Source organism: Pristiophorus japonicus, chromosome 8 (assembly GCF_044704955.1).
Source record: "Pristiophorus japonicus isolate sPriJap1 chromosome 8, sPriJap1.hap1, whole genome shotgun sequence".
NCBI classification, from domain to species: domain Eukaryota; kingdom Metazoa; phylum Chordata; class Chondrichthyes; family Pristiophoridae; genus Pristiophorus; species Pristiophorus japonicus.
This window is the reverse complement of record NC_091984.1, coordinates 14,464,476-14,536,564: the sequence shown is the minus strand read 5'-3', so window position 1 is coordinate 14,536,564 and position 72,089 is coordinate 14,464,476. Positions and strand designations below refer to the sequence as shown.

Sequence of the window (72,089 nt, the reverse complement as noted above, 5' to 3'; positions counted from 1 at the left end):
CCAGCCAAATCCCACTTTCCAGCTCTTGGTCCGAAGTCCTGTAGATTACGGCGCTTCAAGTGCACACCCAAGTAGTTTTTAAATTCTATGAGGGTTTCTGCCTCTACCATCCTTTCAGGCAGTGAGTTCCAGACCCCCACCACCCTCTGGGTGAAAAAAATTCTCCTCAAATCCCAGCTAAACCTCTTACCAATTACTTTAAATTTATGTGTAGAGGATGCTTTACTCTGAATTTAGCCTGTGCTCTCCACATGATCTTAAAAGTGGTTCATGCTCATACTGCAAGCTTGAAAGGGTTTCATTTTACAGCAAACCTGGAGCGTCCAATCCCTGACCAGGGGTTCTGATCCTAGGAGGGGTTCTGATCCCCGGCCCCGGGTGGGTGGTCCCATCCGGACCTTGGGGTGCCCGATCTCTGGCCCAGGGGGGTTTGTATGGTGGGGGCTGATGGTGGGGGAGGTTGGGGGCCAAGAGGCAGCACCCCTGCTCCTCCCAGCCCACAAGGATTGCTCCCCGAGCCTGTGCTCGTCTCGCTGCAGCTGTCGGGAATTGCGAAGCCCGGGAACCCTGGCCAGTCACCGTTAAATCCAAGGCTTCCAGCCTCATTATAGTATTTAAAATGCCAACCCGCCTCCTGGGTGCAGGTTGGCTTCCCTCCCCCATCCTGCCTCCATTAAAGCTGGAAGTGGACGGTTTGGAGGCATGTTGGAGTCAGGATTCAGGTTTTGAACAATTCAAGCTTCCACCCGACCCCAAGCCACCCATTTCTTGGGGTTAAAATCGCCCCCATAGAATCTTTGAAAGAGCTGTCCAGTTTAGACCCATACCCCAACTTTTCCCCCATATTCCTGCAAATTAATTCTCTTCAGGTACATGTCCAATTGCCTTTAGAAAGTTTCTGTTGAATTTGCTTCCACCACCCATTCATGCAGTGCATTCCAGATCGTGACAACCCTCTGTGTTTAAAAACATCTCCTAATTTCTACTCTAGGTCTTTTGCCAATTATTTTAACTCTGTAACCTCTGGTCATCGACCCACTTGCCAGAGGAAACAGTTTCTCCCGACTTCTCTATCAAAACCCCTCCTAATTTTGAATACTCTATTCAGGCTCCCCTTAACCGTCTCTGCTCTATGAAGAACAATCCCAGCTTCTCCAATCTCTCCATGGAACTGAAGTCTCTCACCCTTATCCTGGTAAACTGCCTGTGCACCTACTCCAAGGCCTTGGCACCCTTCCTAAAGTCTGCTACCCAGAATTGTAAATAATACTCCAGCTGAGGCCTAACTAGTGATTGTAAAGATTTAGCAGATGTTCCTTGTTTTTGTATTCAATGCCCTTATTTACAAAGCCAAGTATCCCAGATGCTTTTTTAACTGCCTTATCAACTTGCCCTGCCACCTTCAAAGATTTGTGAATATGCACCCCCAGGTCCCTGTGCTCTTGCCCTCCCTTCAAAATAGTACCATTTAGATTACAGTGACTTTACATGTTGTTCCACTCAAAATGCATCACTTCACTCTTATCCGCATTAAATTGCAACTGCCATGTGTCTGCCCATTGATGTGTACTTTCAGTTGGAACAAAAATCAAGTTGAGAAAATGAGTCAGAGTCCAAGAACCGTGTTAAGGCTGGTTTTCTCAATGGTGCAGACAAAGGCATTCCTTTAAGGTTAAAAAAACATACACTGATTTAAATCTGCTTTTGAAATAAACACTGTGGGAGTTTCCCGCACAGTCTTGGCTCAGTTGGTAGAATTACCTTCTCTGAGTCAGAAGGTTGCAGGTCCTCAAGACTCGGCTTGTATTCCTTGAATATAGAAAATTAAGGAATGATCTAATTAAGAGATTTAAGATGATCCCAGAATCAAGCCTTCGGACCAAGGCACACCTGCTTGGGCTGTCCTGGTGGTTAGGCCATCTGCTCAAGCCCAACTTCCCAGACAAGATCAACCACAGGCACAGACCTGCTCATTATGCTTTAAGATACCATAAATGTTCATGTGATTGCAGTGCAGGTTCACAGAATGAGATTGGGGCTAAAAGTTTTCAATTATGAGGACAGGTTGCATAGACTCAGCTTGTATCCCCTTGAGTATAAAAGATTAAGTGGTGTTCTGATTGAGGTGTTTATGATGATTAAAGGATTTGATAGGGTAGATAGAGAGAAACTATTTCCTCTGGTTTGGGAAGTCCGGAACCTTAGAATGAGAGCTAGGCTGTTCAGGTGTGATAGAAACATAGAAAATAGGAGCAGTCGTCAGCCATGTCAGGAATCAATTCTTCACACAAAGGGTAGTGGAGATCAGGAGCTCTCTCCCCCAAAAGCTGTTGAGGCTGGGGGTCAATTGAAAATTTCAAAACTGAGATTGGTAGATTTTTGTTACATAAAAGTATTAAGGGAAATGAAACCGAGGCAGGTAAATGGAGTTAAGATACAAAACGGTCATGATCTAATTGAATGGTGGAACAGGCTTGAGGGGCTAAATGGCCTATTCCTGTTCCTAAATGCCACTCCATAGACCTGAGCACAAAATCGATGCTGACACTCCAGTGCAGTACTGAGAGAGCGTTGCACTGTCGGTGGTGCAGTCTTTCAGATGAGACATTAAACTGAGACCCCTGTCTGTTCCCTCAGGTGGGCATAAAAGATCCTATGGATCAATTTCGAAGAAATGCAGGGTTGTTGACCCCAGCGACCTGGGCAATATTTATCCCTCAATCAACATCAATAAAAACTGATTATCTGGTCATTATCTCATTGTTGTTTGTGAGAGCTTGCTGTGCGCAAATTGCCTGCCATGTTTTTCCTACATTACAGCAGTGACTACACTTCAAAAGTACTTCGTTGGCTGTAAAGCACTGTGAGATGCCATGTAAATGATGTTTCCTTTTGAAACCACGTTCATTCTGTGTCCATTTCTTATTTGAGACAGTAACCCATTCATTTAAAGTTGTGGACAAAGGCACTTGATCTGAACACATCAAGTGGCCGTTCACTAATACTCGCATTGCATAATTTCATGGTCATGCTTTTAATTGGGTCAGGTAGACGCAGAGAAAGACTTTCTACTTGTGGGGGAATCCAAACCTAGGGACCATGAACATAAGGTAGTCACTAATAAATCAGTAAGGAATTTAGGAGAAACATCTTTACCCAGAGAGTGATTAGAAAGTGGAACTCGCTACCACATGTGGTTGAGGTGAATAGCATAGATGCATTGAATGGGAAGCTAGATAAGCACAAGAGGGAGCAAGGAATAGAAGGTTATGCTGAGAGGGTAAGATGCAGTTGGGTAGAGGAGGCTCATGTGGAGAATAAACACCAACATTGATCTGTTGGGCTGAATGGCCTGTTTCTGTGCAGTACATTCCATGTCATCAACATAGGCAGTCCCTCAGAATCGAGGAAGACTTGCTTTTACTCTAAAAATGAGCCCTTAGGTGGCTGAACAGTCCAATACGAGAACCACAGTCCCTGTCACAGTTGGGACAGATAGTCGTTGAGGGTAAGGGAGGGTGGGACTGGTTTGCCGCAGGCTCTTTCCACTGACTGCATTTGATTTCTGCATGCTCTCAGCAGTGAGACTCGAGGTGCTCAGCGCCCTCCCAGATGCACTTCCTCCACTTAGGGCGGTCTTTGACCAGGGACTCGGAGTCAGTTTCCACATGTACGCTGATGACACCCAGCTCTACCTCTCTACCACTTCCCTCCACCCCTCCACTATATCTAAATTGTCAGACTGCTTGTCCGTCATCCAGTACTCAATGAACAGAAATTTTCTCCAACTAAATATTGGGAAGACTGAAGCCATTGTCTTCGGTCCCTACCACAAACTGCGTTCCCTAGCCATCGACTCCATCCCTCTCCCTAGCAACTGCCTGAGGCTCGACCATACTGTCTGCAACCTGGGTGTCATATTTTACCCTGAAATAACTTCCGACCGCATCTGCACCATAACTAAGACCGCCTATTTCCACCTCCGGAACATCATCCAACCCTGTCCCTGCCTCAGCTCATCCGCTGCTGAAACTCTCATCCATGCCTTTGTTACCTCGAAATATCCCCTTTAAACATCAACGCTCAAAAAAAGAAGAAAGAAAGACTTGCATTTATATAGCACCTTTCACGACCACCGGACGTCCCAAAGCGCTTTACAACCAATGAAGAACTTTTGAAGTATAGAAACATAGAAACATAGAATATAGGTGCAGGAGTAGGCCATTCGGCCCTTCTAGCCTGCACCGCCATTCAATGAGTTCATGGCTGAACATTCAACTTCAGTACCCCATTCCTGCTTTCTCACCATACCCCTTGATCCCCCGAGTAGTAAGGACTTCATCTAACTCCTTTTTGAATATATTTAGTGAATTGGCCTCAACAACTTTCTGTGGTAGAGAATTCCACAGGTTCACCACTCTCTGGGTGAAGAAATTCCTCCTCATTTCGGTCCTAAATGGCTTCCCCCTTATCCTTAGACTGTGTCCCCTGGTTCTGGACTTCCCCAACATTGGGAACATTCTTCCTGCATCTAACCTGTCTAACCCCGTCAGAATTTTAAACGTTTCTATGAGGTCCCCTTTCATTCTTCTGAACTCCAGTGAATACAAGCCCAGTTGATCCAGTCTTTCTTGATAGGTCAGTCCCGCCATCCCGGGAATCAGTCTGGTGAACTTTCGCTGCACCCCCTCAATAGCAAGAATGTCCTTCCTCAGGTTAGGAGACCAAAACTGTACACAATACTCCAGGTGTGGCCTCACCAAGGCCCTGTACAATTGTAGCAACACCTCCCTGCCCCTGTACTCAAATCCCCTCACTATGAAGGCCATCATGCCATTTGCTTTCTTAACCGCCTGCTGTACCTGCATGCCAACCTTCAATGACTGATGTACCATGACACCCAAGTCTCTTTGCACCTCCCCTTTTCCTAATCTGTCACCATTCAGATAATAGTCTGTCTCTCTGTTTTTACCACCAAAGTGGATAACCTCACATTTATCCACATTATACTCCATCTGCCATGCATTTGCCCACTCACCTAACCTATCCAAGTCGCTCTGCAGCCTCATAGCATCCTCCTCGCAGCTCACACTGCCACCCAACTTAGTGTCATCCGCAAATTTGGAGATACTACATTTAATCCCCTCGTCTAAATCATTAATATATAGTGTAAACAGCTGGGGCCCCAGCACAGAACCTTGCGGTACCCCACTAGTCACTGCCTGCCATTCTGAAAAGTCCCCATTTACTCCTACTCTTTGCTTCTTGTCTGACAACCAGTTCTCAATCCATTTCAGCACATTACCCCCAATCCCATGTGCTTAAACTTTGCACATTAATCTCTTGTGTGGGACCTTGTCGAAAGCCTTCTGAAAGTCCAAATATACCACATCAACTGGTTCTCCCTTGTCCACTCTACTGGAAACATCCTCAAAAAATTCCAGAAGATTTGTCAAGCATGATTTCCCTTTCACAAATCCATGCTGACTTGGACCTATCATATCACCTCTTTCCAAATGCACTGCTATGACATCCTTAATAATTGATTCCATCATTTTACCCACTACCGAGGTCAGGCTGACCGGTCTATACTGTTGTAATACAGCCCACACTACGAAATGTGTGCGCACTAGGTCCATGCAGCAGAGCTGGTCTCCCGTCGTCTTGGGAAATCCTCGCCACTGGACCAAGACCTAGCTGTTAAGCCTGTGTGGTGGCTGGGGTGCAATGACCACCACACATTAAAAAAATCCACGCACAGGCAACTTCCATCCTTCAAGAAAAAATTCGGGACCTGGAATATTAGGTCCTTCATTGAAACACCTGTGAACTCATCCCTTTTTGGCGTGGAAGCAAGTCATCCTCGTTTCGAGGGACTGCCTATGATGATGATGATGACTCCCAGGTGTCAGTGGGGATGTTGCACTTTATCACGGAGGCTTTGAGGGTGTCCTTGTAATGTTTCCTCTGCCCACCTTTGGCTCATTTGCTGTGAAGGAGTTCCGAGTAGAGCGTTTGTTTTGGGAGTCTCCTGTCCGGCGTGCGAACAATGTGGCTTGCCCAGCGGAGCTGATCAAGTGTGGTCAGTGCTTCAATGCTGGGGATGTTGGCCTGGTCGGGGATGCTAATGTTGGTGCATTTGTCCTCCCAGGCGATTTGCAGGATCTTGCAGAAACATTGTTGGTGGTATTTCTCCAGCGACTTGTGGTGTTTACTGAACATGGTCCATGTCTCTGAGCCATACAGGAGGGCGGGTATTACTACAGCCCTGTAGGCCATGAGCTTGGTGGCAGATTTAAGGGCCTAGTCTTCGAACACTCTTTTTCTCAGGTGACCGAAGGCTGCACTGGCGCACTGGAGGCATTGTTGAATCTCGTCGTCAATGTCTGCCCTTGTTGATGAGAGGCTCCCAAGGTATGGGAAATGGTCTAAGTTGTCCAGGGCCGCGCCGTGGATCTTGGTGGAGGACCTTTGTCTTACAGATGTTTAGCTTAAGGCCCATGCTTTCGTACGCCTCAGTGAATACATTCCATATACTTTTACGCACGCACACACAAAATAGTTTGTTGTAGTCTGTTGAATACTAACTATACTTGGATGCTGAAAATAGGTTGGTGTGTTGACTCTGAGTGTAATACATTTTGCTGTCAAACAGCATGAGATAGTTCCGACTTGTAGTGCTAGATTTCCTTGGCCAAGCCAGAGCCGGTAGAATTCCAGGAATTCTGCAAGAGACAGGGCTGAGATTGCCAGAACCCAAATCTTGTGTGACACTTAACAGCTAATAGATAGCTAAAATCTTCTATTTCCTTCCGCCAGCGGGTGCAGGCTGTGATCTCCAGAGATACAGGATGGGAGCTAAGAATAGGGTCCCTGCACACCGTAAACCATCCACTGAATCTCATTAATCGACAAGTCTCGGTGACTTGACGGGTTCCAGCTGCAGCGCTGATTTGCAAATTAATCTCATTCCATTTTTTCTTCTTCAATATTTTACATTAGGGAGAAAAATGGCAGCTTTATGACAGAAACAATTATATTTTAAATCAACATAAACATCAATATATTTCAGCTTGATTACATTCAAATTTGTGAAATTGACAATGTGCTTCTGCCGAGAGACTGAAGCTTCGAAATATCAATTGGCGATATTCGTTGGCGCATCTCCGCTAAAATGGCGAATAAAAGACCATTGGGATGTGATGAGTGGCACAGCAGGATGAGGTTGAGTGTGGCTTTTTACTAACGTTTTGTGATCTAATGAGATCATTGAAAGGTTTACAGCACTGCACACATGTCATACTGACCACATCCCTGCTTGTGCCCTCCTGTGAAATGTGCAACCAGACTGTGTTGGTGCTCTGTGGAAGTCTCTTACATGCATTGCATGAACGCCTTTAGAAACATAGGAACAGGAGGAGGCCATTTAGCCCTTGAGCGTGTTCTGCTATTCAATATCATGGCTGATCCACCCTCCTTTGCCTCATATCCTTTAATTCCTTTAGTTAACAAAAATCTATCAATTTCCGATTTAAAATTGACAAATTGACCTAGCATCAACTGCTGTTTGCGAAATAGAGTTCCAAACTTCTGCCACACTTTGGGCTCAATTTTTGCTACCGAGGCAGGAGAGAGGTGGTCAAAGTCTGAGGCGGGCTACAACCCCGCTCCTGGATCCACGTCAGCTTCCCCCACGACTTTTCCCTGCTGGGGCTTGTTAAGCCCACGCTGCAAGGTTCCTGGCCAATTAAAGGAAGCGGGTCTGATGACGTCATTTGATGACGCATCATCAGCCGGTTTCCTTAAAGGGACCATGCCCACGTACATTTTGACAGTTGTGCTGCCAGTGTTCTGCAGCATTGAGGTGCGGCAAACACTGACAAACACTACACAGAGGTGCACGACTGCTCCCAGGCTCTCCCAACACTCCCTTCATATGCTTATGGAGGGAGTCACAGACAGCACGGAGGTTCTCTTCTCTTCCAATGGGTGGAAGAGACCTCCCCAGGACACCAAGACAGCCTGGTTGCACATTTCCCGAGAGGACACAAGCAGGGATGTGGTCAGGGCTGGTAAGATTCCGGCCTTTGTGTGTAGAAGTGTTTCTTAACGTCGCTCCTGGCTCTAATTTTTACACCTAATCCTCAACTCCTCAACCAGCGGAAACAGTTTCTCTCTTTCATACCTATCAGTTTCCCTTAATATCTTGAATGCTTCCTTGCTAATATCACTCGATTCAGCTTGCCCATTGTCGTTACATAGTGAGAATGGTGACATGATCGTACTTTTGGCCTTGGCTCCCCCAGGAGGTGGTGAATGGGAAGGTCACACCCCGGCTTCAGATGGTTATGTGTTCATCCCGCTGGCAGGCTGACAGTCCCAGTACTGAGGAAGAGCTGCACTGTCGGAGCTGCCGCCTTTCAAATGAGATGTTTAACAGAGGTCCTGTCTGCCATTGCAGATGGCCATAAAAGATCTCACAGCTACTATTTTAAGAAGAGCCAGGGGAGTTCTCCCGATGTCCTGGAAAATATTTAACCATCAACCAATCTCAAACAGATGATCTGGTCATTAATCACGTTGCTGTTTGTGAGAGCTTGTTGTGCGTTTCCTCCATTACGACAGTGACTACGCATCAAAGGTACCTCATTGGCTGTAAGGTGTTTTGAGCTGTCCTAAGGTTGTGAAAGATGCATATAAATGCAAGTTCTTTCTAATATATGTTGAGTGACTGGATGTGTTGAATCTCTTTCATTCATGTAAACCTGAGAGAGAACACATGAAGAAGAACAGCAGGGAAAGGGTTAGCTTAACTTAAAGTGATGCGTGTGGGGGGGGGAACTGTACGGTCATTGTTGCTTGTGGGACCTTGCTGTGCGTAAATTGGCTGTCACGTTTCCTACATTACAACAGTGACTACACGTCAAAACAAGTTCTTCATTGGCTGTAAAGGGGTTTGGGACTTCCTGAGGTTGTGAACGGCACTACATAAATGCAAGTCTTTCTTTTTTTTCTTGGAGGGCAAACATTCAACCTTTGATTCAGGCATTAAGAAGGTATGTTATCTCCTTCGCTCCCCCCCCCCCACCACCCCGAGTTACCTGATGAAGTCATTGCGTGATGCTGGAGTACAAGATATTCTGCCTGCATGACCATTCTTCATGTGAGCACCTTGGGGGCAATTGACCCGCGAAGGTATCGCCGCCAAGCCCGAGGCAGTTCCCACCCGATGCTCACACTTTCCCACAGCAGACGTTGCAACAACGGGCAGGAGCCCTGGATGATTTCCCTCCCTCCGAGCACTGACGGCCCACTAGGGTCAACAATCAACGGTAGTATCCTGACCACCCCTCGGCTGAACTCTGACCTCACTGGGCTCCATGTTGTTCAGTCGGAAAAGAAGCCGGCAGCTGCCAGCACGTTCTCAATTTTCCGCATGATCCTTGTTGTGTGATGAAATGAAATATATTTGCACAAATAATTTATGTCCTGGCAATGATTATCTACTTAGAGCCGGTGACAAATTACACATCCCCACTTCTTGATTCATTCTGCGTGCCTGAATATTAACATGGGTCACTGCTCATTCTGTTTGTTTTCAGAGATATGTGACTTACCAAAATGTCACATTCAGTAAATAGTTTCATAGGCAGCAATCCGATTACCATACCGTCTGCTTCACTTATGCACATATCTGCTGAGAATATCATGCCCATGTTCCCCCGGTGACGTTATTGGGATAAGGTACTTACTTACTGTTCACTATGGCTGTCAATGAGGCATGGAGACCAGACCAGTCCCAAGTTGCCAGCTGCTGCTGAGTAGACAGATTGGCTATTGGCGTTTTACATTTGGTCTCAGTTGCCCTGGGCTATTTTAAAGGGGAAAGCAGACAGGGCTTGTACTCTCGATTACTATCTAGTCACCGCGCTGGTATATCTGGATATCAGGACCAGGTCATCTGCCCACACACCCATCCAGGATCACTTAGGTGAGGTATCCTATCCTAGCAAAAGTCACTACTTTTATGAGATGGGGGAGCAATAATTGAAGAGATGGGGCAGAGAATGTAATAATTCAAAAGTTAAAATCACTGGAGAGGGGCACATTTGCTGTTTTGGGGAACTTACAAGACATGACTTTTTAGCAAAATGGATTTGGCAGCATAAAAAGAAAGAAAGAATTTATATAACACCTTTCACGACCTCAGGACGCTTTAGGCTCGGTTGGCATTAGTTTGAAACTGATACATTTATATAATTAAAACATATGGGATCCTGGGCTTTATAAATAGAGATACAGTGTACAAAAGCCAGGAAGTTATGCTAAACCTTTATAAATCACTCGTTCGGCCCCAGCTGGAGTATTGTGTCCAATTCTGAGCTTCACACACTTTAGGAAGGACGTGGGGCACAGAAGAGATTTATTAGAATGGTTCCATCGATGAGGGATTTCAGTTATGTGAATAGAATAGGGAATCTGCAGTTGGTCTCCTTAGAGCAGAGAAGGATAAGAGAGGATTTGATAGAGGTGGTTATAATCATGAAGGATGGTAGATAGACTAAATAAAGAGAAACTGTTTGCAATGGGCTGAAGGGTCGATAACGAGAGAGCACAGATTTAAGGTGATCGGCAAAGGAGCCAAAGGCGACATGAGGAAAAAACATTTTACACAACGAATGGTTAGGATTCGGAATGCAGTGCCTGACAGCCTGGTGGACAATTTTTCACCTAATTTTTTTTTTTTGCGTGCACGTCCAATTCACAGTTTCGCGCATGCGAGGAACTTAACACTGGAAAGGCTGGTCCCAGGCTCCACAGGTCCGGCAAACAGCTGTGTGACCACACAGCTTAGAGGGAATGTTGGTGGTGGATATAGATTCTATAGTAGTCTTCAATAGAAAATTGAATAAATACTTGAGGGAGAAAAAATGCAAAAAAACCAATGGGGAAAGAGCAAGGAGTGGGATGAACTGGATTGCTCTTCGAAGGAGCGGGCACAGACTCAATGGGCTGAATGGCCTCACTCTGTGCTGTACAGGGGCAATTTTGACCTCCCCCCTAATTTTTTTAAATTCGCTCCAGGATGTGGGCATTGCTGGCAAGGCCAACATTTATGGATGCATTTATTTGCAACAAAAAAATGCTCTGATTGGGTCCCCTTGATCACATGACTTGATTGCTGATTGGTCCCCTTGGAGGATGAGACACACCCAGCAGTTTCCCTGGAATGTGTAATCAGTGACTTTGTAAAGTGTAATTTGAGCCATTCTGACTGCTGTCTCCAGACAGGGGAGAGCTCACTGTCACAGGTTAAGACTTCCTTCCTCCCTCCACCCCAGCCCAAGTTCCTGGCACCCCAGCTCAAGTTCCTGCCCCATCCCAGCCCAAGTTCCCAACGTTACCGCCATCCTCCCCACCCCGCCCCCCCGGCCCCTACCCGCTGTTCCATAGATGGGTCATTGTGTGTGGGTCACGGATTGTCAACAGATTTATTGGGTAACACCAATGATATCACACGCACCAAGCTTTCTGAGAAATTGGGTGTGGGTGCAAAGGGGATGTGGTTGGAAGAACATGATCTGTTCACTGAGTTTGCTCTCTCTCTCTCTCTCTCCCTCCTCTCCGATCCCATCTCCCTGTCCCCTTTCTCTCCCCCAGTCTTCCTGCCCCTCCCCAGTCTTCCTGTCCCTCCCCAGTCTCGCTCTCCCTCCCCAGTCTCTCTCTTCCCTCAGTCTCTCTCTCACTCTCCTCCATCCAGTCACTCTATCTCTCCCCATTCTCTCTCTCTCCCCCAAGTTTTACTCACCCTCTGCAGTATCTCTCTCCCTCCCCAGTCTCTCTCTCCTCCCAGTCTCGCTCTCCCTCCCCAGTCTCGCTCTCCCTCCCCAGTCTCTCTCTCCCTCCCCAGTCTCTCTCTCTCTCCCCAGTCTCTGTCCCTCTCCAGTCTCTCGCTCCACATCCCTTTTCCCTCCCCCAGTCTCTCTCTCTCCCTCACTAGTCTCTCTATCTCCCAACAGTCTCTCTCTCCCGCCCCAATCTCTCTCGCGCTCATCCACTGTCGCTCTCTTCCTTTCCAGTCTCTCTCTCACTCCACAGTCTCTCTCTCCCTCCCCAGTCTCTCTCTCCCTCCCCAGTCTCTCTCTCTCCCTCCCCAGTCTCTCTCTCTCCTGCAGTCTCTCTCTCCCTCCCCACTCTCTCTCTCTCTCCCACAGTCTCTCTCAGCCTCCCCAGTCTCTATTTCTCTCCCTTCCAATCTCCTCTCTCCATCCCCTTTCTCCTCCCATCTCCCTCTCCCTCCACAGTCTCTCGCTCCCTTGCCAGTCTCTCTCTCTCCCGCAGTCTTTCTCTCCCTCCCCAGTCTCTTTCTCTCTCCTGCAGTCTCTCTCTCCCTCCCCAGTCTCTGACTCTTTCTCCCACAGTCTCTCTCTCCCTCCCCACTCTCTCTCTCCTTCCTCATTCTCTCTCTCTCCCACAGTCTCTCTCTCTCCCACCCCACTCTCTCTTTCTCTCTCCCACAGTCTCTCTCCCCCTCCCCAGTCTCTGACTCTCTCTCCCACAGTCTCTCTCTCCCTCCCCAGTCTCTCTCTCCCTCCTCGGTCTCTCTCTCCCTCCCCAGTCTCTCTCTCCCTCCTCGGTCTGTCTCTCCCTCCCCAGTCTTTCTCTCCCTCCCCAGTCTCTCTCTCTCCATCCCCAGTCTCTCTCTCTCTCCTCGGTCTGTCACTCCCTCCCCAGTCTCTCTCTCCCTCCCTAGTCTCTCTCTCTCCCTCCCCAGTCTCTCTCACCTCCCCCAGTCTCTCCCTCTTCCTCCACAGTCTCTCTCTCCCTCCCCAGTCTCTCCCTCCCTCCCCGGTCTGTCTCTCCCTCCCTAGTCTCTCTCTCTCCCTCCCCAGTCTCTCTCTCTCACCCGTCTCTCTCTCTCTCACCCCCAATCTCTCTCTCCCTCCCTAGTCTCTCTCTCTACCTCCCCTGTCTCTCTCTCTCACCCGTCGCTCTCTCTCACCCCCAGTCTCTCTCTCCCGCCCTAGTCTCTCTGTCTCTCGCACCCCAGTCTCTCTCTCCCTCCCCAGTGTCACTCTTTCTCTCCCTCTCTCCCCAGTCTCTCTCTCCCTCTCCAGTCTCTTTCTTCTCCCCCCAGTCTCCTTCTCCCTACTCGGTCTCTCTCTCTCTCTCCCCCCACCCCCCGGTCTCTCTCTCCCCAGTCTCTCTCTCTCCCCCAGTGTATGTCTCTCTCTCTCTCTCTCTCCCCCCCCCCTCCCCAATGTATTTCTCTCCCTCCAGTCTCTCTCTCTCTCTCTCTCTTCCCAGTCTCTCTCTCTCTCACCCAGCCTATCTCTCTCTCACCAGTCTCTCTTTCCCTTCCCAGTCTCTCTCTCTCTCCCTCCAGTCTCTCTCCCTCTCCCCCCAGTCTCTCCTTCTCTCCCCCAGTCTCTCTCTCTCTCTCTCTCTCTCCCTCCTCCCAGTCTCTCGCTACCTCACAAGTCTCTCTCTCTCCCCCAGTCTCTCTCTCTCTCCCCCCAGTCTCTCTCTCTCGCTCTCTCTCTCCCCCCCAGTCTCTCTCTCTCCCCCAGTCTCTCTCTCTCTCCCCCCAGTCTCTCTCTCGCTCTCTCTCTCCCCTCCCAGTCTCTCTCTCTCTTTCCTCAGTCCCTCTCTCTCTCCCCCGACAATCTCTCACTACCTCCGATTTATTTCTCTCCCACAGAAGGCTGCGAAAATATTCATGTATATAATTACAGCGCTATTTTAGGCAAAGCAGCAAAGCAACATGGTCGGCAACAGCACAGTGGCTTCAGGCTCCACAGGATACAGGCTGCACTTCCGGTTTCTAGTTTGAGGGGGTTGGAGTCCAGGCCACTCATGTGTATGCTAAGCACGTCGGGAGTGCATGCATAGAAGGACACACAAAAAACTGTTGCAAATAATCACTCTGAGCATTTATTGTCCATCCCTAATTGCCCTTGAGAAGGTGGTGGTGAGCCACCTTCTTGAACCGCTGCAGTCCAAGTGGTGTATGTTGTCCCACAGTGCTGTTAGGGAGGGAGTTCCAGGATTTTGACCCAGTGACGATGAAGGAAGGCCGATATATTTCCAAGTCAGGATGGTGTGTAACTTGGAGGGGAACTTGCAGGTGATGGTGCCCTTGTCCTTCTAGGTGGTAGAGGTCGCAGGTTTGGGAGGTGCTACTGAAGAAGCTTTGGCGAGTTGCTACAGTGCATCTTGTAGATGGTACACACTGCAGCCACGGTGCACTGGTGGTGGAGGGAGTGAATGTTGAAGGTGGTGAATGGGGGTGCCAATCAAGCGGGATGCTTGTTGGAGATGGTCATTGCCTGGCACTTGTGTGGTGCGAGTGTTACTTGCCACTTATCAGCCCAAGCCTGAATGTCACCAGGTCTTGCTGCATGTGGGCATGGACTGCTCCATTTTCTGAGGAGTTGCAAATGGAACTGAACACTGTGCAGTCATCAGCGAACATCCCCACCTTTGAGCTTATGATGGAGGGTAGGTCATTGATGAAGCAGCTGAAGATGGTTGGGCCTAGGACACTGCCCTGAGGAACTCCATCCCCTGGAATCAGCCCATCCACCCCCCACCCGGGATCAGCCGCTCCTCCAGGTCAGGGATCAATCCCCTCCTCCGACCGGGGATCGGATCCCCTCCCCCGGGTTAGGGCTCAGACCTACCTGGAGGCTGCGGCCTCTTCTCCAGAGTTCCCCGCCTGACTGGAAGCTAAGCCTGTCAATCAAGGCTGATTTATAGAGTCATGGAAGCCAAAATTCACCTCAGCCAGAAAGGGGGCGCACATACTGTTTTTGATGTGATTTTGCCGCTGCGATGGATGCGGCAGCCTAGCTTGCGAAATTCAGCTCTTTGTCATTTTTTTTTGAGCGGGGCAGAAGTCGGTCATAAGTGGAGGGGTGGAACGTATATGGTCACCACTGGAAAAACATTTGAAGGCAATTGTGCGAACGACAGCCATTACACGAAAAATTGGCGACCATTCCGCAACAAGCCCCGGCCACTGCCACCTTCGTCGGCAGTGAGTTCCAGGTCATTACCACTCACTGCATAAAAAAGTTCTTCCTCACATCCCCCTGTATCTCTTGCCCCAAACCTTAAATCTGTGTCCCGTAGTCCTTGTACCATCAGCCGATGGGAACAGCCTTTCTCTGTCTACCTTATCCAAACCCGTCAAAATCTTGTACACGTCTATCAAATCTCCCCTCAACTGCCTTTGTTCCAAGGAGAACAGCCCCAGCTTCTCCAACCTAACATTGCAGCTGAAATCTCTCGTCTCTGGAACCATTCTGGTAAAACTCCTCTGCACCCTCTCAAGGACCTTCACATCCTTCCTAAAGTGTGATGACCAGAACTGGACTCAATACTCTAATTGTTGCCTAACCAGAACTTTATAAAGGTTCAGCATTACTTCCCTGCTTTTGTACTTCAATATCTCTATTTCTGAAGCCCAAGATCCCATATGCTTTGCTAACTACTCTCTCAATATGTCCTGCCACCTTCAAAGATCTATGCACACGAACCTCCAGGTCCCTCTGTCCCTGCGCACTCTTTAGAATTGTGCCATTAAGTCCATATTGTCTCTCCCTATCCCTTCTGCCAAAATGCATCACTTCACACTTCTCTGTATTAAATTCCATTTTCTACTTGTCTGCCCTTTCTGCTAGCCTATCTATGTTGTGTTGCATAAGAATAGGAGCAGGAGTAGGCCATTTGGCCCCTCGAGCCTGCTCCACCATTTAATAGGATCATGGCTGATCTGATCATGGACTCAGCTCCACCTCCTTGCCCAATCCCCATAACCCTTTATTCCCTTATCGCTCAAAAATCTGTTTATCTCCACCTTAAATATATTCAAAGACCCAGCCTCCACAGCTCCCTGATGCAGAGAATTCCATAGATTTACAACCCTCTGAGAGAATAAATTCCTCCTCATCTCAGTTTTAAATGGGCGGCCCCTTATTCTGAGACTGTGTCCCCTAGTTTTTGTTTCCCCTATGAGTGGAAATATCCTCTCTGCATCCACCTTGTCAAGCCCCCTCATTATCTTATATGTTTCGATAAGATCATCTCTCATTCTTCTGAACTCCAATGTGTATAGGCCCAACCAACACAACCTATTTTCATAAGTCAACCCCCCCTCATCTCTGGAATCAACCTAGTGAACCTTCTCTGAACAGCCTCCAATGCAAGTATATCCTTCCTTAAATATGGAGACCAAAACTGTACACAGTACTCTGGGTGTGGCCTCACCAATTTCCTGTACAGTTGTAGCAGGACTTCTCTGCTTTTATACTCTATCAGAATTAAAACATAGGGAGGTGACAGAGAGCGGAAGACTTGCAGTCGATTGGTATCATTCTCACTGTTTGCCACACCTCCAAGTTTGGTATCATCGGGAAATTTTGAAATTTCACTTCTGGGTAGGGAACCTGTCACTGGCGTCATGCTGTTGCATTGCATTGCATGCAGGAAATCTTAAATTCCACTCCCGGTGGGTCCAAAACTTAAAATCCCCCTTATGATTCCATGATTCAGAGTGCCATTCACAGCTGACAGCACTCAAATTAAGCTATGGGCTGTGAATCATGACACCGGCTGTTAGGAGAGAGCTCTAGACATGCATGCTTACCTTCGTGCTCTGCTCCCAAATTGTAATTTTTATAAAAATCCTTTGATTAAACTTTTGCTTCAGTATATAAAGTGCCCAGATTTTTATCAGTTTACATAAATCCATTTGAATGTGTAATAGTTATTGAGCACAATGTTGACAGCAGTAAGGCAGCAGGAAGTAATTGCACTTACACAACCCCTGACCATGATGTTGAAATGTCTCGGAGCACCTCACAGAATGGATTGCTGGTAAAGGGCAGTGATTTTCGTCACGTAGACAAATACGGCAGATGTTCTGCAAGGGCAGCATCCCACGAGGAGCACTGAACTGGATGTCCACCTGTTGTTTTGCTGGCGTTGTTTGAATGAGGCATGTTGGCCAGGAGAGCAGGGTTCCTTGCTTTTCCTCGCATAGTGCTGTGGGATATTTACCTTGCACCACTGGTGACTTTCGGATGAGACGTTAAACCGAAGGCCCCGTCAGCCTTCTCAGGTGGACGTAAAAGATCCCACGGTACAATTAAAAGAAAGAGCAGCGGAGTTCTGGCCAATAGTCATCCCTCAACCAGCATCATTAAAACAGATGATCTGGTCATTATCACATTGTGCAGGTTATGGGAGCTTGCTGTGCATACAAATTGGCTGTTGCGTTTCCTACATTACAACACTGATTACACTTCAATAGTACTTAATTTGCTGTAAAGCACTTTGGGATGTCCTGAGGTTGTGAAAGGCGTGAAATAAATGCACGTCTTTTATCACTGGTCTTCGATTTAACATCTCATACAAAGGGCAGCACCTTTGACAATGCTGTGCTTCTTTAGTACAGCACTGGAGAGTCACTTTAGATTATATGCCTGTGTGAGGCGCGGCACTTTCTGACCGAGAGAGTGCTGTCAACTGAGCCAAACTAATGCTTAGAATCAGCAAGGTCACATTGATCTTCCTGAACAATTTGCTGAAATATAATTTTACTGACCTTCGCATTTGCGTTTGAAGGCCTAGATGTTCACAATTTGTGAATATGAGAGCAACTTTATTTTTATATTCACTCCACCCCTGTTTCATTCTGTCCTCTTTGGCTAACTGACGATCGCAAAGTAGACAGCCATAATATCTTGCGGCCCGTGACTCGAGGATCTGGCCAGAGTGCGGGACGGTATTGGAAATGAAAAATGTGCAACACCCACCATTAGCATATGGGTTGTGGTCATCATGTAAGCAGGGTGTCATTAAAGTTTATCAGGTTGAAAAGAAAACTTTGCAAAGCATTCTTTTCATTCCTGTGCTGACGTGCTGAGGTTTTGTCTCCGAGGCGAGCCTATATGTTGACAACAGGAAAGTAAATTGCTTCAAAGGGGCTGTTTTCATGGAGTGATTGACATTGTCGTCAGGTGTCCTGCAGCACTCTTGTCTAAGCGGATTTGCAGGATGATAGATGTTGTGGAAGAGAATTTTGTCTGACACTAAGAGGCTCAGCCAGAGCCATTCTCTCAACGATTCTCCTCAATCAATCCTGACTTAAAACACGCAGCAGTGTTTGTACTTATCTTCTGTTTTAAAAGGAACGACCACTTATGTTAACTCTTTAAACTCTGATTTCCTCAGAGGCATTGTTGGTTGATACTTTATTTTAAAGAAAACAAATTCCTATTGTTACGATGAACTTAAGAATGACTTTACCAACATTTTTACATTGCACAATTGGTAATGTGAAGCAAAGATTTTTTTTTTCGTAACAGAATACCTCTTCAGAATACATGTCCAAATAGATGAAGGATTTTGACAGAGTAAATAAGAAGAAACTCTTTCCACTGGCAGGTGGGGCGGTAACCAGAGGACACAGATTTAAGATCATTGACAAAAGAACCAGAGGAGGAGAAGAGGATAATTTATTCAACACAGCGAATTGTTATGATCTGGAATGCACGGCCTGAAAGCAGGTGGTGGAAGCAGATTCAATAGTAACTTTAAAAAGGGAATTGGATATATACTTGAAATGGAAATATTTGCAGGGCTACGGAGAAAGAGCAGGGGAAATGGGACTAATTGGATGGCTCTTTCAAGGAGCCAGCACAGGCACAATGGGCCGAATGACCTCATTCTGTGTTCTATGTTTCTACAGTTCTATGACTACCTGTCAATATTTGATTCAATTAAATAATACCATAAATATGCTCCGGGATTCTCCATCCATTGTAAGCTTAATGACAACAGCAACCAAGAGGTTATACTGGTGTTTACATAATGCTGAGCAGGAAACCCAGCTTGTCCCCTTAAACAATACCGCCACACAAATAGCTGAGGCTTCTCACCTCTGCATTCGCCAGCCTCTGCTCCTCCACCCAGAATAGCAAAGCCAGAAACTCCAGCCAACGTGCAAAGTGTCAGTCATGCCTCAGTAGGTAGCATGCTTGCCTTCCGAGTCAGAAGGTTGTGGGTTCAAGTCCCCGCTCCAGAAACTTGAGCACTTAATCTCGGCTGACATGTCACTGCAGTATTGATGGAGTGCTGCACTGCCAGAGGTGCCGTCTTTCAGATGAGAAGTTAAACTGGGGCTCCATCTGTACTTTCAGGGTGGATGCAAAAGATCCCATGGCACTATTTTGAAGAAGCGAAGTGCTCAACCAACATCAGTTTAAAAAGAAACCAACGATCTGGTCATTATCACATTGGTGTTTGTGGGACCATGCAATGTGCAAATTATCTGTTGCGATTCAACAGTGACTACACTTCAAAAATACTTTATTAGCTGTAAAGTGAGGAGGTGCTGAGGTCAATACAGGTGCTATATAATTGCTTGTCTTTCTGTCTTTTAAAGCCCATGCTGCTTTATATAGTGAGTCAATGGATTAAATGCATTCTGGCACAAATAGATAACTAAGGTTTCAGCACAAATGAAGTACAGCAGGAGTGAAATTGGCCTTCGCCAGTGGTGTGAAACGGGTTGCTAGAGGGTTGGCAGGCCATTTACATTGTGCCTGATTTTCTCATCCTGTCCAATGCTCAAGAGCCGTTGAGACTGACTCCTAGAGCAGGGAGGGCGGATTCTCCCACCTTGTGTTTTCAGTACACTGAGGGGAGTCAGGCTATCTCTTGACTCCCAATTTACATTAGCATGGGATGGCAGCAGGTATAACAACCTAATGGGTAGATTTTTCTTCTTCAGAGTCATAAAGTCACCCCTGAGTGAGGGGCAGAGAGAATCTTCGGCTGATGAGGGAGCCAACCTGATTTTCCTTTCATTTAAATTAATTGATAGAAAATCGGATGGCATTCAGAATGGACATTAACAATAGTGACTACACTTCAAAAGTATTTCATTGGCTGTAAAGCGCTTTGGGATGTCCTGACATCATGTAAGTCAATATATAATCACTCTGTGTCCAATTTTACTCTCTTTTTTGTGCCCAGTTCATGCTTTACACCTGGGCATTATAAATGAAATGCTGCTCGGGAGTAGCGTGTGCTGCTGCAGGAGGGCGACGGCTGCGAAGCCAGGTCGCTGATTGCAGTGCGGGCAGGCAAAGCAGGAACGGCGAGGTCGGGGCGAAAGAGCGGCGAGAGACTGTAGAGGGATGTGATCGGAACCCAGGAGAGGCGAGAGTTCGGGGCCAGAAGACGCGAGGGCCCATGGGCAGCACGGACCAGCCCACACTGCGATACGTGTGCGCACTAGATCTGTGCAGCAGAGCTGGTCTCCAGTCATCTTGGTTAACCCTTGCCACTGGACCAAGACCCAGCTCTGTCAAGCCCGTGTGGTGGCTGGTGTGCAACGGCCACCACACGTTAAAAAAAATCCACGCACAGCCATCTTCCACCCTTCAACATGCAATTCGGGACCTGGAATATTAGGTCCTTCATTGAAACATCTGTGAACTCAACCCTTTTTGGCGTGGAAGCAAGTCATCCTCGTTTTGAGGGACTGCCTATGATGATGATGATTATAAATGAAAACCTCCCCACGTTAATCCTACATGCATAGCCCATGATTAGAATAAGTAATTTGCCCAAGAAACAGGCATTTTCACGGCTGCTGGGATTTTTTGTGCTAAATTATGCTACACAGGCAGCAAATGGTACCACAGGCAGTAATGGTGCCATAACAGTTCACTCGCCCTCCCCATAATACCAAGAGAGAAAGACTTGCATTTATATAGCGGCTTTCACGGACGTCCCAAAGTGTTGACAGCCAATGAAGTACTTTTAAAGTGTAGTCACTGTTGAAATGTAGGAAACGTGGCTGCCAATTTGCACACAGCAAGCTCCCATCAACAGCAATATAGAAACATAGAAACATAGAAAATAGGTGCAGGAGTAGCCCATTCGGCCCTTCGAGCCTGCACCACCATGCAATAAGATCATGGCTGATCATTCCCTCAGTACCCCTTTCCTGCTTTCTCTCCATACCTCTTGATCCCTTTAGCCGTAAGGGCCATATCTAACTCCCTCTTGAATATATCCAATGAACTGGCATCAACAACTCTCTGCGGTAGGGAATTCCACAGGTTAACAACTCTCTGAGTGAAGAAGTTTCTCCTCATCTCAGTCCTAAATGGCCTACCCCTTATTCTAAGACTGTGTTCCCTGGTTCTGGACTTCCCCATCATCGGGAACATTCTTCCCACATCTAACCTGTCCAGTCCCGTCAGAACCTTATAAGTTTCTTTGAGATCCCCTCTCATCCTTCTAAACTCCAATGTATAAAGGCCCAGTTGATCCAGTCTCTCCTCATTAATCAGTCCAGCCATCCTTGGAATCAGTCTGATGAATCAGTCCCGTGATAATGTGATAATGACCAGATAATCTGTTGTAGTGATGTTGATTGAGGAATAAATATTGGCCAGCACACCAGGGATAACTCCCCTGCTCTTCTTCAAAATAATGCCATGGGATCTTTTACGTCCACCTGAGAAAGCAGGCGGGGCCTCAGTTTAACGTCTCATGCGAAAGACGGCATCTCTGATAGTGCAGCACTCCCTCAACACTGCACTGGAGTGTCAGCTGGATTTTTGTGCTCAAATCTCTGGAGTGGGACTTGAACCCACAACCTTTTTGACTCAGCGGCAAGGGTACTACCCACTGAGCCACAGCTGATACAAAAGGCAAACAACGGAAAAGCAATGCGAATTCCCAGCTCCAATTTTAAGCCCAGATCATCATACAGCTCTCAGTAATAAGGGTGCATGATCCCTTCAATAGCGCAAGAGACTGAATACTCTCCAGCACTGATAAGTCAGTGTGCAGCGAAATGCAGAGAATTAACATCTGCAAAAGCTTTGCTCTGCAATAAAGAAACCATTAAATCCTCTTTGATTACAATTAAGATAGGTCCTTTAATCACCAATGAAACAGACAATCATGTTCCGCTTTCTGAAATTAAGATAATTCTCTCATGATCAAATTTTAACTCTTAAACGAGCATAGAGCTGGAAGCAAATTAATAGACGGGAGGTTCCTGATGATATTTATTAACCATTTTAACAGAAGACCTGTTCATACAGTAGGCTCTCAGGAAATCATACTGAATTAATACAGTAGAATAAATTAATTTGAAAGTCAAGGACAAGAAAAGGCATGTATCTCATTGAGCACGTTTAACTCCCTCATTATAGCACTCAGATGCAATTTGAATTTTCTCTCCCTGGTGGGGCATCAGACGCTCGTCGGGGACACTGGCTAGGATATCATGGGTCCACTGCCTCCATAGGTTACAATCGATCCTGCACTCCTGTTAAAGAACATAAGAAATAGCATCAGGAGTAGGCCATACGACCTTCCAGCGAGCTCCACTATTCGATACGATCATGGCTGATCTTCAACTTCAACTCCACTTTCCTGCCCGATCCCTTGATTCCCCTCCAGTCCAAAATTCTATCGATCCCAGCCTTGAAAATACTCAATGATTCAGATTCCACAGCTCTCTGAGTGAAGAAATTCCTCCTCATCTCCGTCTTAAATGGCCGTCCCCTTATCCTGAGATTATCCTCCCAGTTCTGGACTCTCCATCCAAGGAATACAACCACTCAGCAGCTACCTTGTCAATCCCCTTGTCACAGGCCCCATCTTTCAGATGAGACATTAAACCTCAGTCTGCTCCCTCAGGTGGATGTAAAAGATCCCATGGCACTATTTTGAAGGCGAGCAGAGGAGTTATCCCCGGTGCCCTGGCCAATATTTATCCCTCAACCAACATCACTAAAACAGATTATTTGCTCATTATCCCATTGCTGTTTGTGCTACTGTGCACAAATTAGCTGCCGCGTTTCCTCTATTACAACAGTGACTACACTTCAAAAAGTACTTCATTGGCTGTAAAGTGCTTTGGGTCATCCGGTGGTCGTGAAAGGCGTTATAAATTGCAAGTCTTTCCTTCTTTACTTTATAAACACTGCTACTTCGGGGCTGAAATTTCAGTTGACTAATTTTAAAGAATAAATAGGCTAGAGCAAAAAATGATATCTCAACATGTCTTTCACTCCTGTCTACATCTTTTACATTCCAACGGTTGAAGTAAAAATATAGCAGGCTATCTCTTTCAGCTTAAGGACTAGAGGTCACAGGTTTTGGCTTATAAAGGAGGCATTGAGAAGTACTTCTCTCCACAGAGAGTGGCCAACCACTGGAAGTGGTTATTGTAAGGGTAGTGGAGGCCAGGACACTGGACATTTTTAAGAACAGCTAGACGCTGTAATGAGAAGACGGTACTCTGGGGGAAAAGAGATCAAATGGACTGAAGGACTTTCTTCATGTGCAGCTAATTTCTGAGCTGGTCCACGATGTCTGTATCTGCTCCAGAAAGAGCCAAATTCTTGCAGCTCAGGTTTTACAGCATAAATGTTCTGTCTGTTTGTTATTGTGTTCAGTTTAATTCATGTTACTGGCGCTCTTAATTATTGATCAAATTAGGAAATGCATCCTTAAATGAGACAAACTGCTGTCTGGTAATTTTACTCCCGCTCCCATTCCCCTACTGCGATGAGGCTATGTCTGACATGCATGTTAATCAATAAATGCAACTTTATTATTGCAGGACTTTATCAAGATGTTTCTGCAGAGTCCATTAAGACAATTATGTTGAGCAAGCTTAATTCAAAATGGATGTTTGTTGGTCCAAAGATCTGTAATGTTTAAAGAAAAGGAAATTTTTCTACTGCTGATCTTGACACAGTTTGATGTGCTGCCTCAGAAGCTGAATCTCTTGCAGTTTCGTGGTGCATCATGCTGGTGGGCTGGAAGGCTGTGTCATGTGGTGGCAGGACATTGGGTCATGCCCACGAGGCCCGACATGGTGGGTTTCCAATGTGAACCAGGTCACTGGGGGCAGCGTCGAGGAAAGAGAGCGAAAGGAAATCAGGGGGTGAGGCCATCTGTGTCGTTCCCTGCCCCCCCCCAGCCGCCAGAGGTCGGGCAAGGGTTAGTGGTGTGGGGATTCTTTGCAGAGGAAAATGAAGCAAGTAAAAGAGAAATAAGAGGCAAGTATCAATTGGAAACAAGAACAAAGAAAATGAGATGTCGCTGCAATGATTTATAACGGTCTGCCTCTCTCTGGAGTTTGGAACTTGACGAGCTGTATAATGAGAATATTACATTAGTACCTTACGAAAAAAGCAAGAGTATCCTGCATTCTATATCACATCACATAAAGAAAAAGTCTGAGGGTTGGAGGAAAACAAAACTTTGAGAAGAGAACAGAGAGAAATTTAAACTGGGTATGGACGCAAAAGCATGGTCAAAGAGATTGGTTTTAGGAGGTTGCTGTATAATTTTTATTATTCATTCGTGGGATGTGGGCATCACTGGCAAGGCGGCATTTATCACCCATCCCGAATTGCCCTTGAGAAGATGGTGGTGAGCCGCCTTCTTGAACCGCTACAGTCGATGTGGTGAAGGTGCTCCCACAGTGACTTTGTCGTAGTGGTTTGGTACAACTGAGTGGCTTGCTAGGTCATTTCAGAGGGCAGTTAAGATCCAACCACATTGCTGAGAGTCTGGTGTCACATAGAGGCTAGACCGGGTAAGGACGGCAGATTTCCTTCCCGATAAGGCATTAGTGAACCAAATGAGTTTCAATGACAATCCAGTAGTTACACATCACCATTACTGATACTTGCTTTTAATTCCAGATTTGTTTATTCGTCGAGATAGGTGGGAAGCCAGAGGGGTTTAGAGATGGCAATCCAGATAGAAGGAGCCTGGTGGCTGAAAGATTAGCTACTGGTGGTGGGACAGAGAGAGCGGGAAGGAAGAATAATCCAGTGTCAGGAAAAGTGGAGGGTGTGAGTGGGTGCTGAGTTAGTGTGGGATGCATTCCTCTACTTCTGACCTCTTGTGCATCCCCAACTTCCTTCGCCCCACCACTGGTGGCCGTGCATCAGCTGCCAAGGCCCGAAGCTCTGAAATTTCCCCCCTAAACCTCTCCACCTCTCTCCCCTCCTTTAAGACGCTCGTTAAAACCTACCTTTTTGGCCTGTCCTAATATCTCCTTACGGTGCCAATGCTTGTCTGATTAAGCTCCTGTCAAGTGCTTCGGGATGTTTTTTTATGTTAAAGGCTACATATAAATGTATGGTGTTATTGTTGAAGGAGTTGAGAATTAGAATCTTAATTCAGTTTTCTGGGATACATTGTTCTCTCATCTCAGCTAAACATATTTATGTTAATGTTGATGTGTTTTTGTGATTAAATGTGCTGGGAGCAAGGCTTTTATTTAAAGAGTGCTTAGTTTCAAAATTAAAACTTTTGGTATGTTTTGCAGTACTATTTTCCAGCCAGTGGATATCTATTATTCCTTATCGATACACTATTTTACTGTGTTTATATAACCTCTTACTGACATCTAAGGGATAGTTCCCTCGATGGCATCGCACATTGCGTGAGAAAAGCTCAGTGAATGAGTCAGGCACTGAGTTTTGTGGCAGAACATTTAAGCCGATTTTTCAAACCCACGCACTGAGCATATCGGGGCGTAGTTAGTTATACCTCCCAGTAGCACTGTTAATAAAGGATGAGATTGGTGCTTGCCCATGTAATTTGCCCATGCGGGGATTTTTTGTCCTGGGCTTCAGTATTGAGATTCTGAAAGTTGGGAGTGACAATTTGCTTAGAATTACGTAGAATTTTACAGCACAGAAACAGGCCCTTCAGCGCAACTGGTCCATGCCTGTGTTTATGCTCGATACAAGCCTCCTTCCACCCTTCTTTATCTCACCCTGTCAATATAACCTTCTATTGCTTTCTCCTTCATGTGTGTATCTAGCTTCCCCTTAAATGCATTGATGCTATTTTCCTCATTTACTCCTTGTGGTAGCTGTAATATAGAGCTCCCCCTAGTGGACTACAGCTCCACCTAGTGGACTACTGTAATAATGCAACTCCTGATGTATATAATAAAAGGGTCATGTCACATAGACATAGAAACATAGAAAATAGGTGCAGGAGTAGGCCATTCAGCCCTTCGAGCCTGCACCGCCATTCAATAAGATCATGGCTGATCATTCCCTCAGTACCCCTTTCCTGCTTTCTCTCCATACCCCTTGATCCCTTCAGCCGTAAGGGCCATATCTAACTCCCTCTTGAATACATCCAATGAACTGGCATCAACAACTCTCTGCGGCAGGGAATTCCACAGGTTAACAACTCTGAGTGAAGAAGTTTCTCCTCATCTCAGTCCTAAATGGCATACCCCTTATCCTAAGACTGTGTCCCCTGGTTCTGGACTTCCCCAACATCGGGAACATTCTACCCGCATCTAACCTGTCCCGTCCCATCAGAATCTTATATGTTTCTATGAGATCCCCTCTCATCCTTCTAAACTCCAATGTATAAAAGCCCAGTTGATCCAGTCTCTCCTCATATGTCAGTCCTGCCATCCCGGGAATCAGTCAGGTGAACCTTCGCTGCACTCCCTCAATAGCAAGAACATCCTTCCTCAGATTAGGAGACCAAAACTGTACACAATATTCCAGGTGAGGCTTCACCAAGGCCCTATACAACTGCAGTAAGACCTCCCTGCTCCTATACTCAAATCCCTTAGCTATGAAGGCCAACATACCATTTGTCGCCTTCACCGCCTGCTGTACCTGCATGCCAACTTTCAATGACTGATGAACTATGACACCCAGGTCTCGTTGCACCTCCCCTTTTCCTAATCTGCCTCCATTCGCGTTTTTGCCTCCAAAGTAGATAACCTCACATTTATTCACATTATATTGCATCTGCCATGCATTTGCCCACTTACCTAACCTGTCTAAGTCACCTTGCAGCCTCCTAGCGTCCCTCTCACAGCTCATACTGCCACCCAGTTTAGTGTCATCTGCAAACTTGGAGATATTACACTTAATTCTTTCATCTAAATCGTTAATGTATATTGTAAAGAGCTGGGGTCCCAGCACCGAGCCCTGCGGCACTCCACTAGTCACTGCCTGCCATTCTGAAAAGGACCCGTTTATACCGACTCTCTGCTTCCTGTCTGCCAACCAATTCTCTATCCACGTCAGTATATTGCCCCCAATACCATGAGCTTTGATTTTGCACACCAATCTCTTGTGTGGGACCTTGTCAAAAGCCTTTTGAAAGTCCAAATACACCACATCCACTGGTTCTCCCTTGTCCACTCTGCTAGTTACATCCTCAAAAAATTCCAGAAGATTTGTCAAGCAGGATTTCCCTTTCATAAATCCATGCTGACTTGGACCGATCCTGTCACTGCTTTCCAAATGTGCTGCTATTTCATCCTTAATAATTGACTCCAACATTTTCCCCACGACTGATGTAGAGCCATCATGTGTATATGTGTGTTTGTGATGTCGTAAAGAATATATCGCATTAGCAAATGAGGATATGATCATTAGATTCCCTAGCCAAAATTTCTGTTGGTGGATCACCCAGCCAAACAACAGAGAGACGCTGAGAGGTTCTTTGTTTTGCAACACAGCTATAATCCGAGGTAAATTTCAAGCACACTGTTGACATTGCCAGAGTCCAGATGGCCACGTCTATGGGAATAATAGGGTGCTTGGGTGAGTTCTAGCGTGACTGAGAGTATGTGGAGCGGCTAGAATTTTTTTTCAATGCAAATAGTATCATCAAAGTCCCCGATGCTGAAAACTGTAACCGGGTGGTGTTAGAAAGGAAACAGGCTATTTTCCTGACTGAAGCAGGCCCCAAGGTGTATGAAACACTGAAAAATATGCTTGTTTCCATCAAGCTGATGGACACATCACTGACGGAGATTCTAACCAAGTTAGAACAGTATTCAGTCTTGAGCCCGTGGAAATTGCTGAAATTTATTGTTTTTGAACACGGAATCAATTGAATGAGGAGTGTCTCAGGGCCCAAGTTTCCACAAGAAAAAAAACGGGCGCCCCTCCGAGCTGGGCGCCCGTTTTTCGCACCTAAAACGGCGCCTAAAAAAATCCTCGGTATTCTGCACCTACTTACAGGTCCTCTGGCCCTCGGCGCAGCCAGCACGAGCTGTGGGGGGGCGGAGCCAGGTCCCGGCACTGAAAACAGTGCCGGGACCTCTGCACATGCGCGCTACAGTCGGCACGCAAGTGCAGTAGCTCCAGGCGCCGAACTGTGTGGGAGGGGCCCGAAGCATGCAGTCCCTAGCCCTGGCCCAATGGCCTCACTGGGGCTCCTCCCACGGCCAGCTCCTGCTCCCCGCCTGACCAGACCCGACACCCGCTCTCGCTCCCCGCTCCGCCCCCCACCCCCCGCCGACCAGACCCGACCCGACACCCGCTCCTCCCCCCCCCCGACCTGAGACCCGACACCCGCTCCCCCCGACCAGCCCCCTCCCCCCGCCCCCACCCCGACACCCGCTCCCCCCCCGCCCCGACCCGAGACCCGACCCCCGCTCCCCCCCCCGACCTGACCCGAGACCCGCCCCCCCGGCCCGCCGCCTCCCCGACCCGCTCCCTCCCCTCCTCTCTCTCCCCCTCCCCTCCTCCCCTCTCTCCCTCTCCTCCCCCTCCCTTCCTCCCCCTCTCTCCCCCTCCCTCCCCCCCTCTCTCCCTCTCTCCCTCCCCCCTCTCTCTCCCTCCCTCCCTCCCCCTCTCTCTCCCTCCCTCCCCCCTCTCTCTCCCTCCCTCCCCCTCTCTCCCCCTCCCTCCCCCCCTCTCTCCCTCTCTCCCTCCCCCCTCTCTCTCCCTCCCTCCCTCCCCCTCTCTCTCCCTCCCTCCCCCCTCTCTCTCCCTCCCTCCCCCTCTCTCTCCCTCCCTCCCCCCCTCTCTCTCCCTCCCTCCCCCCCTCTCTCTCCATCCCTCCCTCCCCCCTCTCTCTCCCTCCCTCCCCCCTCTCTATCCCTCCCTCCCCCCTCTCTCTCCCTCCCTCCCCCCCTCTCTCTCCCTACCTCCCTCCCCCCCTCTCTCTCCCTCCCTCCCTCCCCCCCTCTCTCTCCCTCCCTCCTTCCCCTCTCTCTCCCTCCCTCCTCTCTCTCCCTCCCTCCTCTCTCTCCCTTCCTCCTCCCCCCCTCTCTCTCCCTCCCCCCCTCTCTCTCTCTCCCCCCCTCTCACTCTCTCTCCCCTCTCTCTCTCCCCTCTCTCTCTCTCTCTCCCTCTCCCTCCCCCCCCTCTCTCTCTCCCTCCCCCCCTCTCTCTCCCTCCCCCCTCTCCCTCCCTCCCTCCCCCTCCCCCTCTCCCTCCCCCTCCCCCTCTCCCTCCCCTCCCCCTCCCCCTCTCCTTCCCTCCCTCCCCCTCCCTCTCCCTCCCTCCCTCCCCCTCCCTCTCCCTCCCTCCCCCTCCCTCTCCCTCCCTCCCCCTCCCTCTCCCTCCCTCCCTCTCCCTCCCACCCCCTCCCTCCTCTCTCTCTCTCTCCCTCCCTCCCTCCCTCCCTCTCTCTCTCTCCCCCTCCCGCTCAGCGGCACGAACGGCTGCAGAATTCTCCCTGGCTGAAGCACTTTCACACAGGTAGGAAGATGGTTTATTTAATCTTTTCTTGGCTTATAAATGTTTATTCAGGTTGGATTTATTTGTATAATATTTGTAGAAGTATAAATAAGGATTTATTGTCGAATTTAATGAGTTCCCTTCCCCCCCCCACCTTGTTCTGGACGCCTAATTTGTAACCTGCGCCTGATTGTTTAATGTGTAGAACAGGTTTTTTCAGTTCTACAAAAATCTTCACTGGCTCCATTCTACTTTAGTTTGGAGTACGTTTTCACTGTGGAAACTTTCAAATCGGCGTCAGTGGCCGGACACGCCCCCTTTTGAAGAAAAAATTCTGTTCTAAACTAGAACTGTTCTACCTGACTAGAACTGCAGAAAAAAAAATGTGGAGAATTGCGATTTCTAAAATAGTCCGTTCTCCACCAGTTGCTCCTAAAAATCAGGCGTGAATCATGTGGAAACTTGGGCCCTCAGTGAGTACTTTAAAAAAGCTATCCTATTCACTGCCATTTCAGAAACTTTTAGGACCAAGCATTGCGTGACCGCTTTGTTTTTGGGATGAAAGATGAAGCATTCAGAAGAAAATTGTTGACAACCCCGAACCTTACCTTTGATTTAGCTTGTCAGACAGCTATGTCGATGGATACGACTGACCAATACTCCCAAGAATTTTGCACCATTTCCAGTTGTCAGACAACAGAGGTGAATCGCCTGCAGGTTAAAAGTAAAAGGCAGTTGAGCCCCAAGGCCTCAGCAACTGACCAAGGTAACAGAGCATTGAAGGCGTGTTACCGGTGCCTGGGGCAACTCATTGCTCAAAATTGTCCATATGTGAAGGCACAGTGTTTCTTCTGCAAGAAAACAGGGCATCTTGCGAAGGTATGCCGTCTGAAGAGTAAACAAACTTTCAATGCTGTATATAGAAATCGCCAGAGACTACATAGCATTGAAGAGAAGCAACAGGACAAGGAGGTTCTGCAGATACACGTCATCAGGAGCACAAGGGTATTTAATAACGGTTCACGATTTGAAGGAAATTGTGGAAGAAAAGTACTAAGCCTACAACTGAAATAGAAAACCAGAAGAAAAAACTTAATTTAAGCTTTTTTCCAAAAAAAAAGCATATATTCTATATATATTTTTTATGGCAGCGATGGCTCCACAGAATGATGACACAGAATCTATGCAAGCACAAGAATTAACCACAAAATTGAAAAGTAAAAGTAAACCAAGTAGATATTGCAGGAACCAGGATACCCACGGAAATCGACACTGTTGCATCCATGAACATAGTATCGGAATTGCTATATCTCAACAAGTTGAGTGATTTTCCGATGGAGAAATCGAAGATAGAGCTGCGAGGCTACTCAGGAGAGAAAATCCCTGTGGTAGAACGTATCACCGTATCGGTGAAATACAAGGATCAGTTTCAGAGCTTGCCTCTCTTAATAGTGCCAGGAGACAAGCCTGCCTTGATAGGTAGAAATTGGTTGGGATCATTGAAGCTGGATTGGAATGAGATTTTTCCGTGTGAAAACGAAATTTGCATCAAAAGATGACGTCATCGCGCAATATCCGAAGTGTTCTGCAAAACACACAGTCCGATCCAAGACTTCAAGGCAAGTGTCAGGGTACATCATCATCATCATAATCATCATCAGAGGCAGTCCCTCGGAATCAAGGAAGACTTGCTTCCATTCTTAGAATGAGTCCTTAGGTGGCTGAACAGTCCAATACGAGAGCCACAGTCCCTGCCACAGATGGGACAGTCATTGAGGGTAAGAGAGGGTGGGACATCTTTGGCACATGTTCTTTCTGCTGCTTGTGCTTGTTTTCTGCATGCACTCAGTGATGAGACTCGAGGCGCTCTGCGCCCTCCCGGATGCACTTCCTCCACTTCCTCCCCTGGGAGGACAGACGCATCAACATTAGTGTCCTCGACCAGGCCAACATCCCCAGCATTGACGCACTGTCAGGGTACAGAAGGATGCTAGACCAGTTTACTGCAAGCCACGTCCCGTACCATATGCACTCAAGCGGAAAGTTGTGCAAGAACTCAAAAGGCTAGAAACTGAGGACATTATCTCCAAGGTAGATCTAAGTAATTGGGCTACACCCATTGTTGTTGTACCTAAGTCAGATGGTAAGGTAAGGTTGTGTGGTGATTATAAAATAATTGTAAACTAGGTTCTAGAGGGTAATCTACCCAATACGTTACTAAATGTAGAAGATTTGTTCGCAATGTTGACAGCTGGCCAGATCTTCTTGAAGTTAGATCTGACAAATGCCTACCTACAACTTGAGCTAGATGAGGAGTCCAAGTCATGCTTAGCTATAAATATTCATCTAGGCCGATATCAGTTTAATAGGTTACCATTTGGAGTGTCTTCTGCCCCCGCGATATTCCAAGGGTTGATGAACCAGATTTTGCAAGGCTTTGAACGGGTTATTTAGATGACATACTCATTTCAGCGCCCAAGAGGCAAATCGATAATGATATATTGAATGAAGTGCTCAAACAGCTAGAGAAGCACAGAGTACAAGTGACTTTACGGCAAACGAGCCAAAGGTGGGCAGCGGAAACATTACAACGACACTCTCAAAGCCTCCCTGATAAAGTGCAACATCCCCACTGACACCTAGGAATCCCTGGCCAAAGACCACTTTAATTGGAGGAACTGCACCCGGGAGGGCGCTGAACTCCTCGAGTCTCGTCGCCGAGAGCATGCAGAAATCAAGCGCAGTCAACGGAAAGAGCATGCGGCAAACCAGTCCCACCCACCCCTTCCCTCAACGATTGTCTGTCCCACCTGTGACAGGGACTGTGGTTCTCGTATTGAACTGTACAGCCACCTAAGAACTCATGTTAAGAGTGGAAGCAAGTCTTCCTCAATTCCGAGGAACTGCCTGTGATGATAATGATGACGAGTGACTGCTCACAAGTGAGTTATTTCAAAACTCAGTGGAGTACTTAGAACACAAGAGTAGACAAAGATGGTTTGTGGAACAGAGGAGGTTGAGAGGAGACCTCATCGAGGTGTACAAAATATTGAGGGGCCTGGATATAGTGGATAATAAGAGTCCATTTCCATTGGTGGAGGGGGCTATTACGAGGGGGCATAGTTTTAAGGTGGTTGGTGGAAGGTTTAGAGGGGGGGCTTCTTTACACAGAGGTTTGTGGGGATCTGGAACTCACTGCCTGGAAGAGTGGTGGATACAGAAATCCTCGCCACTTTTAAGAGATGGTTGGATGGGCAATTGAAGTGTCGTAACCTGCAGGGTTACGGACCTAGAGCTGGTAATTGGGATTAGACTGGATGACCTTTTGTTGGACGGAGCAGATATAATGGTAAGTACTGCAGGGAATAGAATATGGCCAGGGTGATCTCTTGGACTAGTTTCGATCACCTGGATGGGTCGGAGAGGAATTTTCCCAGATTTTATCTCCCTAATTTGGCCTGGGTTTTTATCTGGTTTTTGCCTCTCCCAGGAGATCACATGGCTCCTGCTGGGGGTGGAGTGTAGAATGTTTTAATATAAGGGGTGTTGCAGCGGTGTGGGGTGGACTGATTGGGCTGGGTGCTCTTTGCCTTTCCGTCATTGTTCATGGGTTTATATGTAACCTTCAGGGCTGCTGACCGAGGGCCGTGCGGCTCTTTGTCGGCCGGCCCAGATACGATGGGCCGGAATGGCCTCCTTCTGTGCTGTAAATTTCTATGTTACTATCCAACCAAGGGAAAACCGGATGCAATCAGAAAAGCACCCACTCCCAAGAATGTCACTGAACTGCGATAATTTTGGGGTCTGCATTCAGGCTGCAGCTAAGGTTGGAACTGGAGACTTTGGATGGAAGATTGTTGTCAGGGGCTTATGATGGGAAGTTCCTACCAAATTTGGCCAAAGTGATACATCCCCTAAATGAGCTGTTGAAAAAACAGGTCCATTGGATGCAGCATTCAAAGAGTGTAAAAGCAAATTAGTAGAGAGTACCATATTAGTTTACTATGAGGTATCTAAGGAGATCAAGCTAGCATGTGACGCCTCTCTGTATAGAATTGGCGCAGTGATCTCTCATGTACTACATGGTGGGGAGGAGAAACCAATTGTTTTTGCTTCATGCACTCTCAGTACCAGTGAGTGTAATTATACACAGATCGAAAGAAAAGCTTTGGCATTCATTTTTGGGGGCAAGATGTTCCATAAATACTTGTATGGTCGTAAGTTTACCATAAGCCCCTGACAGCAATCTTCCATCCAAAGTCTCCAGTTCCAACATTAGCTGCAGCCCGAATGCAGAAATGGACTTTCACTTTAGCAACATATACATATGATATTGAATACAGACGATCAGCTGATCACAGTAATGCTGATGGTATGGCCAGGTTGCCAACCCCATCACAAGTTACACCCAATAGGGAAGAAGTGTTCTATTTTTCATACATTGACGAACTGCCCGTCACAGCTGAAGAGATTGGTAGAGCAACCAAATGTGATCCAGTCATGTTAAAGGTGTATGATTACAACCAGGTATAGAGAAAGATATTCAACCATACTTCGTTTGCAGGAATGAATTATCAGTGGATATAGATTGTATCATGTGGGGTACAAGAGTAGTTATTCCAAATAAGTTCGGGTCCAAATTGTTAGGAGATCCTCATGACCAGCACCTGGGAATGTGCTTGACCAAGAGATTTGCATGCAGTTACTTATGGTGGCCAAGTCTAAATAAAGATATAGAGTACATCATCAGTCAGTGTACAACATGTCAATCGGTCAGTAAGAAACCACAATCAGTGCCATTACAGCCATGGAAATGGCCGCCCAGGGTGTGGCAAATGTTACATGTAGATTTTGCTGAGCTGGAAGGACAGCAATTGTTCATTGTGATTGATTGTCATTCGAAGTGGATAGAGTTGTTTCTGACGTGGAAAATAACGTAAAACAATGGACAATTTGCGAACATTGTTTTCTTCATATGGTCTCCCAGAAGAAATTGTGTCTAATAATGGGCCGCAATTTTGTTCAGAAGATTTTTCACAGTTCATGAGCAGAAACGGAGTGAAACATACTAAGGTTCCACCGTATCACCCTGCTTCAAATGGTGCAGTAAAGCGCACAGTTCAAAGTGTAAAACATGCCCTCATCAAGCAATTGTTGGATCCAAATCCAAGGAAATGCCAGTAGTTGCTGGACCACAAATTGGCAAATTTTCTGATTACTTTTCATAATACTCTTCATACGACTACTGGTCGAACACCAGCAGAGTTGTTTCTCAAACGACAGCCACGAACCAGGTTCTCATTGTTAAAGCCAAACCTGGCACAGTCAGCAGAAGATAAATAATTAAGACAGAACGAGAATCATGATAGAGGTCGAGTAAGAAAGAGAAGTATGAAATTGAATCAGAAGATTAGAGTGATGAACCATTTGTACTGTATAGTAAGGACACATTACAGATTGTACATAGTCGAGACCCCAGCACCGATCCCTGCACCCCACTAGTTACTGTTTGCCAACCGGAAAATGACCCATTTATCCTGACTCTCTCTATTTTCTGTTAGTTAGCCAAAACTCTATCCATGCTAAGATATTACCCCCAACCCCGTGAACTTTAATCTTGTGCAGTAACCTTTAATGTGGCACCTTATCGAATGCCTTCGGAAATCCAAATACACTTGTTCCCTTTTATCGACCCTGCTCGTTATATCCTCCAAGAATTCCAGAAAATTTGTCAAACATGGTTTCCCTTTCATAAAACCATGCTGACTCTGCTTGAGTGAACTATGCTTTTCCAAATGTCCTGCTAGTGCTTCCTTAATAATGAACTCCAGCATTTTCCCAACTACAGATGTTAGGCTAACTGTTCTGTAGTTTCGTGCTTTCTGTCTGCCTCCTTTTTTAAATAGGGATGTTACATTTGCAGTTTTCCAATCCACTGGGACCTCCCCAGAATCCAAGGAATTTTGGTAGATTACAACCAATGCATCCACTATCTCTGCAGCCACTTCTTTTAAGACACTAGGATGCAAGCCATCAGGTCCAGGAGTCTTGTCCACCTTTAGTCCCATTATTTTGCCGAGTACTACTTCTTTAGTGATTGTTTTAAGTTCCTCTCTCCCTATTGATTATCCACTATTTAGGATATTTTTAGTGTCTTCTACCGTAAAGATCGATACAAAATATTTGTTCAAAGTCTCTGCCATTTCCCTGTTCCCCATTATTAATTGCCCAGTCACAAAAGGATCATGTGACAAGGTCACATGAAAAGTTCCTGTAAAGCTATCTAGTGTATGTGTGTGTTTGTGATGTCATAAAGAATATATCACAGTAGTGAGCTCCACAGTCAAACTACTCTCTGAGCAATGAAGTTCCTGTTTACTATTCTTGATATTTTCCACTTTTCATACAGCAGTTCCACCTTGTCTTTGGGGCATTGCTCTCGCACTCTCTCTCGCTGTTTGCTGCTGCATTTCTTGTAATGCAAGAGTCCTTTTCCACCGTCGCCAAGCACTATTTGTTGCTGCTAACAGTTGCTCCATTAGCACTGACCACGGTGCTCAACGTGGGAATTCCATTGGGCCTCCCAATGGTATTGAAGTGTTTGGAGGAAGACAAGGAGTTCAGGGTGAGGGGACGAATGCAGCACTTGCACCCCAAACATCTGGCACCCGGTCCCAGAATCAAGCTTTCGAACCAAAGTACACTTGGCCATCTGCTCAAGCCCAACTTCCTAGACAAGATCGACCACAGGCACATTACGGTTAAATGATACCGTAAATTTTTATGCAATTGCAGCACAGGTTCACCAGAGTGATACCGGGGCTGGGAGTTTTAAATTATGAGGACAGGTTGCATAGACTAGGCTTGTATTCCCTCGAGTAGAGAAGATTAAGGGAGATCTAATTGAGGTATCTAAGATGATGAAAGGATTTGAAAGGATTTGATAGGATAGACAGAGGGAAACAATTTCCTCAGCTGGCGGACGTCCAGAAAAAGGGGTCTTGACTTTAAAACGAGAGCTCGGCAGTTCAGGGGTGACGTCAGGAAGCACGTATAATGCAGAACACTTCTTACAATTACAACAGTGACTACACTTCAAAAGTATTCCATTGGCTGTAAAGCACTTTGGGACATCTTGAGACTGTGAAAGGCGCTGAATGAATGCACTATATTTCTTCTTCTGTTGAATAAGCAGAGTGCTTCAACAAGTTAGTGTGGTGTTTATAGTGAGAAGCAAGAACTCCAAACTAAAGAAAACTTGAAACAAACTTGCTTCAGTCCTATTTCCCAAACATGGCTGCAGTACTACTTATTGTTACTGAAGAGCTCCTGTTTATCTACCACACCACGGGGGAGAAATTGGGGCTGGTAATCGTCGCAGGAAGTCCCGCCCAGGCCGCAAAATTGTGTTTCCCGCCCCTTGCAGGAAGTGGAGCGCAATCACACGCATTCCACTTCCTGTTGGGGCGGGTTCCAGGGCGATGCTGGGGCGGGTTCGGCACCTGCGTAGTGCTAACGCAGTTCAACGCCCCTTCCCCTTCACTTAAAGGGGCGGGCCACTGCGCACTCTGCCGGGCCTCTGATGGACACCAATGGGCCATCAGGGCTGGGCTGCATGATGGCGGCCCAGACCACGAAACAGAGGAAGTTGTCGGGCCGATCGGTGAGTCGGTGAAAAATGTACGATGGCATCATAGGGCGCTCCCGACCTTCCCTTTAACTTCCGCCCTGCGAGTGGATGTCGGCCCGGTTCGCGACCCACGAGGCTGGGGCTGACACCGCTCACAGGGCAGTTTCTGCGCGCAGTGGTAAGGTGGTCTCCATTGGAGCCGGTAGCAACCGTTTCCCCCCCACCCCCACCACCCCCGGGCAAAAAGTGTTTCTCGCCCTGTTAGCATCCCCCCCCCGGAGGCGCAAACGTGTGTCACAAAATTGGACAATTTTGACCCCCATATCTTTCAGCGACAACGACAACTCTCTACTGCAATGACGATACAGTTCCCCCCCGCGCCCCCACCCCCCACGCCTCCACCCACCCCATCCCATGCCGCCCACTTTAAATTAAGCTAACCCTTTCTTTGCTATTCTTGTTTATGTTTTCTCTCTCACATGTATCTGAATGAATGAGATTCTGCTGCTCAAGCCACTCAGAGTATATATATCTATTTGGGGATTCCAGGACTAGGGGTCATAGTCTAAAAATTAGAACCAGGACTTTCAGGAGTGAAATTAGGAAACATTTCTATATACAAAGACCAGAAATCTTCCCAGCCCTGCGAGTGCGGGTTTGGATGCCCTGATTGACAGCGGGTCGGGATCCCACTCTGAACCAACCTCCGTGTGGGCTTCTGTCCTGTCGGATCTGCGTTTGGATAGCAGACTCGACAGCAAGCGGCGAGACAGGTAATTAAGATCATTAAAAGGTTAGAGGCTTAAAAGCAGGCACTTAGAATTTTACCAACCTTTTGACAGCTTTGCCGTCCCTCGGGTTTCTCGCCAGGTAAGTGTGTCGGTTTCTTAGTGACTGTCTATTGCTGTGACTAGTTGACAGCTGCAGAAGTGGTATAAAATCTACCATTTCACAGCTGATCACTTTCCAATGTCAGAAGCTGAAGTCTTCAGGGCTTGGAAGAGACTTTTGAGCTATATGCACTTTGGAAGTGTTTTAAGTGAACTATCCATTCACTGTCACCTCATTAGAGCAACCTCTCTCACCATTGACAGGGCACTTCTGTCACCTCACATTCACCTGCCATCTATTCCAGCCCTTGAAAAAATCTTACCTTGGTCCTTAGAATCTCACCACTATCAGCCCCAACACCAACATCACTAAACACATCAGTATCACCACCAACAGCGACAGCAACCTTCTCCGCAAACACCTGATGCTGCACAGGACGCAGGGCATCAGCACCTGACCACATTGCTGCCCAGGAGGCCAGGGATGGTCTCATCATGGCCACTGTTACGTCACTTCATGCTGTACACCCTGACTGCCACATGATGCGCCAGGTTAGCACCACCCCACACCAGCAGCATGAAGCATCCCTGCAATGCCCAACCCATTCCTTTCACACTCATCACCATTTTGGATGGTTGGGTACCCTTATGTCTCACTACAACTCACTAAGCCACTTCCAAACATGTCCACAAATCTGTCCAAGAACGCAAAGTCCTGAAAATAAAGATTTCAATGTTAGGCAACACATCAACACTAACTATACATGAACACTGGCTAAAGACTCAAGTGCTTACCCTTGTGTGGTGCTAGTTGCTATGATAGAAACATAGAAACATAGAAAATAGGTGCAGGAGTAGGCCATTCGGCCCTTCTAGCCTGCACCGCCATTCAATGAGTTCATGGCTGAACATGCAACTTCAGTACCCCATTCCTGCTTTCTCACCATACCCCTTGATTCCCCTAGTAGTAAGGACTTCATCTAACTCCTTTTTGAATATATTTAGTGAATTGGCCTCAACAACTTTCTGTGGTAGAGAATTCCACAGGTTCACCACTCTCTGGGTGAAGAAATTCCTCCTCATCTCGGTCCTAAATGGCTTCCCCCTTATCCTTAGACTGTGTCCCCTGGTTCTGGACTTCCCAACATTGGGAACATTCTTCCTGCATCTAACCTGTCTAACCCCGTCAGAATTTTAAACGTTTCTATGAGGTCCCCTCTCATTCTTCTGAACTCCAGTGAATACAAGCCCAGTTGATCCAGTCTTTCTTGATAGGTCAGTCCCGCCATCCCGGGAATCAGTCTGGTGAACCTTCGCTGCACTCCCTCAATAGCAAGAATGTCCTTCCTCAGGTTAGGAGACCAAAACTGTACACAATACTCCAGGTGTGGCCTCACCAAGGCCCTGTACAATTGTAGCAACACCTCCCTGCCCTTGTACTCAAATCCCCTCGCTATGAAGGCCAACATGCCATTTGCTTTCTTAACCGCCCGCTGTACCTGCATGCCAACCTTCAATGACTGATGTACCATGACACCCAGGTCTCTTTGCACCTGCCCTTTTCCTAATCTGTCACCATTCAGATAATAGTCTGTCTCTCTGTTTTTACCACCAAAGTGGATAACCTCACATTTATCCACATTATACTTCATCTGCCATGCATTTGCCCACTCACCTAACCTATCCAAGTCGCTCTGCAGCCTCATAGAATCCTCCTTGCAGCTCACACTGCCACCCAACTTAGTGTCATCCGCAAATTTGGAGATACTACATTTAATCCCCTCGTCTAAATCATTAATGTACAGTGTAAACAGCTGGGGCCCCAGCACAGAACCTTGCGGTACCCCACTAGTCACTGCCTGCCATTCTGAAAAGTCCCCATTTACTCCTACTCTTTGCTTCCTGTCTGACAACCAGTTCTCAATCCATGTCAGCACACTACCCCCAATCCCATGTGCTTTAACTTTGCACATTAATCTCTTGTGTGGGACCTTGTCGAAAGCCTTCTGAAAGTCCAAATATACCACATCAACTGGTTCTCCCTTGTCCACTCTACTGGAAACATCCTCAAAAAATTCCAGAAGATTTGTCAAGCATGATTTCCCTTTCACAAATCCATGCTGACTTGGACCTATCATATTACCTCTTTCCAAATGCACTGCGATGACATCCTTAATAATTGATTCCATCATTTTACCCACTACCGATGTCAGGCTGACCGGTCTGTAATTCCCTGTTTTCTCTCTCCTTTTTTAAAAAGTGGGGTTACATTGGCTACCCTCCACTCCATAGGAACTGATCCAGAGTCAATGGAATGTTGGAAAATGACTGTCAATGCATCCACTATTTCCAAGGTCACTTCCTTAAGTACTCTGGGATGCAGTCCATCAGGCCCTGGAGATTTATCGGCCTTCAATCCCATCAATTTCCCCAACACAATTTCCCGACTAATAAGGATTTCCCTCAGTTCCTCCTCCTTACTAGACCCTCCGACCCCTTTTATATGATTGGACAAGGATGAGGGTGAGTGTGAGGGGTGGATAGTGAAATGAGGAACTGATAATGTAGATAGACAGAGAGAGAGTGATGGGTGGAGGTGCAAGGTAGGTTGGTGTGACTAAGGATGTGCAGGATCAGGGTAGGGAAGGCAGAATGATGGGGATGTGATGAGTGGCACAGCAGGATGAGGCTAAGTGTGGCTTTGCAGTAACGTTTTATGATCTACTGAGACCATTGAAAGGTTTGCACCACTGCAGCCAGGTCCTCCTGACCACATCCCTGCTTGTGCCCTCATATGCAATGTGCAGCCAGGCTGCATGGGTCTCCTGGGGAGGTCTCTTCCGTCCAATGGAATAGAAGAGGACCTCCCTGCGTGCTGTGACTCCCTACATAAGCATCTGGAGGGAGTGATGGGAGAGCCTGCGTGCAGCCGTGCACCTTTGTGCAGTGTTTGCCAGTGTTTGCAGTAGCTCAATGCTACAAAAGACTGACAGAAGAACTGCCAAAAAAAGTTGGGCATGGTCCCTTTAAGGAAACCGGCTGATGACGCGTCATCAGATGATGTCATCAGACTCGCTTCCAGTTAATTGGCCGGGAAACCCACAGGGTGGGCTTAACAAGCCCCGGCCACAGAAGATTAAAGGGAGAGAGCAGACTGCACTTTGGGGCGGGTTTCCCCACACTGCAACAATGCCACCTGCATCAAACTCGTCTACGTTGGTGAAATCCCGGCCTCGGGGCAGTAGAAGTTTGGAATACTTTTTCGCAAACGATAATTGATGCTAGGTCGATTATTAATTTTAAATCTGAGATTGATAGCTTTTTGTTGACCAAAAATATTCAGGGATATAGGCCAAAGGCGGGTATATGGAGTTAGGTCGCAGATCAGCCATGATCTTATTGAATGGCAGAACAGGCTCGAGGGGCTGAATGGCCTACTCTTGTTCCGATGACAAAATAAACAAGCAATGCAAATTTTCAAATGGAAGAATTCATCAACGTGCCTCCAGAGGACAGCACTTGATGGCGATTTTTAAAGTCCTGAATCTGGAAGGGTAACATTTATCGTGGGGTTCTCCCGATCACCTGCCATTTATGCCATTTCACTGAATATATGGCAAGAAATCGGAAGAACTTCAATGGCAGGTTTATTCAAAGATCTCTTAACCTAAGTGCTGTGCTGAGGGAGTGCTGAACTCTTGGAGGTGCCTTCTTTCTGATGAGACGTTAAACCGAGGCCCCGTCTGCCCTCTCAGGTGGACGTAAAAGATCCCATCGCACTATTTTCATAGAAGACCAGGGGGGATTATCCCTGGTGTCCTGGCCAATATCTATCCCTCAATCAACATTAGATCAACAAAAACAGAGTATCTGGTCAATTTCACATCGCTGTTTGTGGGAGCTTGCTGTGCGCAAGTTGGCTGCCGCATTTCCCACATTACAACAGTGACTACACTCCAAAAGTACTTCATTGGCTGTAAAGCACTTTGAATCGTCCAGTGGTCAAGAAAGGTGCTATATAAATGCAAGTCTTTCTTTCTTTCTAATGTCCAAGTGCCAATGTAAAAGTACCTATGGTCTCCTCTCAGTGCCCACACAGAGAGGCTTTAACGGTGTGCTTGACATATTAAGCAGATGGAATAGATGGGCCTGATTAGCTTACTCAGTCTAATCATTACAGGCTTAATCACCAATCATTGCGGGGTCAGAGAGCCATCCTGCAGAACTTTCCCTTAAGTGGTTAAGTAAGTGTAATTGAGTCTATTAAAGGTGGACTGTACATGGCGTTTGGAAGGATTGGGCTGCATCTTACCCTTTGCTTCCTCATAACCTTACATTCAAACGCCTGGGAGAAAAAACAGACAAAATAAAACCACAGGTGCTGGAAATCTGAAATGCTGGAAATGCTCAGCAGGTCAGTCAGTATCTGTGGAGAGAAGAGAATCAACATTTCAGGTGTGGATCCTTTGTCAAACTGGAGGAGATTACAGATGAACAGCATTTAAAGTGGAAGCGAACAAAGAGAAAGGGGCAAGGAAAGTGCACGCACTGAAGGTGTTCTTGACTGTTCATATAAGTGTGACTTTAACAAGATGCATTTAGTATGTATTTAGAATGCATAATTGTGATAATTTGGCAATGACAAGCTGAATTAGCTTATTAATGTGTGATCTGAATTGGCACTCTGCTTACGCTAGGGAATTTATCCGATGCACTGTTCAGTCAAGTTATAAGAGCAGAATTTGATACACTTTTATATTTTTTTAAGTCACGATCTTGTCAGCTGGGCTCAGTGGGTAGCACCTTCGCCTCTGCATCAGAAAATTGTGAATTCAAGCTCCACTCCAGCACATGAGCCTGTATTCAAGGAGTTAACACTCCGGCATAGTACTGAGGGAGTGCTGGACTGTTGCAGGTTAAACCAGTCTCCTCTGTGTGGGTGTTCGAAGAAAAAAAAAAAGTTCTCCTGGTGTCCTGGACTACGTTCTTTCCTCAACCCATACCGGCACAAATAATGATTAATTGGTCATTCATTCATCACTAGTTTGTGGCATCATGATGTGCTCAGGATGGTTGGCTGCCATGTTTGCCTACATTACAACAGTGACCACATTTCAAAAGTATTTCATTGTGCAGGAAGTGCATTGGGACATTTCCCAGAAGCGTGCTCAGGTGCTTTGTAAATGCAAGCCTTTCTTTTATTTCATAGTGTGTTCTTATTTGTGTAAATAGTGAGCAGATTGGGCTGTCATTGGTGTAAATTCTTTCACAGCTTAAGTAACAATGTAAATTTATTTAGCTTGCATTAGAGGACATGTCAGAGGGATCCGGCTGAGTGGATTCCTATTATTACTCCACAGACACGATCTGCTTACAATAATCTTACTGTGGACTTTTCACACACACACGTGACCAGTAAATTAAAATAACACTTTTATTTATTTATTCTTTCACGGAATATGGGTATCTCTGGCAAGGCCAGCCTTTAGTGCCTGTTATGTTCAGAATAAATCCTCAGCACTGTATTGTAAGCTCAAACTGTTGTGACCTTGGTCTCTTTATTCAGACTCCAGAGTGGAGAAGCAGCATGGTGAGTTACCTTTTATACCTGCTTGCCCCATGGTGCACAGGTGTCCTTTAGGTTGCCCACAGTTGTGCCCCCTAGTGGCGAGTCTTATATTTTGGTAAGGTTTACAAACATACATAACATCACTCCCCCCTCCAAAGTCTTATGTACAAGTTATTTGCAAGTTGAGGCGATCTGGCACCCTGCGTCCCTGGGTCGATTGCCTGGGTTGAAGTCCTGACGTGGTGGGTTCATCCTCGTGGTTGACGGCGAGGTCAATTGTGTTAGTGGGTTGCTGGGGCCAAGCCCTTTCACAGTGGTTCCTGCTTATCTGTAGTTCGCAGTTTGGTCTGGTCCAAATTCTTTACGCGTTAGTCCGGTACATAGTCTCACAATCAAACGCTCTGTTTTCATTACATACACTTCATTCACCCCCTTGACTAATGTGGTGCTCGTGGCCCAACTGGGGCCGTGAACACGGTCTCCATCACTTATTCTGATGTCGCGTGGAGGGGCCGTGCAATTAACGTGAACTGCTCCCTCATGTGATACCAGTTATTGATAGAGCGGACATAACTGGTATCAGTTCCTTGATGTAGGTACGCAGCTTTGCCTGAATCGGGATCATCTTGGGTCGCTGTGCTTCGGCGCCCCACAGCCTCTCAAATGCCTTCTGGCTCATAACTGATTGACTCGCCCTCGTGTCTAGTTCCATGGAGACTGGAGTGCTGTTAAGTTCAGCTTTTAACATTATTGGAGGGCTTTTGGTGGTGAAGGTGTGTATCCCATATACTTCCTCTTCATCCTCGGGTCAATTGCCTCTCATGCTCATTCATCATGATCCTCGCTGGATTCGTCGTCCTCTCCTGACTCTGCCACGTGGTGAGTCAGAGACCGTTTGCACATTCGCTGGAGGTGCCCCATTGTTCCACAGCCCTTGTAAACATAAGGCTTGAATCGACATTGAGGAGCTCTATGGCTGGCCCTGCAGCGCCAACATGTTGCTAATGGATACGCATTCACGTCCCATGGCGGACTCTGAGTCACTCTAGGCCTAGGTCTGGCCTCTGCAGTCATGTGGGCCCTGCCCTGTACCATTCTGCCTGCTGAAAACATTATTTTATGCGCAGTACTTGCCGGTGAGCTTCGATTCTGTGAAGATATCTGTTTTGTGTTATCGCTCATGGATATTTGAAGGCTTGGCTATCGTGATGGCCTTGCTCGAATCTAGGGATTCGGCAGACAGCACGAAAAAATCCCGCAACATTTCCCCCAAGGGTCTTACAAATTCGCACTGTCCCGCAAGGCATCTTAAGTCTGCGACAAATCTCACCACATTCTGGCCCTTGGAACGATGGTGCTTGTAAAAGCAAGACCTGGCCATCAGGATGCTCTCCTTTTGCTTGAGGTGTTCCCTAACCAGCGTACACAGCTCTGTGTAAGTCTTGTCCATTGGTGCCAGCAAATCTTTAGGAGGCCCTATATCAAAGACCCACATATGGTGAGGAGAATCGCCCTGCACTTGATCGCCCTGCCCATGTCCAATTCATTGGTCACAAAGTACTGGTCGAGGCGCTCAACGAAGGCTTTCCAATAATCACCCTCAACAAATCTCTCAAGAATACCAATGGCAGCCATTACCACATGAAAGTTTGTGATCTGTTACTCGTCGCCAATTTGTTATGATCAGAATAGATCCACAGGACTCTATCGCAAGCTCAAACTGTTGTGACCTTGGTCTCTTTATTCAGACTCCAGAGTGGAGAGCAGCATGGTGAATCACCTTTTATACATGCTTGCCCCAGGGAGCACATGCGACCTTTAGGTCTCCCACAGGTGTGCCCTCTAGTGGCAAGTCTTACATTTTGGTGAGGTTTACATACATACATAACAGTGCCCATCCCTAATTGCCGTTGAGAAGGTGGTGGTGAGCTGCCTTCTTGAACCGCTGCAGTCCGTGTAGTGAAGGTACTCCCAACAATGCTGTTAGGGAGGGAATTCCAGGATTTTGACCCAGCAATGATGATGATACAGTGATGTATTTCCAAGTTTGTCCAGCTCTGTTGGGTGGGCCACATCATCCACATGCCCGACACGAGACTCCCTAAGGAAGCGCTCTACTCGGAACTCCTACTTGTCAAGCGAGCCCCAGGAGGGCAGAGGAAACATTTCAAGGACACCTTCAAAGCTTTCTTGATAAAGTGCAACATCCTAACTGGCACCTGGGAGTCCCTGGCCCAAGACCGCCCTAAGTGGCGCCAAGCACCTCGAGTCTCATCGCCGAGAGAATGCAGAAACCAAGCGCAGACAGCGGAAGGAGCGTGCGGCAAACCAGACTCCCCACCCATCTTTTCCTTCAATGACTGTCTGTCCCACCTGTGACAGAGACTGTAGTTCCAGTATTGGACTGTACAGTCACCTGGGAACTCACTTTTAGAGTGGAAGCAAGTCTTCCTCAATTTCGAGGGACTGACTATGATGTTGATGATGATGATGATGATATTTCCAAGTCAGGATGCTTTGAGACTTGGAGGGGAACTTGGAGGTGCTTCTGCCCTTGTCCTTCTAGGTGGTAGAGTTTTTGCAGCATTCTATAACCTGGGATTAGACCCGTAGCAGAAACACCAAAATGCTCTTCAAAGCACAACTGTCAAGATTGTGAGCACAACAAAATGTCTGCTGAAGAGGAACAGATGGTCCTTTACCACAACTCAGCTTGGGTGTTAACGAGGCCATTTTTCCTTTTCCAACCACAAGCACTGCATCGCCAACGTACAAGACAAAAATGTTACAAACAGAAAAGACTTCTGACTGGTGGGTTTGTTGGGAAATACATCATTCTGCGCAGAATGACCCTCTTCAAGCTGATGTGTTGTTTTCCGTCCCCTGGGCATCAGACACTCATGTAATCCCACCACGACAATGAAGAGACTCAACACCAAACTACTGAAAAACCCACCTTGAAGAGGTGATGTGGAAGGCATATTCCACCCCCTCCCCCCACCCCTCTCAACACACACACAAACAGAGACAGGCCCCACCTACCCAGGAATATAGGCCCACATTGGCAAGAAAGAAGAAACTTGAGTTTTTTGAAGATGTAACTAGTAGAGTGGACAAGGGAGAACCAGTGGATGTGGTATATTTGGACTTTCAAAAGGCTTTTGACAAGGTCCCACACAAGAGATTAGTGTGCAAAATTAAAGCAGATGGTATTGGGGGTAATGTATTGACGTGGATAGAGAATTGGTTGGGAGTCAAGAAGCAAAGAGTAGGAATAAACGGGTCCTTTTCAGAATGGCAGGCAGTGACTAATGGGGTACCGCAGGGCTCAGTGCTAGGGCTCCAGCTATTTACAATATACATTAATGATTTTTAAAAAGGAATTGAATGTAATATCTCCAAGTTTGCAGATGACACTAAGCTGGGCGTCAGTGTGAGCTGTGACGAGGATGCTAAGAGGCTGCAGGGTGACTTGGACAGGTTAGGTGAGTGGGAAAATGCATGGCAGATGAGGTATAATGTAGATAAATGTGAGGTTATCCACTTTGGTGGAAAAAACAGGAAGGTAGAATATTATCTGAATGGTGAAAGATTAGGAAAAGGGGAGGTGCAACGAGACCTGGGTATGGTACATCAGTCATTGAAAGTAGGTATGCAGGTACAGCAGGCGGTGAAGAAGGCAAATGGCATGTTGGCCTTCATAGCGAGAGGAATTGAGTATAGGAGCAGGCAGGTCTTACTGCAGTTGTACAGGGTCTTGGTGAGGCCACACCTTGAATATTGTGTACAGTTTTGGTCTCCTAATCTGAGGAAGGACATTCTTGCTGTTGAGGTAGTGCAGCGAAGGTTCACCAGACTGATTCCCGGGATGGCAGGACGGACATATGAAGAAAGACTGGATCGACTAGGCTTATATTCACTGGAATTTAGAAGAATGAGAGGGGATCTCATAGAAACATATAAAATACTGACGGGATTGGACAGTTTAGATGCAGGAAGAATGTTCCCGATGTTGGGGAAGTCCAGAATCAATGGTCACAGTGGAAGGATAAGGGGTAAGCCATTTAGGACCGAGATGAGGAGAAACTCCTTCACTCAGAGAATTGTGAACCTGTGGAATTCTCTACCACAGAAAGCTGTTGAGGCCAGTTTGTTAGATATATTCAAAAAGGAGTTAGATGTGGCCCTTACGGCTAAAGGAGTCAAGAGGTATTGAGAGAAAGCAGGAATGGGGTACTGAAGTTGCATGATCAGCCATGATCATATTGAATGGTGGTGCAGGCTCGAAGGGCCGAATGGCCTACTTCTGCACCTATTTTCTATGTTTCTATATTTCTAGATGTAAAGTTATTTACAAGTTGAGGCGATCTGGGGCTCTGTGTTCCCGGGTCGATCGCCTGAGTTGAAGTCCTGGTATGGGTGAGCTGGTTGGATCATTGCTGCACTGCACCGCGGCTGGTCTGATCGGACTGTTGGTCATGGTGGGTTCATCCTCGTGATTGACAGCGAGGTCAATTGCTGGTTGGGTGTGTGTTGATGGATCAATGATGGTACTGTCCTCTTCAAACTGTTCTTGGTTGTCAGTGAACCACAGTTTGGTCTGATCCAAATGCTTTCTGCACATTTGTCCATTCAGAAGTTTGACAACAAACACTCCATTCCCCTCCTTGGCTAAAACAGTGCCATCAACCCATTTGGGACGATGACCATAATTAAGAACAAATACACCGTCATTAACCTCAATGTCATGCGATACAGCCGCGTGATCGTGGTACATGTTATGCCGGTGACACCGGGTTTCTATATGATCATTGAGATCCGGGTGGACTAAGGAGAGACTGGTTTTGAATGCTCCCTTCATTCAAAATTCTGCCGGGGGAACCCCAGTTAGCAAGTGGGGTCGCGTCCGGGAGCTGAGCAGAATCCGAGATAACTGGGTCTGCAGGGCACCGTCCGTCACACATTTCAAACTCTGCTTGATAGTTTGGACTGCCCATTCCGATTGACCATTGGCTGCGGGCTTAACTGGGGCAGACCTGACATAGAAACATAGAAAATAGGTACAGGAGTAGGTCATTCGGCCCTTCGAGCCTGCACTGCCATTCAATGAGTTCATGGCTGAACATGCAACTTCAGTACCCCATTCCTGCATTCTCACCATATCCCTTGATCCCCCTAATAGTAAGGACTACATCTAACTCCTTTTTGAATATATTTAGTGAATTGGCCTCAACAACTTTCTGTGGTAGAGAATTCTCTGGGTGAAGAAGCTTCTCCTTATCTCGGTCCTAAATGGCTTACCCCTTATCCTTAGACTGTGACCCCTGGTTCTGGACTTCCCCAACATTGGGAACATTCTTCCTGCATCTAACCTGTCTCAACCCGTCAGAATTTTAAACGTTTCTATGAGATCCCCTCTCATTCTTCTGAACTCCAGTGAATACAAGCCCAGTTGATCCAGTCTTTCTTGATATGTCAGTCCCGCCATCCTGGGATTCAGTCTGGTGAACCTTCGCTGCACTCCCTCAATAGCAAGAATGTCCTTCCTCAAGTTAGGAGACTAAAACTACACACAATACTCCAGGTGTGGCCCTGTACAACTGTAGTAACACCTCCCTGAGCCCAATACTCAAATCCCCTCGCTATGAAGGCCAACATGCCATTTGCTTTCTTAACCACCTGCTGTACCTGCATGCCAACCTTCAATGACTGATGTACCATGACAGCCAGGTCTCGGTGCACCATTCAGATACTAGTCTGTCTCTCTATTTTTACCACCAAAGTGGATAACCTCACATTTATCCACATTATACTTCATCTGCCATGCATTTGCCCACTCACCTAACCTATCCAAGTCACTCTGCAGCCTCATAGCATCCTCCTCGCAGCTCACACTGCCACCCAACTTAGTGTCATCCACAAATTTGGAGATACTACATTTAATCCCCTCGTCTAAATCATTAATGTACAATGTAAACAGCTGGGGCCCCAGCACAGAACCTTGCAGTACCCCACTAGTCACTGCCTGCCATTCTGAAAAGTACCCATTTACTCCTACTCTTTGCTTCCTGTCAGCCAACCAGTTCTCAATCCACGTCAGCACACTACCCCCAATCCCATGTGCTTTAACTTTGCACATTAATCTCTTGTGTGGGACCTTGTCGAAAGCCTTCTGAAAGTCCAAATACACCACATCAACTGGTTCTCCATTATCCACTCTACTGGAAACATCCTCAAAAAATTCCAGAAGATTTGTCAAGCATGATTTCCCTTATACAAATCCATGCTGACTTGGACCTATCATATCACCTCTTTCCAAATGCGCTGCTATGACATCCTTAATAATTGATTCCATCATTTTACCCACTGCCGATGTCAGGCTGACCGGTCTATAATTCCCTGTTTTCACTCTCCCTCCTTTTTTAAAAACATGTTTGATGCCATAGCGGGTCATGAACTCATTGAATTCCGAGCTGGTGAAACTTGGTCCATTGTAACTAACAAGAATATTGGGCGAAACATGGGTGGCGAACATGGCCCGAAGGCTTTCAATTGTGGCAGTGGACGTACATGATGACATTATTACACATTCAATCCATTTAGAGTAAACATCTATTGCTACTAGGAACATCTTTCCTAGAAAGGGGCCAGCGAAATCTACATGGACCCTGGACCACGATTTGGAGGGCCATGACCACAGACTCAGTGGGGCCTCCCTTGATGCATTGCTCAACTTTGAGCAAGTGTTACATTGGTATACGCATGACTCCAATTCCGAGTCAATGCTGGGCCACCAAATGTGCAACCTGGTGATAGTCTTCATCATGACTATGCCTGGGTGGGTACTGTGTAGGTTGCGTATAAACATTGCCCAGCCTTTTTTTGGCAAAACCACGCGATTCCCCCATAAGAGACAATCCGACTGGATGGACATTTCAACCTTGCATCGTTAAGACGACTTAATTTCGTCTTGCATTTCCCCGGGAACAGCTGACCAGCTCCCATTCAGGACGCAGTTTTTTTTACTAGTGATAACACAGGGTCCTGGTTAGTCCAGGTCCTGATCTGGCGAGCTGTGACTGGTGACCCCTCGCTCTCAAAAACATCCATTACAAGAAACAAGTCTGCGTTTTGCGCCATTTCCACGACGGTGATGGGCAATGGTAACCGACTGGGGGCATCCGCATAGTTCTTAGTGCCTGGTCTGTGGCGGATTACATAATCATACGCAGATAATGTAAGTGACCATCTTGGGTCCATCTTGGATGTGGGTCAAAGCATTGGTGTTAACACCTTTGCTTTCTGAAAACAGCAAAATGAGCGGTTTTGTGGTCGGTTGAGCTCGAAGCGGAGTCCAAATAGGTATTGGTGCATTTTCTTAACCCCGTATACACATGCTAATGCTTCTTTCTCAACCATACTGTAGGCTCTTCGAGCCTTAGATAAACTTCTGGACACATATGCAACCGGTTGTAGTTTGCTTGACACATTGGCTTGCTGTAACACACAACTGACCCCGTACGAAGATGCATCACAAGCTAGTACTAAACATTTATACAGGTCATACAATACAAGTAACTTGTTAGAACATAGCAGGTTTCTGGCCTTATCGAAGGCTCTCTCTTGAGATTCACCCCAAACCTAGTCGTCGCCCCTACGTAGCAATAAATTCAAAGGTTCCAGCAAAGTGCTCAACCCGGGTAGACAGTTATCAAAATGGTTGAGGAGTCCAAGATACGAATGCTGCTCCATCACATTCTGTGGTCTGGGTGCTTTCTTGATGGCCTCCTTCTTAGAGTCCGTGGGTCTGATGCCGTCTGCCACAATCTTTCTTCCCAAAAACTCGACCTCTGGCACCAGGAAAACACACTTGGAGCATTTCAGCCTGAGTCCCACTCTGTCCAGTAGCTTTATAACCTCTTCCAGGTTGTGCAAGTGTTCGGTGGTGTCACGACCAGTGATCAGGATGTCATCTTGGAACACCACGGTGCGCAGAACCGATTTCAGCAGACTCTCCATGTTCCTCAGGAAGATGGCAGCAGTCGAGCGAATCCCAAAAGGGCATCTGTGGTATATGAACAGTCCTTTGTGCGTGTTGATGCATGTCAATCTTTTCGAAGGTTCAGCCAGCTCCTGTGTCATGTAAGCAGAGGTTAGATCCAGTTTGGTGAACGACTTCCCCCCTACTAACATTGCGAACAGGTCCTGATGGGGTTAGACAGGTTAGATGCAGGAAGAATGTTCCCAATATTGGGGAAGTCCAGAACCAGGGGACACAGTCTAAGGATAAGGGGTAAGCCATTTAGGACCGAGATGAGGAGGAATTTCTTCACCCAGAGAGTGGTGAACCTGTGGAATTCTCTACCACAGAAAGTTGTTGAGGCCTGTTCACTGAATATATTCAAAAAGGAGTTAGATGAAGTCCTTACTACTAGGAGAATGAAGGGGTATGGCGAGAAAGCAGGAATGGGGTACTGAAGTTGCATGTTCAGTCATGAACTCATTGAATGGCGGTGCAGGCTAGAAGGGCCGAATGGCCTACTCCTGCACTTATTTTCTATGTTTTCTATGTCTCTATGTCCTCCGCTTCTGGTAGTGGGTACTCGTCCTGTAACGAGACTCAGTTGATCGTTATCTTGTAGTCTCCGCAGATTCTGACTGTGCCATCGCTTTTCAACACCGGAACAATTGGACAGGCCCACTCGTTGAACTCGACTGGCGATATAATTCCCTCTCGTTGATGTCTGTCCAGTTTGATCTCGATTTTCTCCCGCATCATTTTTGGAACTGCTCGTGCCTTGTGATGAATGGGCTGTGTATCAGGGACTAGATAGACGTGCACTTTGGCGCCTGTGAAGTTGCCGATGCCTGGCTCAAATAACGATGGAAATTTGTTCAGCACTTGAGCGCACGAGGCGTCATCCACCGAAGACAGTGCTTTGATGTCATCCCAGTTCCATCAGATCTTTCCGAGCCAGCTTCTGCTGAACAGTGTTGGGCCATCACCTGGTACAATCCATAGTGATAAATCATGCACAGCTCCATCGTACGATACCTTCACTGACGCACTGCCAATGACTGGTATGAGCGCTTTGGTGTAAGTGCACAGCATTTTTATGAATCGAGCTTAATTTTAGCCTTTGTGCCTTGTTGCCCCACAGTTTCTCAAAAGCCTTCTGGCTCATAATTGACTGACTCGCCCCCGTGTCCAATTCCATGGAAACTCGAATACCGTTTAATTTGACTTTCAACATTATCAGAGGGCTTTTGGTGGTGAAGGTGTATACCCCCAATACCATGTGCCTTAATTTTGCACACCAATCTCTTGTGTGGGACCTGGTCAAAAGCCTTTTGATAGTCCAAATAAACCATATCCACTGGTTCTCCCTTGTCCATTCTACTAGCTATATCCTCAAAATATTCTAGAAGATTTGTCAAGCATGATTTCCCTTTCATAAATCCATGCTGAATTGGACCGATCCTGTCACTGCTTTCCAAATGTGCTGCTATTTCATCTTTAACAATTGATTCCAACATTTTCCTCACTACTGATGTCAAGCTAACCAGTCTATAATTACACGTTTTCTCTCTCCCTCCTTTTTTAAAAAGTGGTGTTACATTAGCTACCCTCCAGTCCATAGGAACTGATCCAGATTCGATAGACTGTTGGAAAATGATCACCAATGCATCCACTATATTTAGGGCCACTTCCTTAAGTACTCTGGGATGCAGACTATCAGGCCCCGGGGATTTATCGGCCTTCAATCCCATTAATTTCCCTAACACAATTTCCCGCCTAATAAGGATATCCTTCAGATCCTCCTTCTCACTGGACCCTCGGTCCCTTAGTATTTCCAGAAGGTTATTTGTGTCTTCCTTCGTGAAGACAGAACCAAAGTATTTGTTCAACTGGTCTGCCATTTCTTTGTTCCCCATTATAAATTCACCTGAATCTGACTGCAAGGGACCTACGTTTGTCTTCACTAATCTTTTTCTCTTCACATATCTAGAGAAGCTTTTGCAGTCAGTTTTTATGTTCTCAGCAAGCTTCCTCTCATACTCTATTTTCCCCCTCCTAATTAAATTCTTTGTCCTCCTCTGCTGAATTATAAAATTCTCCCAGTCCTCAGGTTTGCTGCATTTTCTGGCCAATTTATATGCCTCTTCCTTGGATTTAACACTATCCTTAATTTCCTTTGTTAGCCATGGTTGAGCCACCTTCCCCGTTTTATTTTTACTTCAGACAGGGATGTGCAATTGTTGAAGTTCATCCATGTGATCTTTGAATATCTGCCATTGCCTATCCACCGTCAACCCATTAAGTATCTTTCGCCAGTCTATTCTAGCCAATTATGTTCAGAATAACTCCACAAGACTGTATGCTGTAAGCTCAAACTGATGTGACCTTAGTCTCTTGAAGCAGCATGGCAGACAACCTTTTATACTTGCTTGCACGGAGTGTGCAGGTGACCCTTGGGTCTCTAACAGGTGCGCCCCCTGGTGGCAAGTCTTAAAGTATTATAAAGTTTACATACATAACATCTACCACTAAGAACAGCAACATTGTGGGAACACCATCACCTCCAGGTTGCACTCTGAGTCTCACACCAGTCTGACTTGGAGATATATCGCTGTTCTTTGATGGTTGCTGCATGAATGTCCGGGAATTCCCTACCTAACCGCATTGTGGGAGCACCAACACTTCAAGGACTGCAACGGTTCAAGGCAAAATCCCACCACCGTCACCTTCTCAGGGAAACTAGGAATGGGCAATAGATGCAGCTTTGCCATTGTCACCCACATCCCAAGGATAAACAATAAAAGTGAAGCTACTTATACTGGGAAAACTATCAGTTCCAAGTTAGTTAATCTGTGGACCTATTAGTCATTATACACACTGCAGTACATTGTCTTTATATAGTGCTGTTCATTGAAGACGGGGAAATATTAAGTGCTTCCTGGTTTATATATTGAAAAAAACTTTTGATTATTTCCTTCGCTCCGGACTTTTAATTGTAGCCTCGAGTTCTGATTGTTCAGATAAACAGTTAAGGACTTCCTGAGTATAATGGTTTGTGACACAGGGTCGATCAACTGACGTGTTTGTACTTGTGGCTGAATATTAGAAATCTCCGACCTCCAACTATAAAAAGCCCAATGTAGTCAAGCAAGCTGTGCGCCAGCTCATGGCAAAGCAGTAACAGTTGCTGGGAAGTCTTCAGGTCAAAATCATGCTGGATCTAAACTGGCATTTCTGCAATAAACTAACTCGTGTTCTTTTTTGTAGCCCTCCAGTGTAAAACTGGTTCTGCATTACTGTACCTCCTGAATTGAACCTGCAATGTTTCTGCATTATAAGCTGTTTTAAGCCAAAACATCACATTAGATCTACTCATTGAAGAATCAAAACCCATTTCAGTGGACAGAAAAGCCAGCGATGAGAGCGAGGGGCAAAATAAACATTGCTTCCAACTTGCTTCAAGGAACTGACTTCCTTGGTGATTGTCATTAGCCCTATTAGATACACATTACACTAAGTATAATGTGGTGCATGTGATTATGCCCAAGAATCTGATGTGTATTTGATCGTAAAAGTAAATACAAAAAGACTTTCAAAAGCTCAGAAAGGCTTTAGATGTAGTTGGGTCGATATCAGACATACCTAGGTAAAAGTTCATTGCGTGTGTTATTGAATTCTGAGCTCAGAATGTCAATATCTCGTGTATAATTTAGCTCCATCTTCCCTTTCTAAATTTTTCCAATCCTTCACATCAAAAGGGACAATCTTTGTAATGGTTTATGTGAGTAATAGTTTTCTGTTCGGTAAATTTTGCTGTAATTATTTTGAAGCATTAAATCTGTCACTTTATTTTAGGCAAGTGCATGCTGTTTTCATCTCTCGTTTAGAATAGATTGGTAATTTTATCTTTTGACAGTGATCTAATAAAGAAACAGCAACCTTATTCTTATAGTTTGGATGATTGTTCTGAGCCGTTGAAGATGATGTTTTCTTGAAGAAGGTAGCAAGCGAACCACTCCTACATTTTATCTGGCAGTACAGTTAGGCATGCAACAGTCGATGTGGGGATCAGAAGTTTTCTAGATGCTCTTAACGTCTCCAGGAAACCAGGAGAACCTCGGGTGACAAATAATCACCCCTTTAGGTTCAAGATATCTGAATTATGGAATTGGTTTCTTGGTTCTGACTAATGATTGTTGTGATATATTCTTACGAAATCACTAACAAACACACTCGACAAGATGGCTCCAACCATCATCATGTGGCCTTGTAGATGCAGGGAGGATGTTTCCCCGGGCTGGGGAATCTAGAATCAGGGGTCACAGTCTCAGAATAAGGGGTCGGCCATTTAGGACTGTGATGAGGAGAAATTTCTTCACTCAGAGCCTGGTGGATCTTTGGAATTCTCTAGCCTAGAGGACTGTGGAGGCTCAGTTGCTGAGTATATTCAAGACAGAGATGGCTAGATTGTTGGATGTTAAGGGAATGAAGGGATATGGGGATAGTGCAGGAAAGTGGAGTTGATGTAGAATGATATAGATCTCATTGAATGGCGGAGCAGTCTCGAGGGGCCAAATGGACTACTCCTGCTCCTATTTCTTATGTTCTTATTAGTTTAACATCTACCTGAACAGGTAGCTGGGGCCTCAGTTTACCTCTCTTCTGAAGGACAATGCCTCCTGCAGTACAGCACTCCATCAGGACTCCCAACAATTTTTTGACTCAAGAGATAGCTGCTACCAACAGATCCATCTGACACTGAAAGCTGGAGAGCCTCAAAGCCACTCCTTACAGATCTTATTAGGGCAGTCCCTTGGAGTCGAGGATGACTTGCTTCCACACTTATGAGTTCTCAATGATTGATGAGACCAATGTGGGACCGATAGTCTCTGTCACAGGTGGGGCAGATGGAGGTTAAAGGGACAGTTGGGTGGGGTGCTTGGGTTGTCGTGCACTACTTCCACTGTTTGCGCTTGGCTTCCGCGTGCTCCCGGCGAAGAGATTCGAAGTGTTCGGCGCCTTCCCAGATGCTTCTCCTCCACTTTGAGCGTTCTTGGGCCAAGGATTCCCAGGTGTCGGTGGGGATGTTGCACTTTTTCAAGGAGGCCTCGAGGGTGTCCTTGAAGCGTTTCTTCTGCCCACCTTGGGCTCGCTTGCCGTGTCGGAGCTCTGAGTAGAGTGCTTGTTTTGGGAGTCTCGTATCAGGCATGTGGTTGATGTGGCCTGTCCATCCGAGCTGATCAAGTGTGGTCAATGCTTTGATGCTGGGCCTGAGCGAGAACACGGACATTGGTGCGCCTATCCTGACAATGGATTTGCAGGATCTTGCGGAGGCAGCGTTGGTGGTATTTGTCTGGTGCTTTGACGTGCCTGCTGTGCATAGTCCATGTTTCTGTAGCATATAGAAGGGCAGGTATCACGACTGCTCTGTAGACCATGAGCTTGGTGCCGGGTTTGAGAAACTGGTCTTCAAACACCCTCTTCCTCAGGCAATACCTTTAAATGCTCAAGCATAATATGTCATTTGTTGCCTTAGATCCCAGGTGCTGGATCTCTCAGGATATAATCCAAAAATGTAAAGGCTTCATATGATCCGAATTAAAAAGGTCGGTACATGGTTCCTCGCTTAAAGTAAAGGTGTCAGTGGTAGCATTCTTGAGTCAGAAGTTCAAGGGTTCAAGTCCCACTCCAGCGACATGAGCATAAAATCCATGCTGACACTCCAGTGCAGTGTTGAGGGGTTCTGCAGTTTTGGAGGTGCCATCTTTCAAATGAGACATTACATTGAAGCCCCATCTACTCTCTCAGGTGGACATAAAAGATCCCACCACAATATTTGAAGAAGGGCAGGGAAGAACACTTCCAGTTCTGACAAAAGCTATGGCACTGAAATGTTAACTCTGTTTCTCTCTCCACCGAGGCTGTCTGACCTGCTGAGTATTCTCAGCATTTTCAGTTTTTATTTCAGATTCCCAGCATTTGCAGTATTTTGCTTTTGAGTTATCCCTGGTGTCCCAGCCAATATTTATCCCTCAATCAACACCTAAAAAGCAAATTATCTGGTAATTTATTTAATTGTTGTCTGTTGTGCATAAATTGGCTGCCACGTTTCCTGCATTACAGTAGTGAGCAAACTTCAAAAATACTTCATTGGCTGTAAAGCGCTTTGGGACTTCCGGTAGTTGCACTGATGGTTAGTACTTATAGTCACCCAGTGGGTAGTACCCTCACCTCTGAGTCAGAAGGTTGTGGGTTCAAGTCTCACTCCAGAGACTTGAGCACAAAAATCTAGGCTGACACTCCAGTGCAATGCTGAGGGAGCACTACACTGTTGGAGGTGCCGTCTTTCAGATGAGACATTAAACCAAGTCCACCTGAGAGTCTGCCCTCCCAAGTGAATATAAAAGATCCCATGGCACTATTTCGAAGAAGAACAAAGAAGTTAACCATGGTGTCCTTGTCAATATTTATCCCTCATTCAACATAACAAAAACTGATTATCTGGTCATTATCACTTTGTGGTTTGTGGGAGCTTGCTGTGCAGAAATTGGCTGCTGCATTTCCTGAAGTGCTTTGGGATGTCCTGAGGTCATGTAAGGCACTATATAAATGCAAATTCCTTCCTTCGCGCTTGCAGGAATTAATTTACAAGTCTGCCGGAACTCACACATTACTTCAATAGCTTAAAACAATTTTTTGCAGTTTTCAACAAACTTGACAAGTGATTTTTCTCTCTCTCTCGTCATTCGGTGGATTCCTTTCAAAAGTGGAAATGCTACAAGCTGACTGTATGCCAGACCCTGCCTTTGTTGGCACTGTAAATTGAAAATATATCATAAGCTTATCAGACTTCGAGTGCTGTGATTACTTTACAGGGAGAATTCAGCGAAGCTGGGTTTCTGGAGCAGAGCCAGATGGGAGCACAAGTGGAAGGTAGGGCCACAACACTGGCCCTAGTCCCTGGCCCACACTCCAGTCCACCCAGATTCTGCTCCAGGATCCCAGTCTCGCTGAATTTTCCCTCAAACTCAAACCCAAAAGGGATTGCGTTAAATCAGTATTGTGCAAAATAAAAGCACGCGTGTGGTTAACACAGTGCCAAAACCGATACTTAAAAAGATGATAAAGGGAAAACTTAGTTTAACAGCAGCTTTAATATATGCCAACTGTCAGCAACTTAAGCCCATGTGCAGTGATTCTATTCAGCTTGGCTCAGTTAGTGGCACTCTCACCTGCGGGTTAGATGGTGGTAGATTCAAGCCTCGTTCTTGGCCTTAAACACATAAAGGCAGAATCTCTCCCACCTCTGGTTCCCCTCTGTGAATCACTCCTCCACTATTGGATGCCCCACTCTCTGTTTCCCTTCTTTCCTGCCTTTGGCTTCCCCTCTTTGCCTGCTCATGGGTGGCCTTCCTGGTTCATGGAACTTCTCGCACACCATAGGCTGCCGCAAAACCCCAAGCAAAAATACTCAACTTCAGAAGGCCCGACCGTTAGAATGTAAATGCAATAACTTTTGTAGAAGTCATGTGATCAGATGTCATGTGGTCAGAATGTGAAGTGATAATGCCTCCGACCAGATTTGGCAACCCTACCCCATCCCCAATGTTCCCACTGTGTACTGCCATGCAATGGCCTCGAGGTCCTGCACAGGCTGTTCACCGGCTTTTCAATGGGAATAATCACGCAGGCGCAAAAACTTGAATGGGCCGTGCAACCAGTTAAAGGGGCCGTGCATCTAAAATAACAATTAATTGGAACGCGATTTGCACCCTGGGCTGTTGTCTGCTGACATCTGCCCGGGGGCGCCTCTTAAAGGGGAGGCATTGCGCGCCCCGGGCTGCCATTTTCTTTTTGTCGGCCGACACTTACGTCCCACGTCTCGACCCGGGCCGCCATCATGCAGCCCGGCACTCCTCTTTGGATGCTGGGCTGCTGGCCCGGTCGAGATTGTCCCTGGTGGCCCAGTGGTGGCCACCAAAGGGCCTGCAGGGTCCGCAGCGGCCCTCCCATTCAACTGAAGAGGAGGGATGTTGCGGCGCGTCGGCGCTACTTGGAGCTTCCGCGTAGCGCTGACCTATTCAACGGGACGCTGGACTCAGCTCTGTGCTGACGCCTCAGGAGTTGGAGCGCCTGAAACAGCACTCCGCCTCGTTTGAGGGACGCGAAGGGGAATTCCACGCCAGGAGCGCGACACCCCTCCCAGGCGTTAACTGACCCGGGTCGGAAGGTTGCCGCCACCGGACAGGGCGCGGGGCAATTTTGGCCCCTTTACTTTTGTCTTCTGGTTTCTCCCAAAGGATGAGCTTCCCAATCTCCAGCTGAAACCAACCGCTTCCGCCTCCTCCCCTTGCAACCGACACATAAACAGCTAGGACATTTAAGTTGCCACGGCAACTCGGGTCACGAACCCTGGACAGCTTGTTGCCAGAATCAGTGTGATAAATCCTGCGTTTCTCCAAAGTTTAGCAAGTGGGGGGAGTTGGTCACCTTAGGTCAAAAATCTGCTTTCAGAACTTTATCTCGTGAACTATCGAATTAAATAAAGCCAGCTAAACAAGTTTGGTTACTGCAGTATAGTAACACCATTGTTGATTATAATGTTTTACAGCAATGTTAACACTAGCTTTTGGAAAATTGGGCTGGTTTAATTTAGTGTGACATCTAGATGCACTTTCATCTTATTTTAATATAGGTACAGTTGTCCTTTTAACGATTGACGTTAGCTTCTCTGTAACCACTGTTTTATGGGATGTGGGTAGGAGAGCGAGTACAGATATTTACCAATGTTGCTTACATATCTAACTTGTATTTTAATCTATTATCTATTATTTATAGACAAACTGGCATCTAATATTCATTTAAGTCCATTATTGAACTCTTAACAGCTGCTTACAGAAGATGTCAATAAAGGAATGCACTCCAGGATGAAATAGATGGACTTGCATTTATAGACTGTCTTTCATGACCTCAGGATGTCCCACAGTGCTTTACAGCAAATTGGCTGTCGCGTTTCGCTGCATTACAACAGTGACTACACTTCAAAAGTACTTCATTGGCTGTAAAGTGCTTTGGGACGTCCTGGGGTTGACAAAAGGCGCCGTTATAAATGCAAGTCTTCCTTTCTTTCCAAAGCAATGTTTGAAGAAGTTGAACTGACCAGTCACAAGTTGGATGTTTATTGAAAGCAATGTTTTAATTCATACTGACTGAGGGAGAACATTGATACAACATTGGCCCAATAACTCAAGAAGGGACCTTTGCACCCTCATTTTCTTCAATGGTCTTAATTTCTTCACCCACACAATACCTTTCTTCTACATTCAACATTACTTCATCAACTGCCCATTGCTGACTTAGCTGTGAACATCAGTAACAAATTCGTCATAGTACTTTAAACCTGGACGCTGGGAATTTCCACAGGCCTTTTCCCACTCCGTCTCTGTAACTGTGGAGGAAATTCCATCTACACACTGCGGTTACGGCGACAGAGTGGGAGAGGCTATATTGAAATTCTCGGTGTTAGCGGGGGTGGGGGGGGGGGCAGCGAGGAGAGTACTTCAAACCTTCCATACGCAGGCCATAAGCAAGGACTAGTGCTCTGGTCCTGGAAACCCCGGCAGCCGCCCTCGTTTCATTTGCGCTCGTGTTTCTTAATTTGCCTGTTTCTCCTGTTGGCCTGAGGATTTGCAAAGGTTTGCTCTCAGTGCCACCTCGTCGATGGATATATCTGAAATCTGTGCACCAAGCACAGGGAACACCACCAGCGTGAGGCACATGCAAACTAACAGGGCCGGTTAACTGGGTTAGCTGGGACTCAGTTGGTAGCACTCTTACATCTGAGTCAGAGGTTGTGGGCTTAAGTCCCACTCCGCAGAGAAATATAGGCCGATACTCCAGAGTGAGTGCTGCACTGTCGGAGGTGCCGTCTTTCGGATAAGACTTTAAACCAAGGCCCCGTCTGCCCTCAGGTAAAGAATCCCATGGCACTATTTCAAAGAAGAAAAGGGGCATTATCCCTGGTGTCCTGGCCAAAATTTATCCCTCAAACAACATCACAAAAAACAATTATCTGGTCATTATCGCATTGCTGTTTGTGGGAGCTTGCTGAATGCATATTGGCTGCGGCGTTTCCTACATTACAACAGTGACTACACTTCAAAAAGTACTTAATTGGCTGTAAAGCACTTTGGGACATCTGCTGGTCATGAAAGGCGCTATAGAAATGCAAGATCTTTCATTTGTTGAGATTGTATGTGAGAAGCACTTGGCTTAGACTTAAGTGACTCTGTTAAAAATTCAGTTCGAATCCTACTATTTGCCTCCCTTTTTGAGATGTCACCCAGTCCCCTTCCCCGCCAACTTTGGAGGTGGAACCAACTGTAAAAAGTGCTTTCTGATTCTTTAACATCGAGCCAATTCCGCATCCGTATTATAAAGGTTAACCTGCACCATGCCAATCCTTGACCTGACTCAAAGCATCAAACAACTGAGTTATCTCATCCACAACACCCAAACATCACACCTGGATGAGATAACTGATGCTTGGCTCTCTCAGGGATAGAAATGGCCGTCTGTGCTATTTTTACAAATGCAGCTGGACAAAATTCGTACATTAGTATGGATTAATCTATGAAAATAGCAAACACAAGAATTTTATCCAATCACATTGACTAATAAGTTACCGTAGTGCAGCAAGTAATTCCCACCCCAAGAGTTACATCTACATTCCAGTTTCACTTTAGCCCTGACTAGCTTTAATTCCTGAAATGATTCCATGCTATTTTTGGAGACTGAAAAGAAGGAAAAGAATTCCTGAGCACACTGGGCGTGAATTCCTCTTCATTGGCAGCGCAGGATGGGCGATAGTCGATCGGCAGCCTGTTTTGCATTTCGCCTGATTTTCTTGAAACCAGTGGAAGAGAGAATCCAAGAAGCGCAAAATGGCCGATGATTTTCGAAACGCTCATTTTGTGTTCCCGCCCAGGACGAGTTTATACCCCATTAAGTTTGTCCTGGCTGGCCTCCCATCCTTTAACCTGCATGACTCTGCTGCCCCTATCCTATCCCACACCAATTCCCACCTGCCCATCAGCTCGCTGACCTACATTGACTCCCGGTCCCTCAATGCATCAAATTAAAACTTCTCCCCCTCGTGGTGTAATTCCCTCCATGGCCTCAACCCTTACTACTTCTGTAACCTCCTACATCCCCACCTCACAAACTTTGCATTCCTCTCACTCCGGCCTTTTGTGCACCCCCTCTCCTTGCTCACCACTGGCGGCCGTGCCTTAAATCGCCAAGGGCCTGATGTCCTTCCTAAACTCTTTTACTTCTCCATCTCCATCTGGCTCTTGCTTTCCCAGTGAGTCTGCATAGTGCATTCCAACCCTCCTTAAAAGCCACCTCTGTGACCTGGTTTATGGTCACTCACCCTAATCTCTCCTTTGGTTTGGTGTATGTTTCCTCTTATGCCTCCGCAAACTGCCTCAGGATGTTTTCCCATGTTAAAAGCGCGAGGATGTAAATGCAAGACGGCGCTGTTGTCTGTTACACTTTAATAAACAAAGCTTGAATAAGCGCTGCAACTTTGTCAATGGACCGTGCATGTCCCTCATACTTCCTGCTGAATCGGGGATTCAATTCCCAATCGGTGCTTGCTCAGAGCAGCAATAGGAATGCTGCATTAGGCCTCAGCGCCCCTGAGCTGTGAAGGGGGAAAATCAGCCAGGCTTCCTGTTCCTGATCACTACCACAATGAGCATGTGTGTGTAATGGATGCCAGCTGGACATAGAATTGGGCTCAGCTGTGTAGCTGTTCATGAATTGACTGCTCTGCTGACACACACTATGCAGACTCTCGAACATCTAAAGTGGTCTGTTTGCCGCAAAACCCAAGGTTTTTTCCTATTATTCATTCTCGGGATGTGGGCGTTGCTGCCAAGGCCAGCATTTATTTCCTGTGCCCAGATGGTGGTACTGGAGCATCTTCTTGAACGATGGCATTAGCGGTCCAATGTAACGGAGGGGCTTGCTCGGCAACCACTTTGGAGTCACGTGTCGGCCAGACCGAGGAAGGATGGCAGGTTTCCTTCCTTGAGGGATTATGAGTGAAACAAAAATAAAAACAGAAAATGCTGGAAATAATCAGCAGGTCAAGCGGCATCAGTGGAGCGAGAAACCGAGTTAACATTTCAGGTCAATGACCTAAGTGCACCAGTGAGTGAAGCAGTTGGGTTTTTAACAACAATGCACTAATTTCCTCATTTTATTTTGGGTCACTGCTCCTTTTCTTCATTTCTTTGTTACTCCTCTGTAAAGTGACTCGAGAGGTTTTTCTAAATTAAAGGCGCAATACAAATGTATGTTGCTAGTGTTGCCTTAGAGAACATTAACCTCAGCACAAGTCCCCAGTCAAAGTCAACCAGGAGAGAAAATTGTCATACAAGTAATAAAGCTACTGCACAAGGCTCGCAGTTCTTTGCTGAGCTATGGCGTGAATGCATATTGTACTGTGCAAGTACTTGTATCGCTTGAGTATATATTCATATCCACATGATATGTTATCGCTATAAGTACAATGTTTATTTTATCGACACATACTGCGACAATATATGGACCAATTTTACAAAATCATACTCGCGGTGGGGAGCTACACTTGCTGGGAGCACACATCAGGAATTTGTGCTTCCCAGCATTTTCCGTCCATTCATAGTATAGTTAATTGTGAGGAGCACTCCGGTAATTTTCCTTTCCAAAGTTGTTGAAGAAGTGAAGAGATTAAAACGTGTCGGGCCGCGGTAAAACCAAAGGAAAAGTGTGTGCCCAGGCCCAGGCCAAGGCCAAGACCCGCTCCTCCCGAGCCGGCCTGCAGTTCCCGGTCGGCCGCTTCCAATGTCCACTGTGCAAGGGTCACTCCACCGAGCTTGACGGGGCCGGGGCCCCGGTCTACCTGGCCGCCGTCCTCGAGTACCTGACCGCCGAGATCCTCGAGCTGGCCGGCAATGCGGCCCATGTCAACAAGAAGACCCGCATCATTCCCCGCCACTGGCAGCTCGCCATCTGCAGTAACGAGGAGCTCAACAAGCTGCTGGGTGGGGTGACCATAGCCCAGGGCGGGGTCCTGCCCAACATCCAGGCCGTACTGCTGCCTAAGAAAACTGGACACGCCAACAAGGTTCACACCTGAAGACGAGAATAAAATTAAAAATCAACACTCCGGAAGGCAAGACTTAGAACTGGGAGTGCATCTTCGTGCAGGTGGTACTTTTTTGTTACCTATCTACATAATGAAGAAGGACAAGAGGGACAGGAGGAGGGTGGGGGGGCTGGGGAAGGGCAAAACTAGGATAGTATTTATTTAAACAGAGAGACATCAACATTTGGAGAGGGTTGGCAAGAATGGGTGAGCAAGGCCAGGATACTGAGCTCATTTAAGGCGCAGTCATGGGAGAAATTGCAGTGTTGGCATTCCAAAAAGGGTGAGGTCAAATAGGTTGAATAGCCATCATCACTTGAACTGATTTTAAAATTCTCACCCTAGGTTTCAAATCCCTCCATGGTCTCACCTTTCCCTATCTCTGTAATCTCCTCCAGCCCTACAACCTTCCACGATATCAGCCCTCGTCCCACTCTGGCCTCTTAAGTATCCCCGATTTTAATTGCTCCACCATTTGCGGCCGTGCCTTCAGCTGCCAAGGCTCTGAGCTCTAGAATTCCTTCCCTAAACCTCTCCCCCTCTCTACCATTCTTTCCTCCTTTAAAGACACTCCTTAAAATCTACCTCTTTGACCTTTTGATCATCTGCGCTGATATCTCCTTCTGTGGCTCGGTGTCAACTTTTGCTTGATAATCGCTCCTGTGAACTGTCTTGGGATGTTTCACTACATTAAAGACATTATAAGGCATGTCAGCCATGGCTCAATTGGTAGCATCCTCGCCACTGAGTCAGAAGGTTGTGGGTTCAAGTCCTACTCCAGAGACTTGAGCACGAAAATCTAGGCTGACACTCCAGTGCAATACTGAGGGAGTGCTGCACTGTCAGAGGTGCCGTCTTTCAGGTGAGGCATTAAACCAAAGCCCTGTCTGCCCTCTCAGGTGGACGCAAAAGATCCCATGGCACTATCTTGAAGAAGAGTTGGGGAGTTATCCCCGGTGTCCTGGCCAATATTTATCACTCAATCAACATAACAAAAAGCAGGTTATCTGGTCATTATCACATTGCTGTTTGTGGGAGCTTGCTGTGTGTAAATTGCCTGCTGTGTTTCCTAGATTACACCAGTAACTACACTTCAAAAAGTGCTTCACTGGCTGTAAAGCTCTTTGGGACATCGTGAAAGGCGCTCTATAAATGCGTGTATTTCTGTCTTTTTATAAATATAATTGATTATTGTTGTTGTTGTTGTTGAACCTTCCTTGTGATCCCTAACAAGAGACATAGGAAGTGGGAGGGGTTCATTTAACCTAAGCTGCCCTGATGGGAATCTGAAGCAATCAGTTCAGACTCCCGAGTTTACTTCCGATTGACTCCGATGGAAAGTCAAAACTTTGGGGGCAGGCGTGTAAATCAGGCGGCCGAACCAATCATGTCCTTTTCTCATTGGCATGGTTAGGCTAAAATGACCTCAATTATTCTGATTCTGCCCCTTGCCTCGTGACGCTTCCTGTACAATCAAATTAGCTGCCTTGCAAACCCATCATTGTGTAGTGCGTGTTGGAGATCCGCGCTGTATGCAAACAGCTATTACCTGTTTATCTTGCTTAATGGATGGTGCGTGAACTGTAATTGAGCATCTCTGTCTGCTGGGAAATTATTGTTTACTAATAAGAATGTCATATCTCTATAATTATGCAAAACTTTTGGTTGCTAAGTGTAACATTTACTGTGACAGATTAACTTGCATCAAAGACAAATGCTTATCTCTACCTCTGACTCCCTGGATCTGAAAGACAACAATAATTTAATAAGCACTTGTTCTATTGATAGTCTAAGCCTGACGAGCTCCCTGATGGCTCAGCTGGTCTAGGCAGTGAGCGGCTCGAACAGATTTGATCCGCGGGCCAGATCAAGCTTGACTGATCTGAGCCAGGGAGGTTGGGAGGTGTCAGCCGTGGCTCAAGGGGTAGCACTCCCACCTCTGAGTCAAGCACCACTCTGGGGACTTGAGCACAAAATCTAGGCTGGCACTCCCAATATTAATCCCTCAACCAACATCATTAAAACAGATTATCTGGTGATGTTATTACTGTTGGTGGGAGCTTGCTGTGCACAAATTGGCCGCTGTGTCTAATACATTACAACAGTTACTATAGGGTCAAGTTTCGGCCTGGGTTGCTCCTATTTTTTTGGAGCAACTAGTTTAGAATGGAGTATCTTAGAAATTGCAATTCTTGGCCTTTAGTTTGCTCCAGTTCTAGTGAATTAGAACAATTTCATTTTAGAACAGATTTTTTTTTTCAAAGGGGGGTGTGTCCGGCCACTTACGCCTGTTTTGCAAGTTTAGGCAGTAAAAACTTACTCCAAACTAACTTAGAATGGAGTAAGTGTAGATTTTTCTACGCTCAGAAAAACCTTGCCGACACTGAGCAATCAGGCGTAGGTTACAAGTCAGGCGTAGGGAACGAGGGGGTGGGGGAGGGGGGGTTTACAAACATTAAGCACTTCACTTTTACAAATAAAGAGCCATCATCAATAATAAATGATAAATAAATCAATAAATAAACCAATAAATCAATCCAATTAAATTAAAAAAATAAAAAAATGTAAAAAAAATTACAAATCACTCAATAAATAAAATTATTTCTACTCACCTACTGCAGCACCAGGGAGAAGAGGACGGGGGGAGAGAAGAAGAAGATGGGGGGGGGGGAAGAGAAGAAGATGGGGGGGAGGGGGGGAGAAGAGAAGAAGACGATGAAGAAGCCCCACAGGCGGCTGATGCCGGTCTGCTGCCGCCACCGACTCTTCGGGCGGGGCCCGCTCCAGCGCGAGGCCGGGCGGGCGGGCCCCATCGATGTCGAGGAAGCTGGGCCCCGCCGAGGACTTTGGGCGGGGCCCGCCACCAGCGAGAGGCCGGGCGGGCGGGCCCCATCGACGTCGAGGTAAGATGCGCAGACCACTAGGCCGGGGATAGGGGCGACGTCCCTTCGGCCTGGGATAGGGTCGTCGCCCCGGAGACAGGACGCCGGCAGCTACTGCGCATGCGCACAGCTGCCGGCGCTGTTTTCGGCGCGGGGCTGTAGCTCCGCCCCCAGCAGCTCCTGCAGCGCCGCGCCGAGGTGAAATTGGGCCGACAGCTATCTGAGAATCGTGAGGTCGGTATTCGACGCAATCTTTGTTCTATAAATTAGGCGGGCCGCTCCAATGTGCGCCGTTCTAGCGGGTGACCGAAACTTGACCCCTATACTTCTAAAGCTCTTTGGGGTGGCTTGAGGTCCCAAAAGGTGCTTTATAAATGCAAGTCAGTCCTTAGCTTTCTTTTTTAACTGTTTTAATTCTATACTTTTTTTCCCTCTTGTCTTTCCTTTTCCTTCCTTCCTTCTTGGAGCACTGTGCACAGTTCGGGTCTCCATATTATAAAAAGGATATAGAAGAACTGGAGAAGGTGCACAGAAAGATTTACTGGCATGATACCAGAACTAAGAGGTTGCACCTATCAGGAAAGATTGAACAATCTGGGCTCTTTTCTCTCGGAAAGAGAAGGCTGAGGGGTGATCTGACACCTGACAGGTGCCTTTAAGATTATGAGAACATAAGAAATAGGAGCAGGAGTAGACCACTTGGCCTCTCGAACCTGCTCCGCCATTCAATAAGATCATGGCTGATCTGATCATGGTCTCAGCTCCACTTCCCTCCCCACTCTCCTTAACTCTTTATTCCCTTATCGCTCAAAAATCTGCCTAGCTCCGCCTTAAATATATTCAATGACCCAGCCTCCACAGCTCTCTGGGGCAAAGAATTCCACAGTTTTACAACCCTCTGAAAGAAGAAATTCCTCCTCATCTAAGTTTTAAATGAGCGTCTCCTTATTCTGAGACTATGTCCCCTAGTTTTACTTTCCCCTATGAGTGGAAGTATCCTCTCTGCATCCACCTTGTCGAGCCCCCTCATTATCTTATATGTTTCGATAATATCACCTCTCATTCTTCTGAACTCCAATGAGAGTAGACCCAACCTAAACCTATCTTCATAAGTCAACTCCCATATCTCCGGAATTAATCCAGTGAACCTTCTCTGAACAGCCTCCAAAGCAAGTATATCCTTCCTTAAATACGGAGACCAGAACTGTATGCAGTACTCCAGGTGTGGCCTCACCAATACCCTGTACAGTTGTAGCAGGACTTCTCTGCTTTTATACTCTATCCCCCTTGCAATAAAGGCCAACATTCCATTTGCCATCCTGGTTACTTGCTGTACCTGCATACTAACTTTAGGGGTTCCATGCACAAGGACCCCCAGGTTTCTCTGTGCTGCAACACTTTGCATTTTTTTTCCATTTAAATTTAATTTGCTTTTCTATTTTTGCTGCCAAAATGGATGACCTCATACTTTCCCACATTATACTCCTCTCCCAAATTTTTGCCCATTCACTTAGCCTGTCTATATCCCTTTGCAGATTTTTTGTGTCCTCCTCACAACTTGCTTTCCCACCCATCTTTATATCATTAGCAAACTTGGCTACATTACACTCGGTCCCTTCATCCGAGTCATTAATACAAATTGTAAATAGTTGAGGACCCAGCACCAATCCCTGCGGCACCCCACTAGTTATTGTTTGTCAACCAGGAAAAAAGGGTTTGATAGGGTACATGCAGAGGAGATATTTCCATCTGCGGGAGAGACAAGAACTTGAGGCCACAAATATAACATAGTCATTAATAATTCTATTAGGAAATTCAGAGAGTGGTTAGAATGTGGAACTCGCTACCGCAAGGAGTAGTTGAGGTGAATAGCATAGATGGATTTAAGGGGACACTCTAAGTGCATGAGGGATAAATGTGTTATGTATGTATGCTTGGGGTTACTAGGTGGTGCCACTGTCGGAGATCATTGGGCTGTACGTACGTGTGCACAGCCCAGATATAAAAGGCAAGCCATCATCTGATAAAGCAGAGCCAGGTTTGTACCTGTGTTAGTTTACAGTATTCAGTCTATCGAGTTATTACATACATAACAAAAGGAATAGCAGGTTATGTTAATAGGATGAGATGAAGAAGGGCAAGTGGAGGGTCGTGTGGAGTATAAACACCGGCATGGACCAGTTGGGCCACATAGCCTGTTTTTGTGCTGTAAATTCTGTGTAATTCTATGTAATTCCTTCTTTGCTTCCTTCTGCCATTTATTCCAGTCCCAAAATGTGTCATTCAGTAATGGTGAACTCCTTCAAATTATAATAGCACAAATCTATTACAGGAATGTCTGGCAGGAGAAGTTTTTCAAATATAATATCCCTTGGAACGAATCAGACACAGCTTGAATTATTTTATAATATTTAAAGTAGGTATTTTTAATTTGCTGTAACGCTGAATCACAACTGAATAATTCCTTAATGATAGCCCCCTGTGAATCATGTGATGTGATTATTTCACACTAACACCATTACAATCGCCTCTCAAACATTGAACCTCCACAGCTCTGCTGTAATGCAATTTCCTTTTTTTTTATAAAAAAAATAAATCATGTTTTGCTTCTAGTATAAAGAATAACAGATAATTGTGAGTGAGTACGAGGCACTAATTTACTGTGGAAAAAAGCAGATTATGCTGTAGGTCAATCAGCAGCTGAAGACAGATATGACAGGTTATTATTTCATCAAACTGTAATTTACTGGTGGTGTTCATCCGTAAACAACTCGAGCTCTATGCTCCTGTATTATGTCATTTTACTCACATTTCATTTGCATTAATTTTGACACCGTTGCTCCCCATTTTTAGTTAATCTTTACCCAACGCTTCTCTTTCCCCTCTCCTCCCAGCTGCAACACACAGATTGACTCACACTGCGGTGGGACACGGGTCAAAAAAACCATATATAAATATACATATATCGTACTTTATCATCTGAAAGGGCTGCACACAAATTGCTTTTGAAGAGCTGCAATGTCGGCAAAAGAAACAGCCAACTCGCACGTAGCAAGATCTCAAAATAACAAGTGGCATGAATGACCAGTCTAATTACTTTGTGGTGGTGTGCGGGCAGGGGAGGGTTGGTTGTTGGCCAAGAGACTTCTTCACATAATGGCCTATGGCCTATTTTGCCCATGTTTAATGCCGCCTCTGATGGATTGCACCTCCAGCAATGCAAAACTCTCTCAATACTGCACTGGAATTTTGACCGAGATTATGGCCTGGAGTTTCCGCTCGGTTGAGCTGTTCTATGTTCAACGCAATTGGCCTGAAATCGTCCAAATCAGCGCAAAAAGGTCGAGGGATTTCAAGCGTAAATTACGTCCAGCCTAAATCGGGGTTCCGCCACCTTTTGCAGTGGTTTAAAAAACATTTTGCTGGAGCTGGCCCCACTCATAAAACTGAGCACGCCCCCAGATCAAGTATATCATCATGACGGGTTTCCGCTTATTGCGCTCGTTTGTGTGCCTTCCAGGAAGCTCTTAAAATTAGAAATATAGAAATTTACAGCGCAGAAGGAGGCCATTTTGGCCCATCATGCCCGCACCGGCTGACAAAGAGCTGCACGGCCCTCGGTCAGCAGCCCTGAAGGTTTCATATAAACCTATGAACAACGAACAATGGCGGAAAGGTAAAGAGCACCCAGCCCAACCAGTCCACTCCACACAACTGCGACACCCCTTATACTGAAACATCCCACACTCCACCCCCAGTTAAGCTTAATCTTTTTAGGCGCACGGACAATAATTGGTACATTTTAAAAGCTTTGAAGATATGCTTTTTGAATTACTAACATACTGACTACTGTTCAATATAACTAGAAAATGGTTCTGTAAAGCTTTGTGAAGTCACTTCCAGTTATTTAGTATCAGGTTACTCTCAGGTGGGAGACTCGACAATCTAATTAAAATGCTTATTTGTTGTGATAAACCCATTTTCAGCTGTATTAATCAAAATGCACCAAGTTACCACTATTAAATATACCAAGGAATATTTGTAATGGAAATTTTTTTTTCAAATTAATTTCTACGTTTTGCGCTATGCGCCTCAGTTTTCACCCCGGAGGGGCGGTAAATGGTGTTTCTGGGTGTAACGTCGGGCATCTAGGTCTTAGCGCCCGGCTGGTAAATTAGGCTCCTGATTTGTGGCGGTGCAAAAACTTACCGCCCCGTCCTCCAGTTTGACTGAGATCATGACGTCAATCGTCATGCAACGCTGTGCTTGCGCTCCGGATGAAAAATTCGGCCATTATGCCTCATTTAACGTCCACCTCAGGAAACGTCTGAAAAAAATGACGTTCCCAGGATGCAGCAGGCGGTATTGACGCCGTATTTAAATGGACGGAGGAGGATCCTACATCGCAGGTCACATTGACTGCAATGGTTGCGCACAG

General features: G+C 46.4%; 1 protein-coding gene across 1 annotated transcript; it reads left to right on the top strand.

Annotated features, from left to right (window-relative positions):
- The first annotated feature begins 48,253 nt into the window (after positions 1–48,253).
- LOC139269104 (histone H2AX-like) lies at positions 48,254–71,182 on the top strand. The gene is made up of 6 exons (XM_070888208.1): positions 48,254–48,373; positions 58,447–58,504; positions 64,354–64,730; positions 67,552–67,647; positions 69,599–69,689; positions 71,172–71,182. Exons 1-6 carry the CDS (start codon positions 48,254–48,256, stop codon positions 71,180–71,182), a joined length of 753 nt encoding a protein of 250 aa, XP_070744309.1.
- Positions 71,183–72,089: the final 907 nt, after the last annotated feature.

Excerpts from the sequence above, each read along its gene's own strand:
- LOC139269104 (XM_070888208.1), top strand. The coding sequence starts at position 48,254 with ATGACCATAATTAAGAACAAATACACCGTCATTAACCTCAATGTCATG. Across the intron at positions 48,374-58,446 it reads ATATGATCATTGAGATCCGG|GGAGAATTCAGCGAAGCTGG; the intron begins GTGGACTAAGGA and ends ATTACTTTACAG. Across the intron at positions 67,648-69,598 it reads CGCCACCAGCGAGAGGCCGG|GTGGTGCCACTGTCGGAGAT; the intron begins GCGGGCGGGCCC and ends TGGGGTTACTAG.